The following is a 72,089-nucleotide window of genomic DNA, read 5'->3' on the forward strand; positions in this document are numbered from 1 at the left end:
ATTGAGATGCCGGAAGAGGGGGAAAACATCCTTTCCTTCCAAAACTACAAAAAACAGATGAAGATGCACTACGCTATTTACTCGGACTTTGAGGCTCTTGTCAGAAAGATTCTGGGCTGTGAGCGTGGGTGAATGCAAACAAGCTACACGGAGAAGACCAAAAGGCACGAGGCATGCGGTTACTCTTACATTGTCGTGAGAAGCGAAGGTAAAGTGGTAGGTTCAAATGTGTACAGGGGCGAAAATGCGGTGGGGAAGTTTTTAAGTGACATTCTGCGGGAAGAGGAGAAAATAAGAGAGAGTTTGGCCACCCTGGAACCGATTGTCGTGACGTGGAAGGACTGGCAAAATTTCAAAAAAACAACAGATTGCTACATTTGCAACAAAGCTCTGATAAAAGACGAATTTGTGGATTCTTTGCCTGTCTGTAACGTTGAAGAAGCGCATGAAGGTAAAAAATGGAGTTATTGGGGACAAGGCCACAAAAAATGTTTTTACATGGCACAGAAAGAGCAGAAATGGGGTGTTCAAAGGCTTAACAGGCTGGAAGACGAAAAAGACCAGTTGGAAGCAAAATCGCAGGAAAACTGTAAGTACTGTGGAAACCCTTTACTTCAGAAAAACTTCAGAGACACGGTAAAGGACCATTGCCACATAACAGGCAGGTACCGTGGAGCCGCGCACGCCGAATGCAATAAGAAATTGCGAATAAACCCCAAGACGGACCAAATACCAGTTGTATTCCACAACCTGAGGGGCTACGATGCGCACCATTTAATACAAGCGATGTCGCAGCTGCAGAAAGAGGTGAAATGTGTCGCCAACAACATGGAGAAATACATCACATTTTCGGTCGGAGGTCTGCGTTTCATCGACAGCTTGAACTTTTTGCAAGGAAGCCTTGATTCACTTGTAAGTGCAACAGCAAAGGATTAAATTTGGAAATACAGTTAACAATAAAGATTAGCGAAAAAACTGAGCAACGACGTTTCGGTGTCATCCTGGCACCATTTTCAAGTTAAAAAATATTTGTGCGAAAAGTAAACTAATTTATACCAATGGTAGAGGTGCGAAATTGAATAAATTAAGATTAAGATAGCTGTTCAATGTTCATGTTCATTCCAATGAGGTGTCAAACACTGGTAATGAGTTGAGTGTCTGTTCAAAGCCTAAACAAATACTTTTGCGCGAATGGAGTCTGACTGTGTGTTAAGGCTCGGTTTCTTCTTGCGAATCCACAACATTTCGTGGATCAAGCAATCGAACTTTCCCTGACATTTCTTTAGGATCTTAAAGTTGTTAGTCAGGTCACCAACTGTATCAACTCGGTGTTCATTTTGAAGGTGTTTTCCGATGGCGGTAAATCGGTGTTCCTCAATGCGCTTGTAAAGATGACGGCTTTGAACAGACACTGAACTCATTACCAGTGTTTGACACCTCATTGGAATGAACATGAACATTGAACAGCTATCTTAATCTTAATTTATTCAATTTCGCACCTCTACCATTGGTATAAATTAGTTTACTTTTCGCACAAATATTTTTTAACTTGAAAATGGTGCCAGGATGACACCGAAACGTCGTTGCTCAGTTTTTTCGCTAATCTTTATTGTTAACAGCAAAGGAGTCATTGAAAATAACATCAACAATTTCAAAAGGCAGCAACCTGCTTTACAAAAAAGGGATCTACCCTTAACGAGTACATGGACTCATGGAAAAGATTTAGCGAGACAAGGCTTCCGGACAAAGAGAAGTTTTACAGCAAGCTGAACGACGAGCACATAACTAACGAAGAGTACGTGCATGCGCAGGCTGTCTGGGAGGCTTTTGGATGCAAAACGCTGGGCGATTATCACGATCTTTACGTGAAAATGGACATCGCGCTGCTGGCGGATGTTTTTGAGAACTTCCGAAACCTGTGCCTCAAGCAGTATGGGTTAGATCCAGCACATTATTACACATCGCCAGGCCTTTCCTGGGACGCGCTCCTGAAAAGGACGGGGGTCGAGCTTGAGCTCTTCACAGACTATCAAATGCATCTCTTCATGGAATGGGATATGCGGGGCGGAATCTCCATGGTAAGCAACAGGTACGCAAAAGCGAACAACCCGCAAGTACTAGGCTACAACCCTGGCAAGCCAAAAAAATACCTCATGTATCTTGACGAAAACAACCTTTACGGATGGGCAATGTGCAACGCCCTTCCGATAAGAGGTTTTAAGTGGAAAAACGTCATGCCCACAGAGGAGGAGATTCTTAGTATGAAAGAAAACACGAAGAAGGGGTGCATTCTCAAGGTCGATCTTGCATACTCGCCAGAACTTCACGAGGAGCACAACAGCTATCCCCTGGTGCCGGAGAAAAACACCGTAAAAAAGGAGTGGATGTCGGACTACCAAAAGGGGTTGATGAAAGACCTGGATCTGAAACCCCCCAACAGCAAGAAGCTGCTGCTAACGCTTCATGACAAAAAGAACTACATCGTGCATTACAGAAACTTGCAATTTTATCTGAAGCAGGGCATGAAACTGAAGCACTTGCACAGGGTGTTGGAGTTCGAACAAGAATGCTGGATGGAGCCGTACATCCGGATGAACACAGAGTTCAGGAAGAAAGCGAAGAGCGACTTCGAAAAGAACTTTTACAAGCTCATGAACAACTTCGTTTTCGGCAAAACCATGGAAACCTGCGTAACCGCGTTGACATCAAAATAGTGCGCAGCAACGAGACGGACAAAATAAGGAAATTGATCGCCAGCCCTTTGTACTCAAGGCATGTTTTATTTTCAAACGACATGGCAGGAATCGACATGTGAAAAAGCAAGCTGCTTCTCAACAAGCCGGTCTACACGGGGATGACGATCCTTGACAACAGCAAGATCCTGATGTACGACTTCTTTTACGAGCTAAAAAAACAAAACGGCTCAAAGTGCAAGCTGCTATACACAGACACCGACAGCCTTCTTGTCGTGATCGAAACAGAAGACGTCTACGAAGACATGAAAAACAACATTGACCTTTACGACACGAGCGACTACCCGAAGGAGCATCCACTCCACTCAAACACCAACAAAAAGGTCTTCGGCAAGATGAAAGACGAATGTGCAGAAACCCCCATTGCACAGTATGTTGGTCTGAGACTGAAAATGTACTCTATCTTGAAGTCGGACGAAAAAAATATCAAAAAAGCAAAGGGCGTAAAAAAGAGCGTTGTCAAGAAACAAATAACGAATGAACAGTACAAGGAAACGCTTTTCGGTGCGAAGCAGCAATGGCATGGAATGAACATTCTTCGAAGTGAGGGGCATGAGATCTATGGCATGCATCTTAACAAAATTTCGCTTTCACCGTTCGATTCAAAGCGATTAATAGGTGATGATGGTATCCATACAAAAGCTTAGGGGTACACCAGCATGGATATATTGCCTACATTAACAGATGATGAACTTAGAGATTTGGAAGCTGAAGTTTCAAAGTTGCTCTGGGGGTAATTGTGTGTTTGGAGGGACAACCAGCAGCTCTTCACGCACGAAGCCGCGCTTGGGACTGTCACGCAGATAGTAGAGAACGGGTTGATCCGGTTTGGTGAAAGACCTTTCAATGTTGTAAACCTTCAAAGACCAGATAGGGTCTGTGGCTCTTTTCACGCCCCCTTCAAGCTCACCAGGCTGGTAGAGATAATGAACTTGGACAAGAGAGGGGAGTATTTTTTTGTTTTTCCCAACAGGCCTCGTGTAAGGTATCAATGGCCTTGCATAAACAGATTTTTCTTTGATGGCGACGGCAGATTTCTTGCCGATAAGGCTTGTGACCTCATTGTTCAAAGCTGAAACAACTTCAGGAAGTCTTTTCGCCCAGGCAGTGGACCGCTTGCCCTCAGGGAGTAGCATTTCCACGGCGTACTGGTGGCCGAACAACCGCTCAGCCAGGGTGCGGTTGAAACGTTCAACAATGGCCTGGTTGTGGTGAATGTCAATGTGCCTGCGCCGGATATACATTTTGTGCTTGTCCATCTCTTGTGTGACAGCGCCCATGAATTCGCACCCGGGGTCAACCTGCAGCATTTCGGGCCATTCAAGAGGCGAGCGCTTGTAAATCTTCTGAAAGGCCTGGGCAACCTCATCAGAATTTTTCGAAGTCAGGGGTTCGGCCTCTTTGTAGTGGCTGGCCACGTCGACAATGGTCAGAACGTATTTGTAAACTTTACGGCCGTGAGGGAGCTTGTCGTGTGGCAGAAAAAGAAGGTCCGCCTGATGGACCTTGTTGGGTGTGGGAACATCGAATTTCGGCCGAGGAATTCGCTTCGGCATGGGGAGGAATATCTGCCAGAGCGCTTGCCTAATCAGCCACTTTTTTCCGGTTTCTTCAGGTACCTTGGTACCTTGGCGGCCTCGGCTAAGTTTTTGATCGCGGCGATTCCTTTCCACTAGCGCCCGGGGCCATAGTATATCTTTGCAAGTTTGGCGTCTATATAAGTAAGGAGTAAAAAAGTTTAAAGGAACCGGAAGGCCGCATACCCCAGAGCGAGCACCCCGACGCCCACGAGCATGCGTTCACCCTTTTTCTGCTGCTCGCTTGGTTGGTAGAAATCTGAGAATTCGGGCTCTTTGAGGGGTACCACCTGTTTGTCAGGATACGCCTGGTTGTAGAGTTTGAAGGCATAGTCGGTGTTGGTGAAGTTCTGCTTGGCCTGCTCCCTTGTTTGCGCGTTGGTCGCGATCCAATCAAGAAGTTGTGTTCGGTCTCGCGTGTATTTGGCGTAAGCAGCTTGATAATCTTCGAGAGCTTTGTGGCACTTTTTTTCTTCAAGTGCAGCTTTGTCGCCCCCGCCAAGCGCCCTCGCCAGATAATTGCCTCCGATAAAAGCTGTGGCGTTCAACACAGCCCCACCAACCATAATCGCGATGCTCGCCATAGTTATATATTATCGGAAGCTTTTTTCAAATCATAACTCTAAGTTATTCCTGTTTTCCTTGAATAGTACCAAGTTCTTCGCAATCCAGTCGAGAAGGTCTTTGGGCTCATTTTATTTGTCTTTGGCGTTTTGATACACCTCGGCGGCTCGCACTTGACAATCTTTCAAAAACTCCGCATTTTCCTTTCTATTCACGTTTGCCTCGATCCAGGCGTGGTTGAGAAGTGAATGCTTGAAAAGCTCAAGAAACTCCTTGAGTGCTTCGTCGTAGCTCTTTTCATCTTCTCTCGCAGATCTCAAAAACGTCCACGCTTGCAATACTTGCCATTGTGCAATATAAGAGACTTTTTGTTCAAAACAAATTTCAAATGCTGGTGGGAAGGATTTTTTGGTCCTCAAGGTACTGTTTGAGCAAAATGCTGGCGCTATGACGGCAGTGAACTTCACATAATTCATCGGGCTGTTGCTGGGATCGGAAGTGTAATTCTCTTTCACAACCTTTTTTGCAGCCCAGCCGATGCCCACAGCTAATCCCATGAGAGTTGCGGCCTCAATGACGGCCCTGACAAGCTTGTTGTCAGACATGGCGCGTTTGACATAAGTAAAGAACGAAAGTTTAAAACAAATTTAATCTGTCTTTCCCGCGGCTTCTTCTTCTTCTCTTCTTAGTATTTTTGATAGTCTTCTTACCTCTACTTCTATTTTTCTTTGTCTTTTTCTTTCTTCTTCGCCCTTATCAGCAAACATTTTGTTGGTAAGTTGCGCCACCTTTTTGATAGCTTTTGCGGTAAATTTGAGCCATAATACCGAAATTCCGCCAATTGTGGCTGTAGAGATGAGAAGATGCGCAATGGATGGGTTCAACATCGTGATATACTTTTGGGTGTACAAAAGTTCAAATCATTTTTTAAAATCCTTTTCAATGTGTCGCGCGAGCAGGTTCTGGCTCAACATGCGTGGGCTCAGGCGCGGGCTCCGGCATTTTAATTTTGTCAAACACGGGCTTGGCCATTGCCTTGAGCTCTTCCCGTTTGTAATAACTCCCAATCAGTGAAATGACTATGCTGCCAACAGCAAGCCATTGGGTGGTGCTGAGGGCACTATTTTTTTCACCGCTGCGCTTTGGGCTTTTGCCTTCTTCTGTAGTCGGGGCTGGTTCAGGAGCAGCTGTGGCGGCTTTCGCCTTATTTTCCGCGTGATAAACCTCCGCCGCTTTTTTTTGTTGCTCCCGGGCCAGCCGCGTTCTTTCAGCAACCATTTTTCCAGCAGCCACACGCTTTGGATTTTTTACGCGCTGTGTAGTTGGAGTCGGAGTTGTCGCTTGCTGTGTGATATCGCCGGCGGGTGCTGTCTCGGTCTCGACCTGAGGTGCGCTCTCAGATTGTTCAGTAGACATTCTGAGACGAACCGTATTCTAAGCAAATGAAAAAAGTTTAATTGTTTAAACTTGTCAGCAAGCCCTCAGCAGTTGTTGATGAATGCTGCCCAGTTATTTTGCAGTTGCTGAGCCGGGTACTTCATCAATGCCCTCAAGCGGATATCTGTATTCATCACGAGAAGGATGGCTCTGCTCCGGCAACTGTGGACTAAAATCAATATGTTTTGTGGTGATCAGTGCCGCGTTGGCCGCGGCAAGAAACTGGCCGCACTTAAAAGCAAGGTTGCCAGCCAGATTGGAGAGCTCTTTGTTCAAGATGTAGTCATTTCTGAGTTCTTTTTGGTAAGTGTCGATGTCTTTGATTTTAACTGCCATTCCGACCACTTTGTTTGCAAGAAAAATGAAGCTGTCGATCAGGCTTTCTGTTGTCTTTGAGCCCACGTACGTCTTGTAGCGTTTGGTGAATTTCTCAACCTCTTTGTCGCTCAGGCGCTTCACCTGCTCGTGGGTTAGCTGCACTCTGATGGCCTCTTTGGCTTTGCCTGTGGACACCAGCATGGCCAGCTGCTCACGAAGAGCAGGAATGTCAGGTCTGGGGGCGGTTGGAACAAGGCCACCTGTGGGTCCACTTGACGGCTCGGGCTCGGTTTCAAGAAGGTTCATAACTTCTGCTAACGTGGCCTCTTCACCAGCCATTGTGCAAGGCTATATACAACTTTAATTTTTTTACTCAGATAACTTTACCCCGTAGGGGTAGCGAAGCGAGAACACAAGATAAGAGAACTTTTGCTCTTTCAGCTTTGAAACCAGACCTTTGTACTCATCCGGGGAGAGCTCGCCGGCGTAATCATCAAAGATGGCTTTTGTTATCTTGGCCGAGGGGGTGTAAAAGAGGACGATCACCGCTACATTCTCCCGGAAGGAAGCTGTTATGCCGGTCATCTTCTGGGTCAACGCCCAAACACTGATGCCCATATGGCGGGCAGAAAAGGCGAGATTCACCAGCTCGCCAGTGTGCCCTTTCATGTCTTTGGAGGCTGCGCAGTCATCGAGGATTATGAGCATGTTGGTGCCCAGGAAAAGCCATCTCACGAACTTCAACCACTTTTCCACGTCGTGCTGCTCGCGGACTATCGCATCCATTCTTGGATCGTTTTCGTTAAGCCGGTGGTAGGTCTTGTTGTGCATGAACGTCGGGCAGATGAGCATGATGTAGTTGAACTTGAAGCGGAAAGGGCCGTAGAGCTGGTCAACCAAACCTCGATTTACCTGAATTTGTTGGCCCCACAATGAGAGCGGTGAAGGGTGTCTTGCTGGGGTCCATGTTCATATTCAATTCTGTACAGATTCCAGCTGTCTGTCCATAAGGTTGAACTGGAAGTCGGCAATGATGAATACGTGTCATTTCACATTGCCCGAGCCTTTGGCTTTCCGCTCAATTTCCAGCTGGACACCGTCCATACTGTTTACAATCTGCATGCCGCTGCCGTGCATTTCTTCGTCAGCCATGGAGCGCTATTAATCACAAGCCCGAACTTATCACCGGTGTAAAACTTTCACATATCCATGTGCTCCATTTTATTTCTTTCTTTCACAAACAAGTTGCAGGCCTCTTCCCACATGTCCTTGCCTTCGATGCCGTTGTTGTAAAGCATGTTTGGCGTGCCGTTGACCGTGACGCTGACTTTCGTCAGATCCGGGAAGATGAATTTTTCTGAATCTCTGTCGCCAGCAGTATACGGCTCAACAAACAGGAGGAGGAGGGCTTTTAGCGACCTTCTTTAGGCGTCGACTTTTATGTTGATCACTTGTCAGTGTCTCTTTTGAAGGCCACCTTTGTCATGCATCACATGGTCGTAAAGGAACTGACGCTAATGGCAATATTTATTGCTGCCGGGACCACAATCGGCGCTGTCATTGGGGTCCTCACCAGAGGTTTGAACGCCACCGGTAAGGCTTTGGGAAATGGGCTAAAAGAGCTCGGCAAAAAACTTGTTTCCATACTGCCCAGGCTGATTGGCTCGATTGTGAGCTTTCTTTTCAAAGCCGCCGGCCAAGTCGTCAGGTTTCTGGCCAAGCACACCTGGCTGCTTATTCTCGCCGTGGTGGCCTTTTTGTTAGAACAATTTCTTAAGCAGCGTTAACTTTACCCCCAAGCCATGAACAGCAAAGCCGATAATCCTACTACAGCGACAATGACAGCTGTTTTGTTTATTTTGTGTTGCGATGTTTTCTCTGGAGTCTCGGGCTCTATTTTTTGCACCTGTGCTTGTTGAGTTTCGGACGAAGCTGGTTTCCTTGATTCGGCTGTTGTGGCTTTGTGTATCGGGTTGGACGGATGGCTGTTGGGAGGGTTAATCTTTGATGGGCCGCCTGCCATGAGTTTGAGCCCAGCTTTTTTTGTGTCTGGATTTACCTCGTTGTTCACTCCCAGTTTCATCCCGGAGACCGCCTGTTTCAGCTTGTTGTAACCGATCGTGCTTGCAGTATTGATTATCATTTGTGCAGGCATAAGCCAGGCCATGGGTGCAACAGCGAGATTGAGCCTAACCTTCGCTTGATCCACCACAAGCTGGTACCTTTGCACACTCGTGGCCAGGTCTGGCTGTGATCGTGCTTTCCATCAGCACCAGGAACTTGCTTTGGGCTTCTCTCCCTCAACCACCCGAACCGAGAATGCTACTGCGGATGTTGACTTGTGTGCCCAGGATGCAGTAATCGAAAGCCTCAATGACTGGTTGATTCTGAACAAGCCCACCTGTGTCAAACCTGATGCTGTGTTTGACGCGAACCAGTCCGATTGGGTATCAGAAGCGGCCCCTGGGTTGATGTAATAAATCAGGTTTCCTTGAACAGCTTTGCCGCCTTCATCACTGAATTTGTTCCATCCCGGGTAAAGGTAGTCAGTTTTCGACGTGCCGCTCACATAGATGTAAACGCTTCCCAGACCGTGGTTTGGCCCGTGCGTGAAGCGAAAATCGCTAGAGGTGTCAATGTCGAACTCGCTGCATAGCCTTTTGTACGAAGCAACATCATGATTGTTCATTTGGCTGAATGGCGGATCGCCGGGCAAAGCGCTCACGCCCTGAATACCTCCTAGCTGGTACAAAATGCGCCTGACCGTGAAATAGACGCGGAATTTGTAGAAAGCTCTTATCTGCAGGGGGAGATTCATCCCGCTGTCAAAGATTTCACAAGAAACTCCGCAACCTTGTATCATGTAGAAAACCGCGAAGTTAAGCTGTTGCGGCCAATATTTCATGTTAGGCCCTCCTAACCAGTGTTTTGATTCGGCTGCAGAAGTGTGCCTGAGTTTGGTTTCTTGAAATATTTCTCGGAATTTTGTTGTGAAATATTGGTCAGGCGTGACGTGGATTTGGATTGCGTCGTTGAATATTTTTTCAAGCTTGGCGCTTTGCCATCAAAAGGTACCGCAGGGATGGGCAGGGAAATTTTTTAACCAAGCAGCGACAATTGATAAGGAAAACCACCGCTGTCTCCCAAACCTAGCGCTTCTTTCATTTCGGCGCTCCAATATAGTCTTTGCTTTCTTCGAAAAACACCTCCGCGGTCACGTTATTTTTCTCGTTGACGCTTCCTTGTGAAACGAACCAACTTTTGTCCGCTTTGGGGAGGTGGTTTAAAAAGTTTGTCCACGCCTTTTTCTTTGCCGTCTCCGCTTTTTTTAAAGCAGGACCATTCCACAAATTAGCCATCTTATTTGAACACTATTTTATTAGTTGAATATAAAATGGTTGTTCTCACTATTGTCAAGCAACAGAACAGAGGGACAATATCTTTTGAAGAGCCGATACCGAAAGTACATTTCATGAAACTCATTTCTTGCAGTTCGTACAACAGCTGGGACACTTTGAAAAAAGAAGGTTCAGGCTCCTTGGGAGATAAAAACAAAGATAGAGCTTTGTCAGTTAGTGAAATAACCCCGGGGAATTATAATTTAGAAAGCATGGCAAAACAAATAGACGGTCTGTTCGACAAATATCACTATAAACAGTTGGAAACAGAAATAAATCAGCCTGTTGGCCAGCTTGTGATCAGAAATTTTGGGGCAAAACCGATTGAACTTGATCACGATTTAGCCAATTTGCTTGGTATTGGGCGAAAGTTGGATCTTATAACATTCGTAAAACGGCTTACGTATCCAACGACATATTTTATTCATTATAATTTGATCGACACAGAACGGAATCTGTTCAATGGCAAAAGGTCAGATGTATTAGCCTTGTTTGATGTGAAAGGGAAGCCTTATGAAAAGGTAAGCTACCAGGGTTCTCCGCAACAGGTTTTGCGAGACTGCTCTACAGACGAGTTCATAAATAGTATTACTATTAGTGGCAAAGATGAAAATGGCAAACTCTTTGATTTCAAGGGCTTCCCTCTTTTTGAATTAGAGTTAAATTAAATTTCTATAGATACGCAATGTCTTCGGCAAATCTGTTGCCACCAAGCGCGCTGCCTGCCGAGAATGAAAGAAGACTCTATGCAAGCCTTCTCGAAACGACAAATGGCGAGAATTTCTGACTAACTGAGATAAGTAGAATTGAAAAAGAAATATCTGCTGAGGTCGAGCATTACAGGCTCATGTTGAAAAAATACAAAAAAACCCAGAAAGCGCTTCACTATTCCCTGGTTGGCCTTGGCACCTTCACGGCAGTTCTGTCTTCCAGGGCTGTTGCAACATCACTCACAGGTGTTGGAATTGTTGTCGGTGCCCCTGTCGCCGGGATAGCGGCTTTATCTGGCGCAGTTTCCACTGGCTTGTCCATTGTCAACAAGAAGCTTGAACGCAAAGTTAATAAGCACTCGAGAATCCATTCTCTGGCTATTGCATAACATGACTCGATAAACCTCGCCGTCTCACAGGCTCTTACTGATAATCGCGTTTCTGACACGGAGTTTCAACTTATCACACGTGAAATGCAGAAATATCGCCAGCTTAAAGAAGCTTTACGATTGAACTTCATGCAAATACAGACAAGTCCAATCCAGCCAGATGTCGAAGAAATAAGAAACCAGGTTTGGGCACAGGTTCGGGAAGAATATAGAAAAAAACTTGCGGATTAAACCGCAGATTTGAACTAAATTTTGAGCGAAAAAACACGAAACTATCTCTTAGTCTTGTTAAAAACCGATGATTGCGTTACACCACATTACCTTCATGCGTGACAGGTCACACAAAAGGGCAAAAACCCTGTCGGGGGGTGCTCGTTGGCTGTTCTTTTGCCTAGCCCCGGGCTAGGACTTTTTCGCACCGCTGACAAGGCAGCTGTCCTGTTTTACCTCTGGACGAGGTTTGAGGTCCCGAGGGTCCTCTGAGCACCCCCCAGTCTCCACTGGGCCTGGGCGGGTTCACCCGGGGTTGTCACTGTGGACGGTCTCGCCCCATACCCCTGACAAGCGCCTGTACGTGCTGTATTAGGAATCAGAGGTGGCCACCCTCACATGCAAAAGCACCATCATTTGCTCGCTGATAAATTGTATAATACTCAAGCTATATACATTGATCCAGTCGCCTCTCCTATCACTTGTGGTGTTGCTTCTCTGTCCTTTGCCTAAATTTCGCAGGTTTTCACACATACGCATGTGCTTTTGGGAGGCGAGATGATGTCATGCTTGAGCTATATTTAGAGGTTGGCTGAATAAATTATATCACAACAGCACTTCTGAAGGCCAAAATGATTGTGCTGTTCCACGCTATTTGCTTTATTTTCAGGAACTTTCTACACCCGTTTGGCAGAAAGAGGTCAGACAGGTAACATATCAAGTCGTTGAGGCCATGTGAGAAGCAGAGGAAACCGATTGAGTCCCTTGTTCAAGCATATTTCATGTTACGAGCGATCGAATCTTGCTATTTTCTCGTTTCCTCCTGCTCGCTTCACTTCGGCAGCTTCTGTGCTGAAAAAAATAACTTTAAGCACGTTGCCTGAGCGTATTTTTTGGTAAATTCTGTTCTGGTTCGTTATTTTCGGCCCAAACAAAAAAATCTTGAGTTGTCCTCCATGTTTTTCAGTACCGCTCGTCCAAGGGGCCTGGGGAATATTTGGTTCCAGTCTTTCTGAGAAAAATGTCACGCAACTCGCAGATTTCAAAACAAAACTTTGCTTCGAACGAAGGTTATATCTTCACCGCTGAGTAAAATTTTGGCGCTCGACTGGTTAAAAAATTTTTTCTCCCCCTTTTTTCGTTTTTTTTTGTGACGCTGTCGCGAGCTTGATGATGTTTTCTTATGCCTCATGAAATTTAATAAAGGCTCGGTTGTACTCATGGACGTCATAAATTGGGTATCCCAGATAGTGGTAAATGTTTTTATTGTAGCAATCGTAGCAAAGGTTGTTCTTTTTCCCCGTACATAGTACCTACCGCAAAGAACAACTTAATTACCATTTTTGCTCATGGATGTTATGTAACATCCATGAGCTTAGGAGGCAGTCCGATGGCACTCACTCACTCACTCCATTCTAACTAATTTATTCATTAAACCTGGATTAAACAATTTTCCCCTACCTCCCCTGCTAAATATTGTTTTTGTCCAAGCTGGTAGATGTATTTATGACTGTGGTCATGTATCGTTCACAACAGCACTATCGGTGAGGTCAAAGAATTGATACAAGACACCTGGGAAGACAGAGCCAGAAAGTGAGATCCTGATTAGCTTTTTTTTTCTTGGCAAGAGAATTTGATGGTTTCCACTTGCCTTCTCTCATGGTGTAGTCTAAGGTAAGCTTAGGTTCTTGTTAGGTTTTGGTTTCATTGTTTCTTTACTGTTTTATTTTGTACGCACACCGCCAGTAGGCTGGTTGTCCAGCAGCACTCCGCTGTAGTCGGTCGTTCAGTGGCGTTCATTGTTGTATAAAAGCCCGCGCGATCAGTCTTCATTCGTCCGCCATCTTGGTTGTATCTAGATCTCATTACGGGGAGATTTCGCTTGCATTAAAGATAAAGCTTACAGTTTGTCGGGGCCTAGTGTGTGTCCATTTAGACTACTGGCGTGGTGGCAGCGATAAAGATTCGAATTGTCATGTTCCCGTCAGATCCAACGCACTTTATCGACAGATTCGTCGGGATTCCCAAGCAGCCAAGAGTCGGTTGTCGATATCATCTTGTTCCGTAAGCTGCGATGTCTTCTAACAGAGCCCCCAAGCAGTGGTGCCTCTCAAAGAACGAAACTTTAACCTCCTTTGAGAGTTGGAAACAAAATCTTCTCTACACCTTGTCTCTGGACGCCAATTTCGCGCCATTTTTGGGCGAAGGGTTGTCGTGGCTGAAAAAGACTAGGGCGAGCCCGTTACGCGGTTACACTGATGATGGGCAGTCGGTTCCAGCTGCTTGAAGGCATACTGCTACCCAAAAGGTAAACATGCTCGAACTCATGCTAGGCCAGATTGCAAATTATTGCCCAATTATCTCTCGTAATACGATTGTCAAGAATTCTACTTGTATTGGGGACATATGGCAGACAATTAGACTTTATTTCGGATTCCAGACTACTGGGGGTCACTTTTTAGACCTGGATGACATTCATTTGAACCTCGATGAGCACCCGGAAGATCTTTTCCAGCGTCTTATGGCTTTTGTGGAGGACAGTTTAATTAAACCTCACACCCTGCTCCACCACGGTTCTGTTCTTGAGGAGGAAGAGGAATTGTCACCGACGTTAGAGAATTTTGTTATTTTAATGTGGCTGAGATTGATTAACCCTGCTTTACCTAAACTTGTTAAACAACGATATTGAACTGAACTTCGGTCTCGTACTTTGGCGTCCTTAAAGCCTGAGATCTCCCAGGCACTGGACTCACTCCTTGATGAAATCTGTTCTGCTGAAGACACAAAAGTCATGCGTACAGGAGCCTCATTTGCCACTCAGAAGTCCTCTTTTCGGAGGGGTACACCGACCTACAGTAAGTCGTCTGCGAGGTTCCCGAGACGCTCCTCTCAAAAGGTGAAAGAATTCCCCCTCTGTAAACAAGCTGGCCGCACTTCTCACAGCCACTTTTTAAGCGAATGTGGGTTCCTTCCTGAACAGGACCGTTTGTACCTTCTGAAAGCTCAGATTGTTTCAATCCTGGATGACGACAGCGTTGACTTAGACCTTTTGTCAAGTAATCTTGACCTGCCGAGTCATCAGAATCTGGTCGAGCAGAGTGATCCATTTACGTCTGATGCATCCAGGAGGGTCCTCTTTCGTCAGTCTCCGTACATTGACACGTTTTTCGGCCATCATCAGGCTAGAGTCATCATTGACAGCGGTGCCACAGGTAACATGATCAGGCTCTCTGCTGTACAGAGGCTCGGTGCAGGGATTTGGCACAGTTCACAGTCAGCTCATCAAGCGGATGGCTCCTCTCCTTTGAAAGTCCTGGGGGAAACTCGCCTGAGCCTCACCCATGGGAGTCATTCGTTTCAATTTGAAGGTCTTGTTGTGGAGAATCTGGACGTAGATGTCTTGGCTGGTACTCCCTTCATGGAAGCGAATGACATAACCATTCGTCCTGCCAAATGCCAGGTCATCCTTGGGGATGGTACCATCTTCACCTACGGATCTGTCAACCATCCTCCGACTCACAATGCTGTCCGCCGTGCACAAGTACTGCGTGCACCCTCTCAACCACTGTCTGGCCTGGCAACTTTATAGAAATAGTTCTCCCAGAAGATTCCTTACCTGATGCTGAGTATGCTCTAGAGCCTTGATTTGACACCACTAACACCCGTTTGGCCAAAGTCGTCGACATGTGGCCACCTCCCTGTCTCATCACAAGCGTCGCTGGTAGAGTGCATATTCCTAACCTCTCAGATAGGCCTTATGTCCTGAAATGAAATGAACACTTTTGCCAGGTCAACCCTGTCTTCTGTCCGTCTACTCAAGATCAGTCTTCCAACCCAGTTGACAACCTTCCGTACCACAAGTTGTGTTCAGTTCCAGTTTCAGAGTCAAAGTACTCCCAGGGCGTGGCACTAGACCCCGACAACCTCCTCCCTCCAGACATCACAACCAAGTTCCGTAACCTTTTGGTCCAGTACGACTCCGTGTTTGATCCAGCAATTACCGGCTACAATGGCGCCTTTGGTCCCCTTCAGGCAAAAGTAAATATGGGCCTGGTAGAGCCTCCTCAGCGTAAAGGTCGCAATAAACTTGTCGAGCTCCAGCACAAGTTCGATGAATTGGAAAATCTTGGCGTGTTCCGTCGCCCCGAAGACATTGATGTTTCTGTCGAGTATCTTAACCCGTCGTTCCTGGTCAAAAAGTCATCGGGTGGCTTTCGTCTCGTCACTGACTTCGCAGACGTATCATGTTGATTAATTCACCTTCACAACAATGATTTACTATTGTGCAAAAATTACAATACGTGAGTTTGAAATTTATTTTAGACAATCAACTGGAGAATGCCAGGACTGCCAAGAGTATTTTGCCCAATTTCACTTAAGTGAGACATGGACATTGACAAAATCTTGTTTACTTTAAGTTAAGTCAAACATAAACAATTTGATTGTAGCTTGCAGGTAAACAGGAAATCTATAGAAAAAATAAGTATTTCCTTCAATATTTTAAGAATGATTTCAGACAGTTTTGTTTCAATCATGAACCTGAAGGGAAGGGAACGGAATGTTTTTATTGACAGTTTATAAGGTGTTTTTTTTTCTATAGAACTATGTCCATGGAGAGGAGGTGCTCTATCCACTGAGCTCTCCAGGAGTTCTCGTAGCTCAGTGGATAGAGCGTCCGTCCGGTGTTCGGGAGGTCATGGGTTCGATTCCTGTCGGGGACTCAGAATTTTTCTTTGTCCCACGCTCGTGTCATGTTGATTAATTCACCTTCACATTTCATTACCGAGCTTAAAATTCCCCATCTTTATTAACTTATCACTACTCACGATGAATTTGATAGCGTTGATCCTAGCAGTATGCAGGACACCTATCATATATGAACTCAGTTAACTGACCTTGCTCTCCATGAGTTCTGGTAGCTCAGTGGATAGAGCGCCCGCCTGGTGTTCGGGAGGTCATGGGTTCGATTCCTGTCGGGGACTCAGAATTTTTCTTTGTCCCACGCTCGTGTCATGTTGATTAATTCACCTTCACATTTCATTACCGAGCTTAAAATTCCCCATCTTTATTAACTTATCAGTAATCATTGTTATACAGCTGTTTCATAATGTTAACTGAACAAGGACCATAACCAATTTACCTTGACCCAAAATGCACTTCTGACTCATATACGTAATTATATTGTCAATTTTGGACTGACTGATAAATATGGTGAACTCTCATTTAGTGATTTTATTTTGAAACAGACTGTTGTTATTCTTTGACACTACATCATGTACAAGTTAATATGATAACAATGGTCCAATTCCAATGAAAATTAATTATTATTCATTTTAGAATTTATAAGCTGTCTGTGTAAACAATGTGTTATTTGATTTTTGTATTTCTTTTCTATTTCGAGCAGTCTGGCCTCGCACCCTGGCTGGGAACATTTTATTGTGTTCTTGAGCAAGACAATTAACTCTCACTGTGCCTCATTCCACTCTGGTGTATAAATAAGTACTGGCAAATTTAATATTGCGGGGTAACCCTGCAATTGACTAGCATCCCATCTAGGGGTGGTAGAAATACTCCTAGTCGCTTCATGCTACAGAAACCGGGATAAGTGCCAACCTGATGGGACACTTGGTTCATATGCAGACTTTACTTTCACTTCGGAGTTGCTGTTTGCCTCTTTTTTAGAACGAATGCTCATGCAAAACATTTCATATGAAAATGAGTTGATTTTCAAGAGAACAAACCTGCAGGTGACATGCATTTTCATACGAATAGTTTTGCACAAAGACTCGTTTTGCCATAGAGGCAGAAGTCAACTATTCATCCATGAGCTGGCTCAGGGAACCTTTGATTTTGGACAAGCAGCACCACAGGGGAGCGAACACTGCATCAGCAATAACTGAACTATTGAGTTTAATACCAGCCCACTGCGTGTCGGTTTGTTAGCGTACGTTGCAGGCATAAAACAGGGAAAGTCCCCCTCCTTCCATTTGCGCTTTGCCTTTACCTGTTTAACGCCTGCTATGCAGGCTACAGTTTGTCAGAGCGAATTGAGTCTCTTGATCAATGGGATTACCACTTTCTTGTCTATTAGCACTCTCTATTGGTGAAAGGTTTTGTTTTAATTACAAGAGCCACTACACTTTTTCTGGTCTTTATCTAGCTTGGCTGCAGAGAGCAAAGAACATCTGCACAGGAAGCGTGTGTTCAGAGTACCACAAAAATTACAAACATAACATACAATCCCAGCTACCTTGACAAAAGTCTTTGCTTTTTGTGACGTTCTTGTGTTCAAGTCACAGTACATTCCCGGAACTTTGGCCAATAATGTAATGTTATAATGTAAACTTTAAATAATACTATAGACTGCAGCTCAATGGTGACTAAACTTCACGTAAAAAAAATCATGAAGTTTAATATTGACGACAGCATTGTGATTTAGTATTCCCAGAAGTACAGGTCTTTACAATCCGTTTTTAGGGTTTCTTAAGTATTCTTGGAATTTAGTAATTTTGTGTTCCAGGTTCAATTAATCCAGCGTTTAGGATTTTTCATGCATTCAGGATTTTAGTAATTTTGTGTCCGGGGTTTGTATCCTATATTTTTTAGGTTTTTTTCGTAGTATTCCAGTGTTTAATTTTTTTATCAAAGTGAAATTACTTGATCTCGCAAAATTCATCATGTCCATCATATACCCAATTTGCAGTATTGCACAAGCGTAAGTAGCATACTAGTTGTAGTATGTCCCACAAATATGAGAGTTTGTCTTGATTTAAGACATGCTGTTGCAGTGGTGGGCAGAACAAGAAAAAGAAAGAAATCCAAACAATCGTAGGGATTTTATGGTGTATAATTTAGATCACAGAAGAGATGTTTATGTAAAGTAGATGAACCGATTTTTCCCTTTCTGGTCTGCCCCAGTACATGTGGGAAGAAAATTTAAGGACTGAAGCTGGTGTCCACTTAATAATAGACGGTGTCCGCTTAATAGGGGGTCCACTTCAAAGGAGCTCAGTCATCACTGTGCTGGTGTAGAGGATTCACAGAAAAAATTGTTCGGTGTGCTTGATAGCTTAGCTCAGTCACGAGCACACCTTGTTGCGCATGAATCACGCGTCCCAAAAAGGATAAAGTTTGATTCCTGGACGGGCATCATTTTGTTTTCATTAAATTTCGGCTAATCTTTTACTTTTATAATATTTGCGTTGAATGAAACGATGAAATTTCACCATTGAAAGTATGGTAGAGACCCGTTTTCATTTCGTTCATACCGATCTCTTGCCATGATCGCAAAAGCTTAATATCTTTCTGAACAGAGGAATGTCGTTTAAGATGTGCTACATATTATTTTCAAAAACCAACCAAGACAAGGTCAAGTTTTTAATAAGATACCTTAACAAAGCATCATCTCATGAATGGTACTTTGTTTAGCATCTGGTTCCAACTTCCTCTGCTTACTTTGAATAGGTTAAAACGAAAAGAAATTGCTTTCCATTAAAATTATGTACTGTAAATGTGAGTTAACTTGAAAGTTGCACAAGTTAGGAGAAAGCTTGCGCAGGACATAATACTATTTATTAATGCTATTTTTATGACGTGTGCAGAAATTACAAAGTTTACATAAGAATGCTGAAGTAGGCGCTGTAAGTGATCTACAGTAGAATAAAGTTCTCCCACTTTATAAAAACAGTTCTCTGTTGCTTCTTTCTGAAAAGAGAGCAATTTGCATTTTGAGAACCAGTGCCAGTGCTGGCTCCCTTCGATCAATAAATATAACTACCAATTCATTAAGTTTAAATTTGTTGGCTATTAAATCCACAAGCAAATATTTCAAACTATCTTATGTTGATTTTTTTGAGGGAGGGGTGGATGTGCACAGGCCTATTTTCAAATGCTAGCCTCCTGCGCAGACCGTCTTTGGGCTCGTCACGCAATCTTCATCCCCAGGAACATGTGCTAAAACCAAGGGCACATTCCTTTCCCTTTGTTTGCGCATGTCCTGATCATGGCTTCGGACTTTTAATGCAGCAAAGTTTTGCAAGAGACTTTTAACGAGTTTCGTGCACAAATTTTCCAGTCAATGGATTTTTTAAATTTTTACTGCAGTCAGATTATGAGCTACTTGTATCAGAAATGCACAAAAATTGGGGGTCACGGACTTTGTTTCAGAGATAAAGCGTGCAGAAAAGTACCATGATTTTGAAAAATTGTCTCATGTAATTCAGCATGGTCTACAGGGGTTTATAGTTAAAAATATCGGTGAGTCAACAAAGGTAAACAATCTTACTCACATTTTGTAGAAGTGGGTCTGTTGCGTAAACTAATATTCTAAATGTTGCCAACTTTTTCACAATACTTAAACCCCCAAGAAGCATTTGAAACTGCCGCACAGATAAATGATAAGCAAAAAAGAGCGGAATTCGATGGTGCATTTTCCAAAAAAATCAGACTTCTAATTGATAGATTTTCATTTTTTTGCTAGACATAGAAACTCGGTAGAGAAAATGATTCATCAAATGAAAAATAGGTCACTGAATGTCCAAGATTGTTAAATCCAGGAAAAGTTATAGCAATGGCCATCTGCCCTATCATTGTTCATTGTATCACTTAGCGTGCACGCTCGATGCATGACGTGGCGTGTGAATTTGCATGCGCAGTAAGGATGCGTCTTAAAATGGTTTTTGCTCACCTGCATTATCCCAAAACCCTCGTAGAGAACACCATCAGACATTTTATTGAAATGAAAGTTACTGAGAATGTGTGTTCTAAACAACAAGTAACCGATGAACAAGATGTTCCCATCAGAATTGTCTTACTGTTCAAAGACCAGAAATCAGCGAATGTGGTAAGACACCAAATCAGTGATCTGTCAAACGATTGATGCCGTTGTCCAGCCTGTTTACACAAGTCAGAAGATCAAAGGACAATTCAAACCAAAGGAACATAAACCTCCAATTGTGAATCAACAAAACGTTGTTTATTATTACAAGTGTGGTCTGTGCGATGCAGACTGTGTCAGCTTCACGAGTCGACACCTACATCAACGTGTGGAGGAACATAAGCAATCAACAATCGGCAGCCACATGAAGGATGAGCACGGAAAGGATCCAGAGACCATTGGAAGCAATTTCAGGACTTTGAAAGAATGTCAGAGTAAACTTGACTGTTTGATTTTTGAAATGCTTTTTATTCGTAAACTTCAACCAAAATTGAACAGAGTGACTTGATCCGCGCGAAGCTATTTACTTAATTGTTTTAATTATTTTATTTTTAAATCGTTTTTATCACCTTAACATTTTTATTACTCATGCTGCAATTTTCTTGTATTGTTTCTATGTAAATATTTTAGAGTTTTAGTCAGTGTCTCGTTAGCATTCTTATACTCAATTGTATATATTTGGGCGCCTGCAAAACTTTTACTTTTCAACTTGAAAATGACCGTCAAGCGGTCGAAACATCGTTGCTTTTTAACATTAACTTTTTTAGTGAAATCCGTTTCTAAAAATTTGTTGATTCAAATTTTAAAAAAATCAAGAATTGAGAAATCAAAAGTTCGATTTAGTTTGATTGTCCAATTATTTTTGTGAGTTCGATTAGGTTTGATTGCCAAACTAAATCGAACTCAATCAATGAATTGAGTTTGATTGAGTTCGATTGGATTTGATTGACTATGCCAGGTAATTTTGCCACAGAGGGATGAGAAAACGAGGTAGATTTACATTGATTTTTTTAGCTTAAACATACACTTAACATGCAATTTTGATGACAGTAAGACTCTTTTGCAATATTCCCATACTTTTCAAACATACCGTAAATCCTCAAATTAGCGTCCCCCCACGAATAAATGCCCCCTTTGAATAAGCGCCCCGCTACTGAGAGAAATCTTTAAGGAGCCCCCCATCATCTCGTATTGCAAGGGAAAATCCCTAAAAGACATCCTAGTTAAAGCTAAGCTACGAAGGCTTTATAACTTATTGATCTGGGAACGGCAGGAGTCGTGCAGGCTTGTCAACACTTTTATCACTCAGTTTGACTATTAATGGACATGCCCCATCCTGCTTCGCATGAGATTACTATGCTTTCCACGTTCACTAAAGGCTTTAAGATCTTTTTAGAGCAGAAGACCTACATTTTCAAAGAACATATATGGCTCTCAGAGAAAATACCCTAGTCTGAACATTAGCAATCATATCTGGGAAGCTAAACGCTAGCCTTCTTCCAGAACCAAAACACACAGACCTTAACTGACATCTGGATCGAAAATCTCTTCATGCCAATGGCTGAGCTCCTAGAGAACTCATTGGTTCATTTCAGGAACCAATAGAAAAACTGGCGGCATTTTTCGATCTGAATAATGGTCAGTGGGGATATATAAACTCAAAACAGCATAATCTACTCTGACTGCTCACAGAACCATCAGTGGCAACTGACGAGATTCTTTTAGAATCGAAACTGCAGTCTCGCCTCAGCAATACTCTTGTGAAATGGCAGCGACCAAACTTACTGCTGATGGTCTTTTATCGACCAAAGAGACAGATCCTGCCACGGAGGATACCAGAATGGACACCGATGTCTTACGAAGATGTCGGTTCTAGTAATGACAGTGTCCCAAATGCTCAAAGACAAGAGTGTAAGAAGGAGACAACGAACGAGCCAAAGAAGCCCGAGCACAAAACCAAAGACCCTGTACGCTCTGACATGACGAGCAACGACAGAGGCAGAAAGCGCCAAAGAGAAATACCACCAAAGTCCGCTAAAACTACTGGCAGCTCCGATAGAAAGAGATCATTACACGAAGAAGAGCTAAACTCCATCCAGGACAAGATTGACAGCTCCAATTACTCTATCAGTCTGCTGAATACTCACCTGGAGAAGGGCTCATGCCCCAAGACTTTGAGATACAATGCACGGGCGAACATCGCGCCTGACAAGGACTTTGAGAAAGACATTAACTCCATTAGAAAGAAAGCCGAACAGGCTCTTGTAGGGACCCTAGTGAAATTTCACCGCTGGCATGTAGAAAGGCTTAAGAATAAGTACAGCAAGCTCGAACAAGCTAAGTCTTGCAGAAGTTTCCATGAAACCAACCAGTCTTCCCGCAAAATGACGGCTAGAAATAGAAATGTGAACGAAGATAAGAAAGACAACAAGCTAGCCGAAGTGTTGAAAGCCAAGATCAGAGAGGTCGATATATTGCTGGAACAAATGAGATCACAAGCAACGAATAAAAAAAGTGAATTTTATCCTGTTGTCTTATCTGACCCTTTAGAAATAAGGGAGGAAGGGAAAAGAAACAACACAGATAACAAAGCAGTTAAAAGCCGGAAAAGATTAGAGCGGAGAAAAATCAGAGTAAAAACACTTTCAAAACAACATTGAGTCACGCAAACAATATATCAAAAACCTGTCAAATACACGGCTGACAAATGAGCAAATTACCCTGCTATCCAGAGCTTTGAAATTCATTCCTGCTCCCCTGACAAGAGAAAACATTATCAGGCACCAGCTACTCAATGATTTCAGTCATTTTGCCAGAATGCACCTTAAGTACATATTTCACGGTTACAATAAAAAACCTCATCCTTTCCACGTCAAGTCAGACGGGGACCCCCTTTCTAGAAGAAGTCAAATTTGACGTTGCTAATATCAAACTGAACAGGCCGAAAGACAACCTGTCACACGAAGAGCAAAATGCTCTCAAAGAACTATCACATGACAAGAACATTGTACTGAAGAAAGCCGATAAGGGTACCACAACCGTCATAATGAACAGAACAAATAAACTTAACAAGGGTCTAGTCCAACTTGATGATATACATAACTACTGACCCCTAGACAAACCTATGGTTGACACCACAGCCAAAAAAGGTCATCAATTGATTTGATCACTACTACAAGGCCACATAGACGAAATGACGGCTAAATGGCTCTCCCTTACGCCCAACCCTCCGTGAATACCAGTGTTTTACACACTTACAAAGATTCACAAACCAACACCTGTTGGTAGACCAATTATATCAGGGTGTGACGGCCCTACAGAAAGGATCTCGTTTCATCTGCGAACGGCAGGAGTCGTGCAGGCTAGTCAACACTTTTATCACTTAGATTATTTTCTACAAACTGAAGGCTAAGAGAGAAGAAACAACAGATAAGAAAAATGCAAGCCATGAAGAAAAATTAAAAAAAGGAAATAAAAGAAAAAAGAAGACAAAAAAAGAAAGAAGAAAAAAGAACAAGGAAAGAAGAATGTCTTAGTGTATAGCTTATTTTTTACCAGCAATATTTATTTTCACAGTGTTGTTAGTTATTTTGCTTTATTGTAAATACAGATGTATACGGGAAAGTGGCAGAGAGGCGGGACCCCTGGATCAGGCTGTAGTCCCGCAATTATTTATTGGTCTTTTTTATGTTTATGTGAAACAACTTGTGATTCTTTGTCAATACCATTATATAAGAAGAAATATTTTTTTATTTTCAAAGTTTTCTGTCACTGTTAAAAATACTGTAATATATGTCACAATTTGTCTTCATTTTTCATTATTTTAGTGATTTTATTAATATTTGTAAATAGTTAAATTTCTTGCATGCTCCTCCTTTACTTGGTTGTGCTGTGAAATAAAAACAAAAATTATCGCATTCCTTTATGACTCAGCAATCAACAGCCTTAAACAAAACCACTTCTTCAACGTTCAACATCTCTTGCAACAACGTTTTCAAGAACAGATTGCTCAATAGCGAGAAACTCGCCACTGGACAAAACGCCTTTTGCATTTTTGTCCACAGAATACCAGCAGTCACTGGCAAGATGATCATTTGAAAAGAAATCTGCGTGCTCCAAGACGGAAAACACATTTGATGTGTCTAAATTTAAATTTGGAAAGCTGCTACATCTCTTGGTGAGGCTAGGAACCATGTACTTCTCAACCAGATACAAAACTTGTGCATCACGTTTATGCCACTCAAGTAAACTTTCTCGGTGTACAGGAAATGCGAAAACTCAAGCATACCTTCATATTCGCAGTCAGGGAGATTGATATGTTCTTGTTCAGCCAGTTCACCACCAAACATCACATTGAAAACTAGACTTTTTCCCGCCAACAACAACTTATGGGCTGGAACAATTTTGCCTTCAACACAAAACTTTACATCACTTAGGCAAGTACTGTTAAAAAACGCATTGAACATCGTAAAAGCTGTGATGGTGGGGGGCAAAGGAAAGTCTGTGGAGGAGAAAGAAAGAACGAGGACTGCAAACACTCTTGGAATAGCAATAACTGATAAAATGAACCTTTTAGAAATGCAGTAGGAGTGTTAAAAAGGTTTTCATTGATAGATTTTGATTTGTTTATCTCATTGCCACCTTTGAACAGCGTTCTGCTTTGAGGCCCAGGTTCGCGCAATAAATATGATGAGCGCTTGGCCAGGCGCTTGGCTCCTACAAATGTGCTACAGCTGTTATTTTCATTTATTTTCACTTGCGTTGTTAGCTGATTTTGCAAATTACAGAAGTTCTCCTATCAAAAATAATTGTCCTACGAGACACACAATTGACGAGTCATTGTGAAATAGTTTGTCAGAGACTGCCCAGATGTATTTGCAGCTAGCTTGTTTCTTGATTAATGGGATTATAACTTTTTTGAGAATTAGCACTCCCTTTTAGTGAAATGTTTTACCTTGATTAATACAAGAGCTGCCATGCTGTTTCTGGTCTTCACCTAGCTAACCTGCAGAGAAATAATACATTAACTGAACATCTACGTAGGAGATCTGCATAGGAGAGTCCTTTTTTTCAGGACTGGTACTGTACCACAGTTTCATATTCTTTCACCAAGCGGAGGCATTAGAAACTCTTACATCACATGAAACTTGGGTGCAAAATTGTCATGTTTCCTGAGTGAAAGAGAAAAGCATGTCAGTATTAAAGGCCCGGGAAGGGGGAGGGGACTCCCGCGTGAAAAGGTCAGGGATGTTCGTTGTCTTGATTAGGAGTGTCAATTACGGATTCGACATTTGCTTTGAGTATCGATAACTTCTATTGTGCGCTCGCATAATTTGTAATGTTCCCAGGCCTCCGAATAATTGGCTGCTTCTCATCGCTTCCCGCCCAACATGGTCTCACACGTTTCACTCGTAGCGGCGGGTAGCGATGTGCCTACTCTTGTTATCAAAAGAAAATATCGGCTTTCACGAACAAAGAGTGCTTGTTGTTAAGTAATATTTATAAAATAAAGAGGAACCACCAAAGTAGATCAAACAGTCCAAACATGTAGAGTATGTGCACGAATGCACTGCTCTAATCTTTGATTGCTACTAGTAATATAAATAACAATACTGAGGCTGTGCAGGTGGATGTGTCGAAAATGAAGACCCAAAAATGAAGACCGAAGATCTAAGACCTTGTGGTCTAAAACGAAGACCCACCGCTCTAAAACAAAGTCCCACCAGTCTAAAACGAAGACCCACTGGTCTAAAACGAAACCCACTGGTCTAAAACCTTTTTTTCTTCAGGGAAAGACTATACACTACGCTAAATTGGGCTATTTCTGTAACACATAACATAAAATATCATTTGAGCACGCGACAAACTTGACAGTTACTTTATCTCAGTCGGTACTGCGTAACGCAATTAAATTCCAACAGTATAGAAATATACATTTTAGTGACGATTTTAGTATATTGTCGTCAACATCATTCTATTTTTCAAATGCGTATGAGAAAATGACGATGAAGTGACTTCATTACTTTGCTATACCGTCCTTATCATATAAAGGCGCAAAGGTCAACTGTGTATAACTCACAAATTTATTCACCGCGTGCTACAAGAATTTAATTTTCTTGGGAAAATTACATTGTCACTCTCACATGCATCCCCGCATTAAAAATATGATGTGAGCAGTCTGTTATTGTTTCTCTGATCTTCCTTCTGACAGGAAAAAAGTTGATATTTATGCAAATGATGGACTGAAACATGGATGCTCACGCTTCTCGTGGCCACTCGGCATAGATTTCTATTTGATTATTCGACTTATTCTCTCATGGGACTACACGTGTTGTTTCCTTCTGTAAGAAAACTACTCTAACAATTGAAACAATGGAAACAGCCAGTGTTTACTAGCATAGCTACTTCCAAGCGAGTGAGATTTATTAGCGTGTTTATTACACTATAGTTTGCAAGAGGTAAATTTCCCTTGATTTCATTTGCAAGACAATTTGGAACAGAAGTCTATTGTATTAATCAGTCAATCTGTTATTTCACACACTACTACTTCAACGGTCACTCACGATGTATGATTTGCAGTTTCACTTTACGGTTGCCGTGTTTTTTGTTTTATGTTGCCCCTCTGATGGGGCAACACGCCAAAATATTTTGATGAAAGTTTGTGGCATTGCCCATTTCATAATCCAACTAATGAAGACCAGGCACAACAGATCAACCGGAAGTTATTTTACATTTCCTCCCATTGTTTACATCCAGATGTTCATTACTTTCAAGAATTTTACTTTGTTCAACCTTGTTCCCATTTTGTTCCTCACATTTTGTTTTACATTCATGTAAAGAAGTTTGCTTTGCTGTTTACGCCACCTGCCACCATGTTTTTACTGCACATTATCAACAATGGCCCACCTACCTGAACTGCTCATAATTTCCCTCATCACCAAGTTTATGTTAACTTCCTTCGTCCTATATTCATCATTTGCCTCCGTTGAACACTTCGTGAAACACTTCAACACAGTTGTCTACATTTTCTGCCCTCAACCCATATCTGGACTTAACCTCAAGCCACTATACACCAGCACATTGTGGATACCCAACACACCTCCTTCATCTCCTTCATTTAACACAAATTTAATTTTGGTTATTTTGGCTCTAGTTCGTCTGATAATTTTGTTTTTTAGATTCCTCATTCTTCACCACGTATTTTGTTTTCATTGTGCACCACCAGTGGACCGCAGGAACGCTATTACATACAGATTGCCATCCCTTCCTTCGCCAGCGCCACCATCTTCACCAGAATTTACGCCTCCTCTACCACCATGATCACTGCCAGAATCTTCTCCTCTGCTACCACTACAATCTCTGCCAGAATGTTCACCTTGTCTGCCAGCTGGACTTTTGCTACAGTCTTCAACACCAGACATTCCTCCACCATCCCCACCTCCACCAGCACTACCTCCTAAAAGGAAAAATCTTCACGAAACAGCTTATCAGAACACTGGAAACACCACATCATATTCAATAACTGAACTACCCTGATATTTATTTATTATTTTAGTTTGTTGATGTTCATGTTAGACTTAAAGGCCCTTTTACATGGGCAATTTTAGGTGTGATTTCAAATCGCATGTGTGCAATTTCAGCATGATATCGCCAGAGATTTCAATCTTACAATGAAAAAACAAATCGTAGCAAAAATTGTCTGTGTAAACGGGCCTTTAGAATATATTAAAAATGTTCATTTCATCATAACCGTGACATGCTGCCCATACTATGGATTATTGCTGACGCTAGTAGGTAGCTATATGCGAACTTTGTGACAAAATATTAGTTGTTTTGAGTGTAAAGCCCTTGCTGTAGAAATATTGCCAATTGTGATGCAAATAGTGCTGATTTTCAATATGAGTAACTCAGAGATTTGTTCAAAAGCTTAATTTTGCTCATTCGTTTAACACTTTTCACCGTACCTTTTAGCTTTCTTAGCAGTAATTAGACAGTAACAAATGCAGGTTCTTTTTAAAGCAGGAACATTGGTTTGCTTGAAGTTTTGAATAATCACCCCTGAAAATTTGAGCGCTTTGAAAATTTAAACTGCCTAAAGATCAGCCATTCTTTGACTTAACTTCTTTTGCATAAGTAGTTCAACAGTTCAGTGCTTTCTTTCCAAGGCTCAAAAGCAAACAATCATAGCCGTACTAGTTTGAACTTAGATTATTTCCTACAGACTGAAGGCTAAGAGAGAAGAAACAACAGATAAGAAAAAAACAAGTCGTGAAGAAAGATTAAAAAAGAAAATAAAAGAAAGAAAAGAAGAAAAAAAAGAAGAAAGAAAAAAGAACAAGGAAAGAAGAATGTCTTTGTATATAGCTTTTTATTTTTTACCAGCCATATTTATTTTCACAGTATCGTTAGTTATTTTGCTTTATTGTAAATACAGATGTATACAGGAAAGTGGCAGAGAGGCGGGACCCCTGGATCAGGCTGTAGTCCCGGCATTTGTGGTCCTGGTGGGGGTACCCGAATGGGTAACCACGCCAAGGCTACTGTGCATGCACTACTATTTCAGTAGCAGGTTTACTCTGGTTCAAGAAACCGCACAATGCTACTTTCCCAGCCCTCAGCTAGCACGCTCGACTGAAACAGTTGAGTTTGGCGTTGTCTAGCTGAGGTTTTATTTTATGTATTTTACTTAATTTGGGGACTCCCGGGGATGTTCCTCGTCTTGATTAGGAGTGTCAATTACGGATTTGACATTTGCTTCGAGTATTGATAACTTCTATTGCATGCTCGCATAATTTGTAATGTTACCAGGCCTCCTGGCCACTTCTCATCGCTTCCCGCCTAACATGGTCTTGCACATGTTTCGTGCAATGCAGCTACTGTTGTTATCAAAAGGAAATATTGGCTTTTATGAACAAAGAGTGCTTGTTGTTAAGAAATAATCTTTATAAAATAAAGAGGAACCACCAAAGTAGACCAAACAGTCCAAACATGCAAAGTACTGTACAAACGCACTGCTCTAATCTTTGATTACTACTAGTAATGTAAATAACAATACTGAGGCCGTGCAGGCGGATGTGTTGAAAACGAAGACCCAAAAATGAAGACCGAAGATCAAAGACCCTGTGGTCTAAAACGAAGACCCACTGGTCTAAAACGAAGACCCACCGCTCTAAAACGAAGTCCCACCGCTCTAAAACGAAGACCCACCGCTCTAAAACCTTTTTTCTTCAGGGAAAGACTATACACTGTGCTAAATTGCTCTCATTACTGTAAAGCATAACATAAAATATCATCTGAGCATGTGACAAACTTGACAGTTACTTTATCTCAGTTGGTACTGCGTAACGCAATTAAATTCCAACAGTATAGAAATACACATTTTAGTGACGATTTTAGTATATTTTGTCGTCAACAATATTCTATTTTTCAAATGCGTATGAGAAAATGAGGAAGTGACTTCATTACTTTGCTATACTGTCCTTATCATATAAAGGTGCAAAGGTCAACTGTGTGCGACTCGCAAATTTATTCACCGAGCGTAGACTGGAGCCTATCCTCCCCGATAGTAAACCACGTGACAAGCACTCTGTTCACCGTGACAAATCCAGGAATAAATATCTTAGACCATTACATTGGATGGTTTACACTTCTTGTAAGCCACACAACCAGAAAAAGCGTAGCAGCTCTTGTAACCTAAACGAAACCTTTCAGCAATAGGGAGTGCTAATTGTCTAGAAAGCGAGGATCCCATTGATCAAAAAATGAAGTTGTTTTAGGTATCTGGACAATCTCTCACAAACTGGGCTCGTTACAAGCTCAATAGTTGCGGCTGGAAATAGCATGAAAACCACATGCTCTATGGAGCTAACGAAGCTCGAACAACCTTGGACTCTCGTAAGAGCCCTTTAATAGATCCTAACACTTTGATGACTTAAAAAGTCCTTGTTTATGGTTTTGAAGTAAAAACTTTCAAAAATGCGATCTCAAATGTTTACGAAACGGAAGCCCTTCCTTGGTACCAGAGATTATTAATCAGATACCCCTACTAACTTAATCAATCTTGAGTCAGGGCTGAAATAGGGTACAGAAAATCACATATTTTGGTCTGAAATTGGTTATGGAAAATCGCATATGTTGGTCCAGCTGAAACAAGACAAGGGTTCCCAGAAGCTGGCCGCAAACTCACACCAAAAGTTTCAAGAGCATCCCCAGGGTCTCATCGCCCCATCAGTGAGGCACTCAAGAGTTGATTACAAATAAGAGATGATTGATATCCCTGCTACCTGGCCCTCTTTGAGACATACAAACCAGACGCAAATCAGACCCGAAGCTTATAAACATGTAGCCTCTGAGCAGCCGCAGGACTCCCACAATGCAAGGTAAATGTAATAAATGTGGTCATTGATTTAGATTTTTATAACTAATCTGTGCTGATTGTATTGTCAAGCATCACGTGTGAAGTTGGACATCGCCCTGGCCAAACAGGGTCACAGGTTAGCATAGCACAGCCAGCAAACAAGCATTTGTAATATGCACCACCTCCCGATCATCAGTTGTTTACACAACGTATTCGGGGTTTTTCTGATTCGAAGTTTCTCTGTTCCCATCTCGATCAAAATGAGGCTGCAATCACTCCACGTAAAATAACTGTTTAAATATAAGTCTTGAACCATACAGCGGATCAGAGTGACATGTGAACTGTCAAATGAGAGCACTTGGAAAAAAGGCTTTACCGTATTAGTTACCTTAACATTAGCCTCCAGCGCAGATGCTTATTGGGCTCATCATGGCGTGATAAAGAGATTGCTGTTGTGCGTTAGAATATTACTGTAGGTACAAAGTTAAGAAAAATGTCACTTTGTAGTTGTTGATATTGCAATTATTTGGCTGCTTCGGTAAGTTTTCAAGACTAGTGTTATATTACATTGTGAGTCCACAAACCAGGCCACATGGGCCAAATAGCTATTTTTAACTTTGTTCACTTGGGCAGAGTTAATTATGCAATCAACACGTTAATTGAGAACAAAGGCTGGAGATATCTTTTTTTTGTAAATGACCCACTGACCTTGAAGAATATAACAGGGTTTGTACATGTCATGGAAAACCTGGAATATCATGGAGTTTAAGAGTTTCGTTTTCCAGGCCTTTAAAGTCATGGAATTTAATTGTAGGTCCTTGAAAGTCATGGAAAATTAAAGTTTTGTTTGATTGATTTGTTACTGCAGATGACAAGGCAAGGACAATGTAAGATAGCAAACGGCACGCATTTTGGTGGACGCCAGACTTTGCGTCTGTTGAACTGTTTAAGGTCAAAAAAATACTCCAAAACAAGGAAAGTTTTTAAATTTTTGAAACTGACAGCTAAACCTAAGGTCTTGGAAAACTTGAAAAAGTCATGGAAAGAGTCATGGAAAGTCATGGAATTTGAAGAGCTCAAACGAGTACGAACCCTGTTAATAAACTAGAAGTTGTTGACCTCTCAGGAAACTATTTCATGTTTTTATTAATTAGTTTTGATCTTATTTTTTACAACAGGTTTAGACTTTGTCAGCCAATAAAATTGTACAGGTAAAAGTTTCACATGCAAAATTCCCAGGGAAAAAAAACACCCAAGTGAGATAGAATCCAAAGGGTGGGGACCGATGAACAATCAACACAATTTGTATGTATAAAAATTATCTCATTGTCGTGAAACCATCAGTCATATAATCAACAACAAGTTTATTGATTGGATTATAACTCAATCTGAGACATACACATATATTTTACCATTATCATTTAGGATCAAAATTAATGAATCATCAAATGACCAAGTTTTCCAAGAGCTACGCAACTTCTTGCAACTCTATCAGGTTTCAAACTTTGTTGTCGAACTGTATTGTTTGCATTCTTTGATTTCAGTGGTTGGTTTACACAAAAAGACACCATCCTTTACTCTTGCTGATGTTGCAAGTGCCCTGGTTGTTTTTCACTGGTATTGAATTATACTGCATTGAATACTTTGTGTTAACCAGGACTTAATAACTTTTGGTTAATTAGCGAAGTTGTGTTTCAGCTGCCAGACACAAACGGCTGTATCATGTTTGATTCACATGTCTTCGTAATAATTAAACGACTAGAGAAGGCCGGTTAACTTCTGGCTACTGGCTTGTTTTGTTTTCTTCTTTCCTTGGATGAAACTTCCGACTGACTTCCCGTGGTCACACTGCATCTCTTAGGGATGGTTTGTAACATTCAAATCCTCCAAGCGAGAGCAAAGCACCCTAACTCGTTTTCAGGACGTTATTGTAGAAAGGACTTAGCTAGTTGTTAAGTGTAAAATTATTTCCTTAGGAAAAAGCATCTTATCGCTTAACCGTAGATAAAAGTTTTTGTTGAAATTTACTCAGCTCTTTTTGTGAGCGCAACGGGCCACACTTGAAGGGTTTAAGGGCGGCAACTGTTGAAATAATTCTATTTTTTGTCACAGTGGGATTTAGAATATGGTTACCACCCAAATCAAATTGACATTTTCAATGGCTAACAATCACCCTGCTCCAGCGTGATTGATTGATTGGACCACGAACAAAGTCATTTTCTTTACTTTCAAATTCTTGCTGTCATTTGTTGAAAATTCTCGGCTGGCTCTGGCTGAAGTCATTAAACAGAAAAACAACATTGTTTATCAGGCGTTAATTCAAGGGCTGGCGTTTAAAAACAATATGAAGCCCCAGACACAGGGTGTAACATTTCGAGCATTGTTTTGCGCAAATTTCTTTTTTTTTGCTCAATCCCTGGAATTGTTACCCACAATATTGCAGAAGTAGAATTAGATTCTACTACTGCAGGTGTAGTTGCAAGTCTTGTTTTCCCCTTCAATATTGCACGCAGCAATTTCAGTATGGACACAAGATGTAATTGGGCAGAATGTTGCACTGTATGTCTGGGCCTTCATTATATAATCGTGATGTTTCTGAATGCCATCTGTCATGTGATATTGGGAAAACAAGTGCAAAAACGACACTGAGTGACTTATCCCCAGGAAATGCGAGAAACTATTAGCACGTGAAAAAGGCAGCCTGCATGGCTCGACAGTTTAAGCAATTTCATTGACAAAATATAAAATCAGAAAAATTAACCGTACCCACAATCACGACCCTCTTACTAGACTGAAAAATAATGTAAGCATTTAAACAATTGTAAACATATTCTTAAAAATGATATTGCGAAAAAGGATTTTGCCTTCTCATATATGACTATTTCATATATTCACATTCATGAAGTTAACTGTGTTATTGGATAACAAGGATCTCCAAATTATTTACTTTTAGCCGTACATTTCTCCTTGTGCATCCCAGGAGGGATGCTGACACCTCTATTAGATTGGTATACTAGGTAACACTAATCAAAGTTTATTTCCTCTTTCAGATCGCCGGTGAGCTACTCGGACAGATGAGAAGGGCAAAACAAGAATAACGCCATCATTAGCTTCTACGCAAAGCTGACCAACAGTGGTATGTACCATCGAATCAACCACAAATTTTTAGAGAGAGGGCACACTTACTTGGAAAATGATAGAGACTTCGCCCAAATTGAAAAAAGAAAAAAAACAGCAGAAGTTTTTGTTCCAGACGACTGGGTTCATATAATTGAAAAAACAAACTCAAGGAAACCCTTTGTGGCAACAAAGATGCGACAGGAGGACTTCCATGATTGGAAGCCCTGTACGGAGGAACATTATAAACCAGTATTAAGGGACAATGACAGGGAGAGGGTCTTGCTGAGACATTCACTGGATGAATTTTGGGTGGGGTGAGGAAAAAGGAGAGAATGAAAAAATGGCAATGAAGCACCACCCTGGAGAAGTCTGGGTGCGGTTTGGATTCCAAAAGGATGAACCTTGGAGAAAGATAAAAATAACCAGGCCCGGTGCTCACCAGACAGCAGCACCACCCAGACTTTACACGGAGCACATTTCACTCAAGTCAGACAAAGTCAAGGACCTTAAAAAACTCGCCAAATTTGTTCCTGAGCCCCAGCGGCAATTTTATGTCAACATTTTGAGTAACCCCACCATCGAAGACTCAATCGACAACGAGGATTATGACTAGGCAATTGGCAACCAACCAATTCCTTGGTACATTTTGTCATATCATTAATAAGTTTGATACAAAACGTTAAAGTAGGAGGTTATCTATCTACATCTACATCTACATTTATTAAGTTGATAAAATCTTGGAAGACATCACATCAACTGTACATAAGAACTAAAATAGAATATATATATGTACATATGCAAAAGTCAGATAAAAGTAAATGTGTCAAAATAACACTATAAATAAATAGTAATTTGGCGTCGTTCCCTTTGAAATAAATTGGTTATCGTCAGCAAAACCGCTTAAACTGCTTAAAACCATTTTATAACTCTGTACATAAAAAGCCGTAGTTTAATTTTTGTCACAGGAAGGTTATTCAAAGAAAAACAACCTGTGCCGTATAGTTTACAAAAACAATCGGCCTTAGTATCCGTGTGCAAAAGGGAAGCTTGTGACATGAAGAGAAGGAAAAACCAAGTCAACAGAAAGAAAAGCGAATCACGCTTATTAGATTCAATCCTTCCACTATTCTAGACTATTGCCAATTACATGTCACTGTCCGAGTTTTCATTGTTCTCTGTAGTGTAAAGCTCACTGCTTTTTTCAAGTTGTAGATTTCACTTTTTGAAAACGCTGCCCACTTTAAATGCTCAAACTTCACTTTTAAAGACCTTGGAGTTTATTAACGCATGATGGAATTTTAAATCGGTCTATAAATCTTCGGAACTTTATTAATCGAAGGTGGATTTTGATGTGAACTTAAACGGTTTATTTTAGTAGCATCGATAGTAAGGGCTATTTTAATGTTTTGGTTTCGAAAAGAAGAGGAGAAATAAACAGGAAAAAAAGGGCTGACGTTGTGTCAAACCGGTCTCACAACAAAATGTCAATTTTTGCAATGCGCGGCACATTATTCATTTGTGCCAAGAAGACAACATGACCTAATAGCATTAAGTTTATAAATACAATACTTGTATCAGCTCAAACAACTAGTGGTCGCTGATTTTATTTCATTGAATTAACTTTTTGAGAACGCCAGATGCTAAAATGCTCACTCTTCACTTTAAAAGACCTTAAAAAGTTTATCGAAAAACAATGCATTCTCTATTCTACATTATGTCCTAAAAGTTACCTTGCACTACCTTAACATCGCTTTAAGATTCATTCTGTGGCTTTATTACACTACCACCTCGCAGCCTGGCGTCTCTGTGGGGCTGCTCGTTGGCAATGAATACCATAATTTTTTCCTTGTTTTGTAAAATCCGCCTACAGATATCAAATCAAACAGTATATATCATCTGGTTATTTATAGGAAAATTGTATGATTATCGCAATCAATTACTGATCCATGTTTGGCCGTGTTTACCCAAGCGATCTTTGTTGATCTTTTAAGAATTATCTTTTAACATTTTGGTTATGTGGGAGGCAAAGGTCTCCTGAAAGGCTGGACGAAGTCAGCCTGCAGCAGGTCCCTAGGGTTTAAAGCTTCCAGAGGTTTAGTTCCCCAGAGGGCGTTCTGCCACTTTGAATGTGGAAGAGGAGTAGGAGGAGGAGTGATTCTTTCCTTTGGCTCTTACATATTGTGATTTCACTGAGCTTGAGAACAGTGTGAAGTACATTTACGATGTAGTCGCCATTGCATATGGGAGCATATTTCATGTACACATTCACATTGGCGAATCAAGTGACTTGGGGCCTCTTTATATGAGCCTGGTAACCGGGCTGGCTCGCTTACCGAGAGCAATTTTGTGATCTGTTCGTACGGGAAATTTCAGCCCCTTTGACCAGGGAGAAATTTAAGAAACAAAACATCGACAACTGGCAAGTGTGAAACGTTTGCTGTCTCTCTTCCACTGTGACCATCAAAAATAGCGAAGAAACTCTTGTTCCAGACTATGGTCTACATCCATTTATATCTTCTAAGAGGTTCCACAATAAACGTTAAGTGAAATGAAGTGAGGTGGTTAATCTTCCCGTGGTATCACATCGAATGAAATCAAACTATATTTTCATCGTACTTAATCGAACGATTAAATTCGATTTTGTTCAGTCATTGAGCAAAACTAACTTTAAAAAACTACCTTTATTTTATCTATTTTAACCCATTGACGCCTGTGCCGCCTGTAACCGCCCGTGTGAAAAACTCCATTTCCCTGTGCCGCCCGTAACTGCCCGAAAAAAAGTACATGGTGACAATTACCTTTCCTACTCTCCCTAAAGACTTTTTGGTTCTCCTATTGTTCTATTGTTCTTGAGGACAAATAAACCAATCAGAATGGGCTGTCTGAACATATTTTTAGAGGACTTTAGGGGTCCTAGAAAGACAGTTTTTCTTCTTAAAATCGCGCGCTCGAAAAGTGCAGGTAATCATGGTGCGTTGCGGGCCAAATCTAAAAACTTCCAAGGTTTTGTTTTCATTCCTGACACGGATAAATTACTGATTTGGGCTTTAAAATAGAAAGGAAAAATACAAATCAATGTTTAGGTGGCCTCAGAATGGAGGATCAAGGAGTACAGAGTCCTCAAAATTTTCTGGTGAAGAAGTTTTTCTTCCTAAAACCGCCGTGAAAACATGAAGATCGGAGCGCTTTCGAGTAAGTTTTGATGACAGATTGCAGATTGAAAGCAACTTTTCGGACTTGAGAAACAAAAATGGTAATGTACATTATTACTTTGAAGTTGAATTCAACTTTTGAAACGATTCGTAAAGCCACGGGCGTTAAAATGACTGCAAAAGCGGTCGGCCAAAACTCAAGCTTTCGCGTTAGCGTGAAGAATAATTTGAACATGCGGTGCATGCAGCGAAGCATGTCTGCAAAATTTTGAACAATTTTTTGCTTTTAAATAGGTTTCTTCGCCTCAGCTTGAATGAAAATTTATTGTTATTGAACTTCCTTTCATATTTCTTTCATTTAGTTCCCTGTATTTGGGAATTTTAGGTTTTAAAAGCGAACAGTAATTTGCACGCTGGATTTCTGCATATTTAATTTATGGCGACCTCCAGGCACTTTGTTTATTTGGTTTATTCACTTCGTTGACATATTTTTTGGAGTGTTATTCAGCTACTACAGAACCGCTGAGAAGAGCTAAATGGCCACTAATTAACACAGTTGAAATTCGACTGATCTCAAAATAATCCGCTTGTTTTTGTCGTCTTTTTGATTTACGACTTTCATCTTTCTTTCGCAGCGTCGTAATATTTTCATCGCACGGCGAAGAAATTACTCGATTTCTTGTTTTCAGATTGAGTTTACATGAGTTCTTTGCTTTTATTTTTCGTTGTTTTCTCAAATGTTAGCCGTTATAGTGCAAGAATGAAATTCTGTCGAATTTGGTTTCATTTTTTGTCCTCCAAAGTCAATAATTAACTCATTTTCGCAAAGTCAATTTTCTCAGCTTCTGTGGGACATTTTGTCGCGCCGAAAAAGAAATAATGTAAATTCTTGTTCACTTATCAGTTTTACACATCAGGTTGAATTCTTTTTGTCAATATTTTTTAATATTTTGACTCTTTAATTATTCAACTTTAAATAAACGATGTCTTGAAACCTGATCTTGTGTCTGCGGTTACTACGCATATGGTTTATTTTTGTGCTTTTGCTCGCTCAGAAATATTTCAAAAAAACGTCAGGGGGAATTAGGGTGGGTCGCGGGCAATTTCATTCAGGCGTCAATGGGTTAACAATGTGAAAAATTATGACAGGGTACTACAAATCCCAAAGGAAAGCAAAACTTTAAAAAAATTGTTCGCTGTGTTTTATGCAACCTACAATAGTATTAGTTGGTAATTTGCGTGTGAAAAGCCTCTGCTACCGGCAGTGGCTTACTTGCAAAATGATACTCTGCTAAAATGTGGTGCAATACAACAACAACAACAACAACTTTATTGACTGGCATATTTACAAATTTACAGAAATGTGACCTTCCATAGGAAAACACGTCTTATCGAACATTTCAATTTGGGCCAAACGGTGTTTCAAACGCCCTCAAACGGCATTTGCAAAGGGTTTGCAAAGCGTTTGCAAAGGGTTTGGAAAAAGTTTGAAACGCTTTTAAAAGGGTTTGTAAAGCGTTTGAAAGGGTTTGGAAGGAGTTTGTAAAGCGTTTTAAAGGAGTTTGTAAAGCGTTTGAAAGGAGTTTGTAAACCTTTTGAAAGGAGTTTGTAAAGCGTTTGAAAAGAGTTTGCAAAGGGTTTGCAAAGCGTGTGCATGGGCTTTGCGAAGGGTTTGCAAAGAGTTTGAAATCGTTTGCCTAAGGGTTTTTATGCTAATAAAAGCCATCTTAGTTATAATTTTCATAAAACCTCAGTACGTTAAACCCTTCGGAGCGTTTTTATTCGGCTTTGGTGGCTTTGACAATCGTTCATTTGCTTCTAATAGTGATCCCGTACGAAACTTCTGAGCGAGACACGGTCGAGATTCTGGCCCTAAAAATGTCTCGCTAATGAGCGAGACAGAACCTGACGATAGTCAGGCTGACAGGAGCGATAAAAATTGAACAACAAGGTCATTCATACATGCAACAATTCGTATGTTAATCAAACTTTCGGTGTGTTGATCTACTTAATTGTGACAATCATCTAGCTAAAGTTACAAGCTCACCTCAATGATCAAGCCTTAACTACTTCCATTTCTTGTGGTAGTAAGATTACACTAGCTGCATATTAACACGAAATCCCTTCATTTTAAAATTATCTCTTCAAGAACATCGAAACCCTTTCGGCACAAACACACCGCCGTTACACATTCCATTCCAAATCACAGACACGGAAGAAGATTTTCTTCCTCCAGCAAAGAATGAGTTGATGTTTTCCCGACACAAACACAGCACGAAAAGAAGACACGATGAGATTTTCCCGCTTTCAAAGAATCGGTCGAGTTCTCCAACAGGCGCAGAACTTGATATGTTTATTCAGCGTGGACCAATCAATTGAACTCTCGTATTATCCCAAATGACTTCAAGGTCAGATTTCAAGTTGCGTTGTCACGAAGTGGCCAAACAGTTTTTACCCTTTTACTCTTCTTCACGTGTATCAACACCCAAATCAGTTTAGAATAGTGGAAACTACCTAGACGAAAATGCCAAGGAGTTCTCTGGGGTACATTACGGGAAATTTGAAGCATATTGTACGGTACGTAGGAGCAGACGCAGACTTGTGGTGCGGCATGACATACCTTGGAGTTTTTCGTTGCACGCAATGTAAACACTGCAAGGCCTCTAGCGAAATCTGAACACTGAACAAAAATGCAACCTGGGCGAGAATAACCGTGTTGAAATGAATCTTTTGATGCAAAAGAGCGATCCTGTTATATTTTAGTTTTCGCATTTAGCGCATACTTTTATGGTATGAGGTGTCACGCCGATCGGCAAGATTATGGCCGATAACCAGACCTGACAAAAGTGATGTCCGAATTTTACGTACTTGTAAAATGAATTTAGCCAGAATTACAATGATAACGCACCCTGAAAAATGTTTCGGTAGTGCGCCGTAAGCGAATAAATTCGGTTTGTACTCTATCGTGCTAGTTAACGCCATATGATCGGCGATAAACACGCCAGACAAATGTCTCGACCAGTAGTACCAGAGAGACAAAATCCTCTTGTCTCGCTTTCTCGCTCAGTTTTTGCCACAAAAATAGCATTATGGTCCGAATCGGGCCATAATCTCGCTCAGTCAGGCCACAAATTTTGGTACGGGGACAACATGTTTGATCATAAAATAAAGCTGTCATTCTAAATAGCGTCTTTTGTTCTCTTTCACGAAAAAATAAACGCTAATGAAGCAACACGCGCGGCACATGAAACAGCAGTCAAAGCATTTTCAAAAAAATTCCACTAACATGAAACTAGTTTGACTTCTGTTGCCAACTTTCCTTTTTCCTTTAAAAAAAGAAGAGAAAGAAAACATGCGCGTGCGACTTGAAAAAAATACAAAGTGGAAAGATCACTCCATGTATGTCTTGTGTTTGCAAGTTGAATGACTCCCGCCTTGTTTTCTTTGACGAAAAAAAAACGCTAATGAAGTAACACGCGCGGCACATGAAACAGCAGGAAATCCGTAACCAAAAAACATGCCGTTAATATAAAACTAGCAACATAAGACATTTTCTTAAGAGGTTGACTTGTTCCTTCTTTTTTCCTTAAATAACACACACACGCACGCGCGCGCCTTAAAAATAGTGGTGAAAGGATTACTTGTGTTTAGAAGTTGAATCACTCCCGCCTTGTTTTCTTTCACACATTCTTTGTTTTCTTTTATGAAACACCCTAATGAAGTAACACGCATGGCACACGAATCACAAATTGTATATTAAACAATGGCCTTGTTTTCAATAGCTACGGGTGTTGTTTACGCAATCTTCTATCAAACTCTATTTGAGTGAATAACATACTTGTGAAGTAGCTTTGTTGTATGTTATAAAAATTCAATTTTTTTTTGGCTTCTATTATACTGGAAAGTAATTTAAAAGCAATCACACAACTTTTGAATGAAAACAATAACTGTTTGTCCGCAATGCTAAACGTTTAAGTGGGCTATCACTATAAATTAGACCAGTAACCTGCATGTGCACAGTTAGAATACACTTGTACTCAAAACACGAATATTCGCGATCATCAACATGGGAAAAAACGACCAGATTCTGATACAGTGGGTGACAAAAGATAAGTGGAATGGAGTTAAGCAAAATGCCAAAAGAAAGGATATTAAGCCCGAAGAAGGAGCGTTGCGTTCTGGACAAGAAGTAAAGCTGAAGTGGAGCAGCCGCTGGTACAATGTTATTGTTTGCGAAGATTGGAGTCCCAAGAAGAGAAAAGGTATTTTTTTTATTGACACTAAGTTAATTTCTCTTCCTCAAGGTGAATTCCACTTACGGCAAAATCCGTTTTTGGTTTTCGTGTTTTTCTTAAAATCCAAATCTGAATTTCCCAATCGAAAACACCGTGAATCGATCTTGATGTTAATTCAAAAATTTGTCTCACAGAAAGTTTTGTATTTGAATTTCAGTTCGATAATCAAATTTAATCGATCGATAACTGCACGTAGATCATGGTTGGGTAGGATAACTCAGTAATTTCTTTCTTTTTTTTTTCACAGCTAACTCTGATGTTGTTGTCAACAAAGCACGTGCCTGCAAGCAATGCGTCGCAGACTACTGGTGAAAGTGAACGGTACCAGCAGTTTCTAGACGAGCAAAACACGCGAGTGAATGGCTGGGGAGAGGAAAGGAGAAAGAGACTTGCCACTGAACAAACCACTGCACCTAACGTCCGACCGCTCCAAACAGCAGTATCACCTTCCGCTTCGCCGATTACCAACCCTGCACCACCTGCACCAAAAGAGGTACCGATTGCAGTCGTCCCTCCATCCCCGTTGAAGCCCGAAAGAGAACTTAACAGTGCACTACATGCAGCCAAAAAACTAAAAGAAGAACTTGAGCAGGAGAGAGCCACCTTGAGAGAGGGATTTAAGCGGAAAGATGCGGAGTTAAAACGCCGAGAGGAGCAGATCCAAGCAAACGTCAGCGATGATGTGCGGAAGGTAAGCGTCTACAATTATTAGATACCGTTCTCAGACAAGTTTATGTTTCTCTTTCACGCTGTGTAGCGTAAAAACAGGAAAGACGAGTCAATTCTCTAAAGAAAAATATCTTTGTAGATATGACTTTTCCTTGTTTCGATGATAATCTTCACCTGTGAATTCGTTTATAAGTTCGCTTTGAATGTATACAAGCAGTGGCGTTAAAACGTGATACCATTTAAAATTTACGTACAATTTTAAAACAAACAACAGTTGGTTCTTTGAGAATATGCAGTTCTTATTAGCTTAACTACGCTAGCAACGCTTATAGTTCTCAGAAACGAAAACCCTCTGGCATAAATGCGAAATGATTTGAGTTGCAAAAAATATCGATTCTCTTGTTAGGTACTGGTTAGCATGCAGGACAGTTTGCTGACATTGACAGCCCAAGTAAACGCGCAATTCCAGTCCCTGACATCGAGTGTCGATGAAATCCAAAAGAGATTAACTTCCATGGAGGAAAGCATGGCACTTAGTTCCATGGTAAGTAAATTTAAAAAGTTCTATTAAATTATACTGTGGGTTGGGCTGTATTGCATAACGGAGAGTACTTTTTTCCTTTTTGAATGTGATTGAGCGAGTTGAAGTAGGTCGAAGTAACGAAAATACCCCTGCATACAGAGTTTTTGCTTATCCTGCAAGCTGAATTATTGATATTTTGATATAGTTGACTGCTTGGTTTTCAGTAAAAGTGCATTTTCTCTTTATTTTAGTTGTCTTTGACTGAAAGTGCTGAGAGTCTTCGCTCAGAGCTTCCGCCAGAACAATCTGTGTATTCTCCAACACTGGAACGTTCGTTGCAGACTTCCACACCTCAGCCGCAGCGACCAAATGTCGAGGAAAGAACGACTGAAGTCATGACACCGGACTTGCTGTTAAGTTACGGCATGCCACATCACTTGATTGGCGAGACGATTGAGGCCATCCAGCAATGCAATAAACGACACCTTCTGGCGCTCAAGTTGGTACAGCATCTGTTCTCAAAAGAAGAGTTGTCTTCATCTAACTGTGGAGGGAACCATGGAGAGGGTCAGCTTGACGGAAGACGCTTGGATCTCATAAAGCGTGAGTTTCATTTTTAATTACTTAAGGTCAGGGTTAACATAGACAAAAGCAGTCCCTTTTTCTCATTGCCCGTCAAGCATGTGTTGATCGTGAATGTACGATTTTTTCTCCATTTTTCTGAAGCATTTATTTAAGAATTTGATAAAGAGGTAACAAAATGAAAGGCAAGGTCACGTTTGTCGTATAACGTCAAGCTTAATCTCTCCTAATAATGAGAACGCGTGCTGTCTAAAAGAATTTACACAGCACGTGTACTTATTAATTTTAATTTCCTTCGAGTGTCACGCATCTCAAGGACGTTTTTCTTACATATATTAACATCATAAAGCAATCGGTCAAATTAGTCCGGATTTTAATCTGTCTTCATTTCTTCTAGGGTTGGTATTCTTTGTGTATCCTGTTGAGGTCAGCGAAGTATCAAAGACATGGAGTGACATTAAAAACAAAATTAACAACAAATGTCGGTACCTCAAAAAACAAACTGTTACTCTCAGCTCGGCAGATTCCATGGTTGAAAATGTAACCGTTTCTCAATAAAAACTCGTTCGTTAATCCATTGTCATATCAGCTCATAAGCAGATTCCATGGTTGAAAATGTAACTGTTTTTTTAATAAAGACTCATTATTCGTTAATTCATTGTCTGGTTGATTTCTGTCTACACATCACCGCAAGCACAAGAATCAGTGGAACCCGTTAAACATACAGTCACATAGTCAAAACATTTTGATCCTTATTCTCGTACTCGATTTTTTTCGTGTTTTCACGCGTGAATTCTTGTGCTTGCGCTTCATTTTACATGAAGAGTGTTATTCCACCTTGCCGAATACTCGCTGCAGACCCGTGAGGAAACAGGAGGTCTTATGAAACCCCTTGTTATTGGTTACTTTCGATCCTAAATTTAATTACTTTCGATTCTCATTAGTTGAAGTGGCTATAAATTGGCAAGAAAAAGTGAAAACATACTTTTTCTCCTGGACCTCTCTCCGCGGCAGATTTAAATCAGGTTAGAAGAATTTTGTGCTTGTTTTTATTTCATTGTATAACGGCTTTTTTAGAAGCCATGGACTCAGTGGGTTTAGACACCTGTACATTAGCAAATCAGGAGTCTATTCAAGCTGATCTGAATGCGGTAGTTGACGAGTACTTCCATTGGACAAGTTCAGCTGAAGTACAAGGTCAAGTTGACTACGATGCCGATTCTTATTCGTCAGATTCTGATAGCACTTGCTCAGAGCATGACACTTCTTCTGTAGGCCAAGATGATTGCTCACCGGGAGACAATTGCCTTGATCTCAGAGACAGTGACAGCGATGAGCTACAGACAATCAGAAACTTTCTGAGTAATGGATGCGGTTGTCAGTTTGGGCCGAAGATGCAACATTGCAGTTCAGAGTTCTCTTTCAGCGATGTTCTCGAAAGCCGTGCAAACTGTTTACAGTTGAGTAAGAAAAAATTAGATTTAATTGTTCTTTCTCATTTACATTGCCACTTGTGTAGGGACGAAGTTAAAGGTAGAAAGCGAAAGCGGACTGCTTGTAACTTTTATTTCATGGGCCGCCAAATCTGTAAAAAAACGTACTTATTTTTGCATGCAGTTGGTAGGGAGCGCTATTCAAATCTGTGTGAACATTATAGGGCCTTTGGTCTTACTTTACGTGTTCACGGAAACAAAGGTAGGCTGCCTAAAAAGACCTGCTCTTTTGAGGCTACTAAACAAGTTTCGACGTTCATCAGCAACTATGCTGAAGAACATGCGCTTGTTTTGCCCGGCCGTGTTCCTGGCTTCAAGCGTACTGATGTGCGACTTTTGCCTTCTCACATGTCAAAAGCTTGTTTGGCGTGTTTATTCAACTGCAATGGAGGCACAAAGTCAAACACCTACTGGGTACTCAAAGTTCGTGGAACTTTGGAATCAGCTAACTCCACATGTAGTTATCATGCGGCCAATGAGTGATTTATGTTTTACTTGTCAACATAATAACACTCAAATTGTCCGATCAGCAAATCTTCCTGAGCACGTGAAATCAGCAGTCGTACGCGCTCAGGAAGAACATTTGTTTAGGTCAAGTAGTGAGCGAAGCTTCTACAGAACTACTGTAAAAGCCGTAGAGCCTACCGCACACCAGGTTCTGACTGCAAACAAAGGGATCGTTCCAAAGAACAACCCTCCTTGTTCTTTGAAGGGCAAGATGCATTATTCGTACGATTATGCACAACAAGTCCACTATCCAAGTAATCCCTTGCAGCCGGGACCCATTTATTTCAAAACACCACGGAAATGTGCTATTTTTGGTGTCTGCTGCGAAGCGATTCCTCGTCAAGTAAATTTCTTAGTTGACGAGTCAGTTCTCACAGGTAAGGGAGCCAACAGTACTATCAGCTTGGTTCATTACTATTTTGGGAAATTCGGGCTTGGCGAAACAGACGCCTACATTCACGCAGACAACTGTTCTGGTCAAAATAAAAACAATTATTTTCTTTGGTACTATGCCTGGAGAATAATTGTTGGTTTGCACTGGAACATTCTGTATTCATTTCTGGTTGCTGGTCACACCAAGTTCTCTCCAGACTGGTGTTTTGGCTTGGCTAAGCAGGCGGTCCGAAAAACTTTTATTTCGGACCTATTTGAGTTGGCCCGTACGATTGACAACTCGACTGTCACAGGCGTGAATGTCACACAACTCTGTGGACTTCATGACGGTTCAGTTATAGTTCCTACTTACGACTGGGTAAGTTTTCTTGATCCCTACTTCAAGAAATTGGCAGGAGTAAAGGGCTATCATCATTTTCGCTTCAGTAAAGACGCGCCAGGGCAGGTTTACTGTAAGCGTTATGCTGACTCTGAAGAAGTAGAGTTTGACTTACTAAAAGATCAAGCAAAACTTCCACCTTATACGCTTCCTCCTGTCATAAAACCATTAGGCCTGGATTTAGAAAGGAAGAATTATCTGTATAAGGAAATTAGACAATTTTGTAAACCAGATTCTGCGAATCTAGTCGCACCAAAACCTTGATGCGTCTTAGTGAAAGAATTGGAGCTATTAATTGCAACTCTACATGAATGGCAACATGTAGTGTCAATCATACATTTCAGGTTGTTCGAATCAATGAACATCGAAACTGAACGTGCGGGATAGTTTACAATAGATAAGCTTAGTAAACATTCCGGGTAGATACTGCAGCCATACTTTTGACAATTTCGGCAAGGCACAAGCTTATTTCTGAATTTGTAAACATATTTATGTAGTACATTTTAAAAATAACACCCGGTTGTTTGATGTAGCGAATTCGTGACAAGGTTCATTCGCGAAATCTGTCAAGCGTAGACAATCATGACCGTCGAGCTATTATGCAAATTTCGGCTTGTCGATTGTTTGTGTTCGCCGCGCAATGTTTGGATCGAAATTTCGACAAAATAATGCTCAAATAATATTTAAGATGTAAAATTTAAAATTCATCTTTTACCTTTCTCTTTGTGTCTGCGAGAAAACTACGGTGAACATTTGCTTGTATGACCGGCGAGAAGTTTTCATTCACGTCAAATCAGCTGATAATCGTAAACACAGGTGACCAAAACACAAACTGACATCGCGCGCTCGTGCATTCTAAATACATTTCTGCACTTTCCCATCATACTGAATAACTATATATAAATCTTTTTATCTTGCTACTTATGTCAAAAGAACAGTTAATTACTGACCGTAAGGTATTGAAAACTAATCATTGCTAAGCGTGTTTTATTCCTTGCGGACTAGTTCCGCCGGTGCTCAAGAGAAGCATTTGCCAAGGGTTTGCGAAGCGTTTGCAAAGGGTTTGCGAAAAGTTAGCAAAGGGTTTGTGAAGCGTTTGAAAAGGGTTTGAGAAGCATTTGCAAAGGGTTTGAGAAGCGTTTGACACGCTTTGCAAACCGTTTGACAGGCGTTTGCAAAGGGTTTGAAAAGCGTTTGAAATGCTTTCCAAGCGTTTGTAAGGAGTTTGCGAAGGGTTTGCAAAGCGTTTGAAAAGAGTTTGCAAAGCGTTTGAAACGCTGTCAAACCCCGTTTGTGAGGCGTTTCAAACGCCCTAAAAACGCTGTTTTCAATAAGACGTGTTTTCCTATGGAAGGTCACAAATATCTACACATTAAGTTAAAAGAGCTTGACAATAGCAACAGTGCGAACCCGCAGATAGCCTGGGCTAATCTAGGAGGGCCACATCTATATTTATATTAGACCGTTAATACATAGATAAGATTGTTATGCAACTACTTATAGAAGGATTTACAAAACCATTTAATACAAGTACATTTACATGTTTTGATTGACACTAGGAGCTACGATCTACTAGAGATAAATTAAACTATGGGTTGAAATTAATCAGGAACTAAATTCAAGAACTCAAGTCAGTGTGTCAACTTCAACATAGTCATCCCTATCTGAACGAGTCTCAAATAAAAATCTATGAATTTTTTTCTTAAAGATTGGTTTAGATAAATCTCTCCAGTCTGGAGAAATTTGATTCCATAATATCGCTCCAGTTCTTGAAAAAGAGCGTTTGAAAATTTCCGACTTAACTTCTTTCTGAAGATAATTCCCTTTTGCGGCATGCCTTGTGTTGTACCCATGAATTTTATTTGACCTAGTGAAAAGAGTTCTGATAGGTGAAGGGGCTAATTTTTTCCAAATATCATGCATGAGATTCACAATCGCATCAAAATAGATCATATTTACAGGTAAAATCTTTGATTGAATGAAAAGAGAAATAGCATGAGCATCACTGGGCACAAAACAAATCAGTTGAAGAGCTCGTTTTTGGAGAACAAGTAGTTTGCCAAAGTACAATTTGGCTGCACAACCCCATACACAAATCCCATAGGATAAATATGGCAGAATAAGAGAGCGATAAATCATTAAAAGAGTTTCAGTTATTATAAAAATGTAGTTGTCAATGTAATTATCTTTCAATTCAAATTATGACACGATGAACACTCATAACTATTCAATTCTAATGAAGTAACTAAGAACTTCAAAGCAGTAGCCAGCCAAGGCAACATCAGAAAAAAGACTTTCATATATGTTACTGTTATGTTTACGATTATTATTCAAGCTATAGCCTCTTACAGGAACCTGTCAAAATTGCTAAAATTTATGTGAAATTACACAGCTAAATATTTTCTCCAAGACACACAAATGGACACAAAAATAAAGATAATAAATAACCCAAATTTAAATTTTTCAGAGGCAAGTGCCTCGGTTTGCCTCATACTGGCTACGGCCCTGAACATTTTTAGCAGAATTCACTGATACTGGTTAATACTGTACACTTTAGGTCTCCACCTCAACAAAGAAAGTGTTTCTTAAGGGGAAATTCCTTGGATAACCTCAAACACCGATCATACACAACAGTTAGATCACACTAAACAAACAATCCCACCAAGAGCAAAATGCCAAATATGTTTTCACTTGCTGTGGCCACCATATTGAATATGTGAACAGCAGTAGCATTATTTTTCATTCAACAACAATTACACCAGTGGCTCCTCTTTCACCCTAATTTTCACCTTAACATGTAAAAAAGAACTTACTCTAAGTGATTCGTGTCTGTGTACGTGACATAAATGTAAATATGGGGCTCAAAACTTTGCCGTAAATGACCCATGAAAACCTACCTCTTCGCGTTGAAAACACTGGTTCAAAAGCACAAATGTCACTTCAGAGCCTAATCACGTGATTTCTTCATGTTTGCTGTCAGAGGGTTTTGCTGAAAAACCTGGTGCTAAATGTCTCTAATTTTACAAATACAATACTTGTATTGGCTCGAACAACTAGCATCGCTGATATTTGCATTTTGAAAACGCTTCACGCTCAAATGTTCAAACTTCACTTTAAAAAGAGACCTTGAGAAGTTTATCGACGAGGGCATCGATAAATGGGTGAATCTTTTGATACACATTGAAAGTTATTAATCAAAGGTGTATTTTGATGCAAACTCAAATGGGTTATTTTAGCACTAGCAGCCTCGACAGTACAGGCTATTTAAATGTTTTGGTTTCAAAAAGAAGAGGAGAAATCAACAAAAAAAACAAAAAAGAGGGGGCGGCATTGTCTCGAACTCGACCCACCATAATTGTACCAGCTCTCAGTCTGCATAGCACTTTAATCGCCTGTACTAACACAACAACATATATAAAAGCGACTTTTTTGTGACTGGAATACTTGTATCGGCACGAACAATGAGTGGCTAATGTGATGCTTTGTTGATTTCATTGTCCAGCAAAACAAAAGCTTTCTTTTGTTTTGCATTCAACAGAAAGATGCCACTAGGAAAAGTGCCTTTTTTGCATACGTTATTTCTCAAAAACAAAGAGCAACCCAGCGAAAAATAAATTACAAGGCAATGTTTTTAAGCTGAAATGAAGTCCACATGCAAAAATTCAGCTAATTTGGAGCAAAAAAAGCAACCAAATTTGTCACTCCTCGCCTTTTATGACTAGCTTCTTCAAATGAAGTTTATAGATTGTACCTGTGTACCTTGACGTTATTCAGAGGTGGAGTTATTTTGTGAATGTGTTCACTAAAGTACTTAAAGTACTTGTACAGGTGTAAAGAACAATGCAATAAGGTCTACCCATCTACCATGTAATTGGCATGCAATCATGCAGGTGTCCAATTACATGTATCCAAATTACAACCTTTTGTAATTGGATACTTAAGCCATTCACAGATCAATAATTATTATGCATGCTTTAATGGTTGAATGTCAGATGGCATCCATTTTGAAAGCAGAATATATTTTCCTTGTGCAGGAACAATTGCATTAATATTCATGCATTATCAAGTCCAACTGGGTCTTTCCCAGGTTCCACATGGTTCATTGATCAACAGAACAGAAATTTGAGCAGTATCAATTTCTGTTTTGTTGCTCCAATTTCTGTTGCATGGTGTTCATGATGTTTTAAATTCCATTCTGCTTGTGTAATTTCAAATCTCTCATCATAAATTCTATTCTGTTTGTTCAATTTTCAGCAAAGAATTTATAAACTACATGCAGGTTCCATATAACAGAATTTGAAACAGGATTTTGGTGGCGATGACCGCTCATAAGGATCAACATGATTCTCCAATTGTTAATGTCTTAAATGAGAAAACTTCAAGATGGATTTCTGAGGTATTGTACGTTATGAATGTTGCTACTATTCAATAACTGCTTGGCAAGAATAATTGCTACAGTTTGCTTTTTTGATATTGTTCTGAATTATTCAGGGATCTCTCAACAAAGCTATGAATAACAACAATGGTAATCAGCATATACTCAAAATAAGGAAGATCACACCAATGAAAGTGGCACAATATCCAAAATGTTGTTGCAATAATTTTTCGTGTTGAAAAGGCAAGTCTGGGTTTATTCTTGACTGCTCAAAAAATGACTGTTGACTTGTTTGTCAGAGTGGTCAATATTGCTGCAAAAGTAACGATCCTGTTGTGCTCAGAAAGAAGGTACTGGCAAAAGGGCTGGCCTTTGCAAAGTCCAAGATTGCTCTTTGATGTTAAAAGCTACTACAAAAGACAACTGCAAATTTTGTGGACACCAATGACCAACATTCTGAAAACAGTAAAGAGGATTCTGACTTGAGTGAGGTGGAGTGGGATGACAGTAGGGTGGATAAGCCTGATAGCATATTAGCAGAGCCCTCGTTGAAAGTTAAGGCGGGGTTTCACCTGAATTTTGTGAAAAAATGAATTTTTGTTTTTTCTCAAAATTGCAACTTTGACTATTTAACATTGGGAAAGGACTTTTTCGTTTTTCTTACCATTTTGCGGTAAATTAACAGTCGATTTAAAAGAGGTGAAAATCTGGGGATGTGTTACCATGGCCACGATAATAGCATTTTTTGTTTTTCTTGGCTGTTTATGGCCTTTTCTGACTGATTTCTCGAGGAAACAGAATGAGGTACTTGGTGACACATACATGACGGAACATACTGCGAATTGCACCCTGGAATATATTTAATATTGAAACCGAAGGTTGAGATCACTTTTTGAAATACGTGTGTTCAAGAGTAGTGAAAATATTGTTGTAAATGGCTGGGAAAAGGCAAAGAAGCCTCTACAGACCAAAAAGGGAAGGAAAAGGATTTGGTGGGTGTAAAAAAGGGAAAAATTTGGGGGAAAAAAAAGCATCAGAAGAAGTAGAAATCGATCGAGCAAAACCGAGGACCTCTCACGAGGGAGCTGACGCTTCAGACTCTGAGGACTCTGATCAAGCACTCAGTTCATTGATGAAGAAGATGAAGCTGTTCCATTCAACAGAAGAATCACTGAATAGCTCGGATGAAGAATCAACTGGGCAATGCGAAGCAACTGGCTACAGACTAATTGATTTGCAAAGTCTATCTTCAGTGCTCTCTGCAGCAGACAAATGCGAAGAAGGTGAAAAAATTACCTTGACAGATTTTACCAAACCATTTGATTGTTCTTCTGGGCTGAAAAACAAACCGATTTCAGTGTATAATTTAACTTTGTGATTTTGTCGCTTTGATTTTGTTGTTTGTGCTTAAATATTTTGGCACTTGTATTTCTGTATTTATTGAACTAGGAATTTTGTTTTCAAATGACATGCAACAGATGCCACACTAGACATTTCAAATAAACAGTGTCTTATACTGTATGTCTTTTTGTTTCTTCAAGAAACTGAAAGTGGTCAGGCAAGGTTAAAGTCTGACCTTCTCCTCATTTGCAGTGCTTGTGACGAAAGCACTTCACTCCAGACATCTGCCAACATCACAAAAAGGGGAAAGTCCATCGATGTAAACAAAAGAGCTGTTTTCCACTCTCTGGAATCGGGGACTGGTTATGAAGGGCTTGGATCCTTCTGTGGAATCATGAACATGCCTTGTATGTCGACAAGTGCCTACTACAAACAGGTAGACCGCATCCTAGGCATTGCACAAGATTACACAATGGAAGAGCTCAAAAGTGCAGGTCAGAGGCTACGAAACATCATCCTTGATGAAAATTCGGAGCTTGACATTAATGAGACTTTGGATGCAGCTGTTAGCTTTGATGGCACCTCAGCCAAGCAAGGCTTTACCTCTAACAATCTCAGTAGACAGTGGTGAGGTTTTGGACTACGCTGTCTTGTCAAAAGCTTGCCAAAAGTGTGCTCGCAAAGAGTCACAGTTTGAAGGGGAAGACGAGAGCTTTCAGGAGTGGAGGAGAGAACATGTGGCCTCTGGTGAGTGCGATATTAATTTTAATGGTAGCTCACCAGCCATGGAAGCTGAAGGAGCTTCTATCCTTTGGAGAAGATCCACTGAAATGCATAACATGAGATACAAGTGGATGGTCTCAGACGGGGACAGCAAAGCATTCAACACTGTCAAGAATGGTGATTAAGTTGGATTGTGTTGGCCATGTCCAAAAGAGGATGGGCAAACACCTTTTAAACTTGAAAGCATGGACAAAAGGCAAACTGGAGGATGGCAAACCCATACAGGGGCATGGCAGGCTCACTGAAACCAAAATTAAGAAGCTACAAAAATATTATGGCCTCACAATACATCAAAATACTCTAAAAAAAGTCCAATCCAACTGACAGAGAAGTTGATGTTGCCATCTATACCATGAAGAAGAATATCATAGCAACTCTTAACCACAGTGTTAAGGGACAGGATCCTGCTAAACAGCACCACTTCTGTCCTGTTGGAGAAACTTCATGGTGTAAGTGGCAACAGGATCAGGCAACAGGGACAAGCACCTACAGAGATGATGAGTGTTTGCCTGAGGCATTTCTTGAACTTGTAAGGCCATCATTCATGACACTGAGTGATACAAAACTTCTCAAGAGATGCATTCGTGGGACCACTCAAAATGTAAATGAATGTATCAACTCTATGGTTTGGGTGCGTTGCTCCAAGCATAAGCATCATGGTGCTAAGGTCATTCAATACTCTGCTGCCTCAGCTGTTTGCCACTTCCACAAGGGAGCAGAATGTACAAAGGACATCATGGATAAACTTTCAATTTCTGGTGGGACACACACCAGCCATGCCTTCAGGCTAAAGGATAACTAGCGTTTGCAGAAAGCAGACAACCAAGCTACGGCCAAGGAAAAGAAGCGCCGCCAGGCAGTCCACCTTGTTCGCACACGACGAGAAGAAGTCCTTCAGGACCTTGAAGGAATTACTTATGAGGCTGGGGGATTCTGATTGGTTACCTGTTGCCTCTAGAAACTAAATCTGACTAGTTTTCCAACCATTGTTTTTGTTCAAGATTCATCATAATATATAATCTGTTATAAACTTTACGTCTGTTTTCTCAAAACGACAGATTTTCACCTTTGAGAAAAGATATCTAAAGAAGGATTTAAGCTATTGACCTGAAATTTTCAGGACAGTTGGTGCTCATTTAATAAATTGATATAAATGAAGGAATTTTCCAAAGGCTTGCTGGGGAAAAAATGACCAATTAATATTCACCTAGTTTTTCAGCATGTAACTTGAGATGGTTCCTTTGATGTGTGATGTTATAATTTTGTAAAATCCTTCATTCATATCAACAATTAGTTCTTATTCTTTGAAATGACATAAAAAGTTTATTTTCTATCAAATTTATAAAGAGAAATCCATGGGTTTTGCACTGCAGGTGGTACTTTTGACAGCCTGGTGTCAAGTTACTTTTGCTGTTACGCAAAAACAGCCATTTTTAGAATCTTTGGTTTGTAAGCTTTCCAGTGATATATAGTTTGCCATGGTTTGGATTAAAACTGTTAGAGCTACTGAAGATACAAAAAGTGTGCTTTTTTCAGGTGAAACCCTTCCTTATACCAGTTCTCTCTTTTGATGGTGATATGACTACTTGGATATTCCTGGCAGAATTCAAGTCAAGCAACAATGGCTGTAGTGGTAGCAGTGCTTGCAGTGATATTTCCCTGGCTGTGGCTCACACGTTTTTAACTTTAGCCATTCATTTTCTGCTTGGGAGCCACCTGTCCCTCTGTTGGACCAAGCTTTTGTGTTTTGCCACAGCACTATTTGAATGCCATAGAAGGTGCTGAATTGTTCTGCAGTTATGACCCTGTCAGAGTTGGACAGCCATACCCTGTAAGAATGTAAGACCAGCATCCCTTTTCCACCATCGAGCAGCAACTTCATGTCAGAAGAACAAAAAAAAACAGTGCGGCACTATTTATTCATGATGAAAAGGCTGTTGCTTTTCAGTTTGTCCAAGATAGCACTATCTAAGCTAGCATATGGTACAGCTATTACAGTTGCTAATAGCTTAACTTGTCTGTGTCATGCAGTTTTAGCAAATTTACTCTTGTAGAAAGTTAGCAATTCAATTTAGGTTGTTTGAGTTGTCTAGCAGGCTTTCTAACTCCACTGGATAAGATGTTGGTCTATCGCTAACATCTGTGTCCTCCCCTTCCACACTATGCCAAGTTGCCCTGCAAAATTTTTTGTGGTAAAACGGTAAATTACTGTTAATTTTGAAACAACATAGGTTAAGTTAACTTAAATTAATCTTATGCTATAGAATACAATTAAAAAATAAAAACAAGTGACCACATCTTTTTGTTTTGCTTGTTTTTACTATGTACCATGCATTGAGCATAGTTCCATGGCTGTATCCTTTGCCATCAAGCCAAAGTGCCAAGGCAAGTGTTAAGTCAAGATTTTAATCCTATAAGGCCTAAGAATGTGAATTTACACTCCATTGTAAAAGCTCTGAAATCGGAAAAGTGCAAATCAGCACTCTTTCAGATACCATCTTTTATTGTTGCTCAATGGTTACCAAGCACTATCACCCAATCAGATGAAGTGTCAGATTGAGTCTTGCCAGGCTAATGGAATGGGTTTTATACAAAATATGTGAGAAATCTGACTTTGTTCACATCAGTTACTATTTTTTACTACTTTTATTTACTCTATTACTATTTCAATCTGCGAAATGGCAGCTGTAGATACTCTGATGAATCGGACTTTCAAGACGAAGAAGGAGACAATAGTGGCAGTAAAAGCGACAGTTTCATTTCAAATGTAAATACTGATGATCTTTCTCGGAAGATGAAGGCAATGAAGACAGGTGGAGTCGCGATCCAGCACCAGTAAACACAACTCCTTTCGTATCAAGAACGGGAGCTGTTAGTAGTATTCCAGTAGACAGCACTGCAAAAGGCTTTTTCAACCCTTTTGTCTCTGATGAAGTGTCTGAGGCCTTTGTGGAAGAAACCAATGGATACACGAGGCTATGCATTGCGCATAAACCAAATCAAAGATTGCAAGAAACTAACATGGAACAAATTAAGCTCACTTCGGGCCCAACATTCTGTTTCGTATCAAGAAGCTTCCTGATATTGACTTGTATTGGTCAAAGGATGCAGCTGTTGGTGTTCCTTCTGTGCAAGAAGTAATGCATAGAGTAATTCATATCAATGACAATGAAAAGGCTGCTCAACACAGACACCTTGACCATGACTAGCTATTCAAAACTGGTCCTTTGTTTGAGGCTATCAACAAAAAGTTCTTGAAGAATATCAACCATTACAAAACCTCGATGAAGCAACGGTCGTATAAATACACGCCAACTCATGTCTATCTCTCACTTTAAAGGGGAACTAGCAACGAAACAATATCTCCCCATCAATCCCGAGAAAAGGGGAATTAAAGTGTGGTTGTGTGGTGACGTGTCAAATGTTTTTTATTTTATAAGTACCGAGATTTATCCAGAGATGACAGTGATGAAAAATTGTTCTGTCTTTAGTCGCAGCCAATCAGCGACGCGATTTCACTAATGAAAAATCATTGTTCGCAGCATCTGATTGGACGAATGATGTTTTTCACTAGTGAAAAGTGATCATACGGCAAGCCACGTCATCCTTGGCACAAAAGCTGGCAAGCCACCTTTTTATTTTCAAGATGTCGTAAAGGTTTGTGGACGTCAGTTCAGTTGACAATTTTATTACAGAACAAGAAAACAAAGCCACATTACAAAAAACACAATGAGTTGCAAAACTTTTGCAAACCTTTTTAGGAACCAGGAACGAACTTAGAAAAGTTGAAGAAATTCCAGCATTGGAGTTAAACGAATACATCTGCAAGTGTATCATTTCGATCAGAACCAAAGATGGGAAAGACTATGAGCCTTCTTCACTCCGAAGTCTATTGGCAAGTTTTGAACGACATCTAAAAAAGAACAGCTACTCTGCAAGTATCATGAATGACCTCGTATTTGAGAAAACAAGAAAAGTCCCCCTGTCCAAACAGAAAGAGTTAAAGAAAAAAGGAAAAGGAAACAGGCCAAACGCTTCGATAGCTTTAACCAGTGATGAATTGAATACGCTCTATGAAAAAGGCCTCCTCGGTACACGAAATCCTGAAGCGTTGTTAAACACTCTGGTTAAACAGCACTATGCATTTTGGGCTCAGAGGCTGCAAAGAACATAGAGGCATGTGCTGGGGCAATGTAAAGTTGAAGGAAACAGCTGACGGGAAGGAATATTTGGAATGTAATGAAAGACAAACCAAAACAAGAACCGGTTCAGACTGCCGCGATATCAGGGTAATCCTGCCTAAAATGTTTGCCACTGATGGATCAGAAAAAGATCCTATAGTGGTCTACAAGCTCTACGCCGGGAAGAGACCTGAGAAAATGAATGAAGACGATTCTCCCTTTTATTTAGCTGTCAACAACAACTTAAAGGCAGAGTCCCTTCAGACGAAAGAGTGGTTCATGGTTGGTCCTGTTGGCATAAACAAACTTAACGATCTCATGAAAGCTATGGCTCAAAAAGCAGGAATAAACAACGAACGTCTCTGAAATCACTGTGGTAGAAAAACTATGATACAAACACTCAGCGAAAATGATATTCCACCAACTCATATCGCTCAGTTGTCAGGACATAAAAATCTAAAAAGTATCGAATACTACAGCAAGGTCTCGACAAAACAGCAGATGAAAATGTCTCAAGTTCTTAGCAGTGTTGTAACTGGTACTGCAACCAAGACATCCTCGTATGAAAAAGCCAATCCAGCGATTTTTCCATCTACTTCTGAATCACAGCAATCTATGGCTTTGTTCAGTGGGGCTGTCATTCAAGGGAGCAATTATTCAATCAACATAAACACAGTTAATCAGTCACCAAAGCTCACACTACAGGAATCTAACCCACCAGAAGCGTTGCCATGATGGAAGAGACTGAGGCCTTTAGAGGACCGTGACGACGAGTAAAAACATTGCTATGATATGAATATGTTTTTATATATCTCTAGCTTTAGAATTTCCTCTTTTCCCTTAGCTGAAATTTTGAAAAGAAAATGTTGAAGTTTTTACACTTTCCAGTGAATAAAACTCATTTCATTGTCTAGAAATTTTGAAAAGATGTTGAATTTTTGAAGAGCGTACAAGTAAATAAAACTCATTTCATTGTCTTATCGCTGTTAATTGTCATTACTATTTGAGAGAAATCTCAGTACTTATACAATAAACAAATAACTTCATGGTTGGTTCGCTTGTATGATTTTTATTCACTTGTTGTGAAGAATCGCAATCTCACTCGCTCGAAGAATCGTTCGTTCGTTTGCAATTCTTCACAACTCGTGAATAAAAATCATACGCACTCATTGACCATGAAGTAATCTATATGGTTGTAATATTCAAGTCTACACCAGCAAGCACATAACCAAATCATGTTAGAGAGAACACTATAAATAGAAAGCAAAAGGATGAAACAACTGTTCAAACTCCTTCAGTGCCCATTGTTGTTGATTACAACAAGAACACAGATGGCATGGATCTGAGTGATAAACAACAGCAATACCATGCTCTGGACAGAAAGTCTCGCAAGTGGTGGCATTACCGTCTTTGGTTCTTTATTGATGTGAGCAAAGTTAAAGCTCAAATTTTAGGGTGTCAGGGCAAACAATCATTGCTCAAGAACTCAATTGAAATTTACGTTTGAATTGTCAAAGATGCTTGTCAGCGGTTTTTTGAGTCAATCACTGACAATTTCAGAAAGAATAAAATGGGGACACTGGCCTGTGCCTGCAATGTGAGGAAGATTCAAATGCTGTTTGAAGCAAAAGAGCATCAAGTTCTGCCAAATTTCAAGTATGGCTCGTAATTATGAGGGGTGATTACTGCCAAAATTAAGTTTGGGATTTTGCTATGCTGTTTGCCAATGCAGTTTTAACGTTTTCACTGGTGTTTTTGATGTTCACCAAATCATAGCTATTGTTTTTGTTGCCCTTGTAGTTGACTATGCATTGTGAATTATGTTTTCTGCATTAGCAATTCCCCTCTGGATTTACAGTGTCATTCCCTATTGTGTTATGTGAACTGCGATTCTATTCATGTTTCAAATTATGTTCTTCCTACTCCAGGTCTTCAGAGAGCTCGACTGCTATGGTCTGGCGCAAGTGATAAATATGCATATTTTTCTCACAGAAAGAAAATTTATGCCACTTGTTGCTGTGCAAAGCTGCAATATAGCAGAAAGCAGCAGTTCTTCTCGCATGTCTCGTGAGAGGGCAGTCAGCCTACTTTACACTGTGCAAAATTTACTTGAGCAATCCAACAAAGGTTTGGATACAGGTGCTTCAAATGAGCCAAATCAAGGATCTTTAATACAGCAAGGAGTGCAAACTGCTAGCAATAGTGGTTCTACTCAGCAAACTAATGACTCTGCTTGACAGAACAATGACAATACAGTACAGCCCAAAAATAATGCACGCGCAAGAAGTTCTTGCACCACAAGAACACGCAAGCTGCCGCAAGTAAAAGAGCCGTGTTTTTGCGGTTTACCTGCAAGAACTTTCGAAATGCAAGAAGTTGAAAGTCTAACTGCAAGACGACGCAAGAACTTATGAATCTTACCGCAAGCCGCAAGAAGGCGCAAGAAGTTGCTGCAGGTCAAACTGTCAAGATCTGTTTGTAATGCCGTGTTGGTGGTCGAAATGCTCAGCGCTTGCTCGCAATTTATTGCACATACTCGCTTATTTTGCGTACTCGTGTACGAACCTGGCCCAGGTTGTTCGAAGGCTGGATAACGCTATTCACCAGACTAATTGCTATCCAGTGGATAAATTTTAACAAAACAAACTGCGCTATGCACTAGATAGTGATTTATTCAGTTGATAGTGCTATCCACTTTTCAAACAACCTGGGCCTGAGCGGCATGTAACCACGAGCGTGTTCATGTCACTTATGAAAAAAAGCCCTTCGATTACGTTAACTTCATAATAGAGGCACATGCTAATGCATATTATAACACCCTCCCTTTTATGGATAAGGAAAAAACTAGCTTATAAATACACAATACGAACAAGCATGAATTGATAAAGAAAGTAACTGAGCTCTGTGATAATGCGGTAAAGGTTTTAGTGTTTTAAGTGTTCTTAGTGTTCATGGCTTCATGTTAAGACAAAGTCATTTAAGTGTTTTGGTGGACGTCGCTGACGCACTGATCGTCTAAGCACCAGCTTGGGTGGTGACATCACTGCAACTGAAGGAACTTCCGAGTCACTCGGAGACGAACCTCCTTGACTCGACACGGGTAGACTAACTTCTTCTCATTAGGTATCTCGTCTATCAGTGGCGGTGATGGCTCATTTGTCAAACGTAGGTGAACATGGTTGCGACGTACAACATTGTAAGGCGTCTCGACCTCATACGCTCTCTCGTCCAGTTGCTTTCATACAATTCCTTTCTGCCATTTGTGCTTGCCCAACTGGAACAGTTTCAGTCTCACAGTATCTCCTCTCTTTAACAGATCCAGATCTATAAAGCATCGGAAAGGAGTGTTTGGAATAGCTGCCTTGTCAGATATCAGCAATTAAATTCGTAGGGTAATTCCGCAGCAATCAACTTTTGTGCCAGAAGAAGCTAGAGCAGGGCATCGACGAAACATTCGCTTGCGACTTGCGTTTAAATGTGTGAATGCAAAGCACCTAGCCTTTCACAACAAGAGACGAAAACAATCAACAAAAGCGAAGATTTCTATGCGAGAAATTGCAAGACGTAAACAAAAGAAGCGAAATACAACTCCGTGGATGAGATCAGTTGCTGCGAAAATTGTTACCGCTCAACTCAAAGTTTGATGCATTTTAATTGGCTTATCACAGTTTGCGGTTCATTTTCTTGTTTTAAGAATTTAGGTTTTTGAGGATAACTTGTTCGCCTGTAAGTTTTTGAAGTAATTTTTTTTGGAAAATTCAGATAAAGTAAAAGTCTTGAATTTGGTGTAAAAAATAGTTTTGAACAAAATAGGCCCTTGAAGGTCTACAGTAACCTTAAGAGTCTATTCAGAAAGAAATATCATGGTTATTTTGTTATTCATTTGCATTTTCTAGTGTCCAAAGAATTTGCAAATAACATTTTCTTTCTGAGAACCCTTTTCTGATGAAATTTTATGGAATTGACGTATAATATTCCTTTCACTAGTTTCATTTGTATGTGGACGTGAATAGTGGAAAAATCTTGGGCTTGATCAAGTTATTTATTGTAATTCTGTTTTTTACTTCACTGTTAGTAGTGTACAAACAATACTATATGTATTTTATCGAGCCCTGAAGAGTAAACATAATAAGGTTTTGAAAGAAGCTTTTTGTTTGATTTATTTATCATCAGTAATGATCTCTCCAGTTTGTGACCTTTGATCAAAGGACATTGTAAGATCTAAAGAGCAAATTTTAGCTCTCCTGATTTGTTTTTTTGGTGCAAAATTTGCTTATTAGCTGCTGAACCTTTCATTTTATGTTAGTGTTACAGTTTTGTCCCTTCCAAATTCTCAAAAACTCATTTCACGTATGTTTTTTTTCCAGTGAGCACGAGTCAGATATCGAAGCTATGATTTCTGATAGTGACTCTAGTGAGCAGTCGGAAGATGAGGTAAGTGACTCTGATGCGTCTGCAGAGGAACAAGAAAGACCACTAGAAAGAGGTAGGAGACTACCCCAGCAGAGGCCAGCAAGGCGTAGGGGAAGGGGTAGGGGAAGGGGTAATCCTCCCCCTGCACCTCCAGCTCCACCTGCACCTGCAAGTAGAAGTTACGAGGATCCTGATACACCAAATCAGATTCCCCCTTTTACCCCAAGGAGACCACCTGGATTGCATCTGAATATGCCAGTGCTAAGAGGTGCAATGACAAGGGCTGTAGATTTTTTCAGACTTTTCTTTACAGCAGAGCTTCTAAGAACTATCTGTACCCATACAAATAGCTATGGATGGGGGGCCATTGGCGACAAACCCTACTATGGTGACAAGGAAGGTGCCTGGGTTGAAACTTCTCCTGAGGAAATAGAAAAATTGATTGCCCTCATTTTATACTGTGGCCTGGTACATGTTAGCTCATTTCACCGATACTGGAGCACAAAAACTTTATACCATGGGTTGTGGGCACGGAGAATTATGTCCTGAGACCGATTCAAGGCACTTATGGCAATGCTTCATGTTGTCGATCCAGATGAAGAAGATGAGGAAGACAAATTGAGAAAGGTGAGTAGCTTTTTGGATTTTTTCAAGCAAAAATGCAAGGATCTCTACCAACCTTTTCAATGTGTGGCTGTTGATGAGAGAATGGTGAAATCAAAACATCGGTCTGGAATTCAGCAGTATATAAAAAACAAACCAACAAAGTGGGGTATAAAGTTATGGGTTTTGGCAGATAGTTTGAATGGATACCCCTGTGACTTTGATGTGTACATAGGGAGAAATGCACAGCAGGAGGTAAGTCCTAATGGGTTAGGGTATGATGTAGTAATGAAACTTGTTGCCCCTCTGAGGAACCAGGGATATCATTTGTAGTTTGATAGTTTTTATACTTCTGTGAAGCTTGTGAAAGATTTGTTTCAAGTTTTGATTCCAGCCACAGGTACAGCTGCTGAGAACAGGAGGGGATTCCCTGAGACAATGAAAAAGGGATAACAATGGGCACAACAGAAAGCTCGGGGAAGCATGAGGTGGGAAAGAGATGGAGTATGCCTTGCTCAGCAATGGAAGGACAACCGACCAGTCACTATCCTTACTTCCATTGACAGTGCCAATGATTTTGTAATGGTTGCTAGAAAAGAGAAAGTGGGCAATGTGTGGAGAAATATCAGTGTAAAAGAGCCTAAAGCAATCAAACATTATAATAACTATATGAATGCAGTTGACCGTTCAGATCAAATTCTTGCAAAGAACTGTGCTCTTCGAAAGTGTATGAGATGGTGGAAAACATTGTTTTTTCACATGATTGACATAGCTATTGTCAACAGTTACATTCTATTTCAACTTCATCGTGCAGAGCACCCTGACAATGAAGCACTCAAGCGTCCTCAAAAGTTTGCAATTGCAGAGTATCGAGAGGAACTTGTGAGGGATCTAGCGAGCTTGGATAAATATGGAACACCTCCAGTGTTCAAGCCCCCAACAAAGGAACCTGGGGAGTTTGTTACTGTGCATATACCAAAGTTTACTGACACTAAGAGGAACTGTAAAGTTTGTTATAAAGCAACACAGAAGGAAATGAAAGTTCGGTCTTGCTGCAGTGCACCACAATGTAATAATGTTTATCTACATTGCACTCAGGATAAAAACTGCTTTGAGATTTGGCACAGCAAGGACTATCACCGCGATTAATTGTAAAGACACTTGTAGTTGATTTAATTTGTTCTTTGTTAGGTAAGGCCCCTTGAAACCCCAAAGGTAGCATCATAGCACTGGTTGGGGGTACACGGTCCCCGTTTTCAACCCGGTGGTTTTTAGGGGTTTACGTGTCCAGCTGTGGTGCATGTAGAGTCTTTACTTTTAAAAACTAATACCTATTTTATACAAGTAGAATATTTGAAATGAGTGGCATTTAACTTAAATTGTGCTCATGTAGCCAATGGGTACTTGTATCACCCATGCACCCATGTGGGTGTAGTGAAGGCAAAACAGGGTTTTTGAGGGCACCCGAAAGAGGCATGACTGTGAATTTTCATTGAATTTCAATCAAATTTTCAGGAAATATAGAGTATTTAATGGAAACAACTTTTCTTTGTTCAGTTTTCAATGCTACATAAAGAGCAGATGTTACTAACAATTTTCTCCTAAAAATGTGTATTGCGTGACATTTTATTTAGCATAAATTGGCCTAAATTAATTAATTAAAAGAGATTCAAAGAAACTGACAACATAGTCTTGATGTCCATTTATTTAGCTTTAAAATGACATATAGCATAACAGAATTGGTTGAATACAACATGAGCTGGTCATTTTTTACCAAAACATGTGAAAATGGCCATTTTTAGGGGGTGTCACCAAAGGGTTAAAGTTGGAGTAAATGACTGGAGAAATGGACTAGTCTCAATAGGTTCTGATGGAGCTTCAGTGTACACAGGTTTGCGCAATGGTGTTGTTGAATGAAACGAAGCAGTTTGTTGCTCTTTCCTTGCTGATGGGGATTGTAGTGAAACCAGAAATTTCTGATTATTGGAGCACAAATCCTCTCCTCAAGGGGTCAATCTTCAATAGTGTGATGTCCAGAAACAGGTTTCATAGCATTATCCAATTTCCTCACTTTGCTGAGAACAGCCAGTTTGATCCAAATGAACCTGATTGTGACCGCTTAATACAAGGTCAGACCTGTTGTTGACTACCTGGTCAATAAATTCAAAACTGTGTATATTCCTGAGGATCACATTTCCATTGATGAGGAACTCCTTTTATGGAAGGGAAATCTGTCATTCAAACAGTACATTCCAATGAAAAGGGCACAACTTGGAATAAAGATGTTTAGTCTGTGTGAGAACTCGGGGTATCTATGGAACTCTTTTGTTTACCTTGGCAAAGAACCCAACAGAAACGATGATGACCCTCAGCTAGTCTGAAGGCTTGGGAAAAATGGAGCCATCATTCCCAGGCTGATGGAAACCCTGCTAAACAAAAGCTACATGCTGTATGTGGACAAGTGGTACACCAGCCAGGAATTGTTTACTTATCTGCATGAGAATGCCACAGCTGCATGTGGCAATGCCTGAAAGAACCATGAAATGGACAAAGTAGCATTTCACTTCATTGAGGAAGCAGTTCTGTATTCCTTCCTTTTGAAAAATAAATTTGACATCAAAAAGGCACTTCTTGAAATTAAAGATGGAGAGAATTTCATCACTTCTTGCTGCAGCTGATACAGATCTTGCTGCTCCTGTTGCAACTGATCATTTGTCAGGACGCCAATTCCCTGAACTTATACCTCCAACGCCCATGAAACAGAATCCCCAGAAGAGGTGTGTGGTTTGCATGCGAAACAAGGAGAAAGGAGAGCAGATATCAATGTGGGGACTTCCCTGAGAACAGGACTCTGTGCTGCACCATGTTTTCGACTGTTCCACAGACAAGCTGACCTCAGCAGCCCCTAAACTTTGTTTTCCTCATTATGAATAAGAATCTAATGACATAGACTGTTTACAATAGCTTTAGGAAGAAAATTCATTGCCTCATTATAAATTTAAGATGGCCGCCAGCATAACTGACTGAAAGAGAAGAGCCATAACATTCACAACTTTTTCTCTATTGAATATTCTAGAGTTAGCGAATGATATTATGGTACGCAGAATACTTGTGTTTTATGCAGTGTTTGAAAAAAAGTTTACTGGCACAAATCAAGGTTTTATCATAAATTCTAAGATGCTGCCATACCAGTCGTGACTGCCTCACTAGATCATTAAAAAATTCAACGGTATTGACTTTTCTAGTGACAATGGAGTTTCAGTGCTTAAATTATGAAAAATAAATTTCTATGAAAAATTCAATATGGCCACCGGTTGCTGGGGTTACACTTGGGTTGGCATTCAAAGGGTTAAATATGTGAGCTTGGAGAAAATCACTTTTTAGAGCCTAAATTTTGCCTTATATATCAAATATAACTGTTTTTTGGCACCAATTGTCCCTTAAGAAAATCCAAAATGAAGTCGCACAACCGTCGCACTTACAATATCAAAAGCCGTTGAAACGGAGTTTAGAATAATTCGGATTAAAATACCTTCTTCGCTTTTTGATTTAGGAAGGTTGACATCTTTACCTTCCATGCCAGTTTTGCTGGGAAAAATTCAGGCCTTTCAGAAATAGCAATCATACATTTGAGTTAATTTCCACAAAGTGTAGTCATTGGAATCCACCGTAGTGACACTTTTTCTTCAAACTCAAAAAGAATTCAACCGATTTTCGATGGCACACACTTCTTCAATCCCTCGAACACCATGCTTTTACTTCTACGCATACATAACCTACATGATGAGATTCCGTTTGTTAAAAGTTCCAGAAGCAACCAGGTTGCCATAGACACGAATGATGTTTGCATATTTAGTCCAGTATTTGCCAGCGGAAAAACTCGTGCATAGAGCACATGTGTGAACTAAGTTTCCATCACAAAACAGCCATGTAATAATACCAATTAAGCATAGGGAATATGCCCCTCCTACAACCAAAATGTAAAGGAGCATCTGCCAGAGATAGACTGGGATGAAGTTATTTTTCATCTTAGACCACTGTTCCACACTAGATGCTCACCACTCACATGGATATTTATTTGCTCCATTTTGTTTCCATCATGATTGCCTTCTGAAGTTGTCCTTCCCTGCTGTGATGTTTGCTTTTCCATTCACAACATCACGAAAGGACTGAATATCTGGACTGCAATAAGCTACCTGCACATCCAGGTTTATGTTTATGTTTATGTTTAGAAACAAGAGGAAATATGCCATTCAATATTCATATCAAAATATTGCTACTCTTGAACAAAGGAAAGCTCTTACTGCATACTGGTACAAAAAGTCTGAAGAAATGAAGTCCAAACCACATGACTTTTTCGATACATTTCGACCTTTCCTGACCAACAAAACAAAAGATGCTAATCCAATATTCCTTAAAAGCAAACACAAGGATGGCATTATTGAAAATCAAAAGCAAGTTGCTGAGACTCTCGACAACTATTTTCCTACTATTGCATCTGATATCGGTGGTAACCATGTGGTCAGTTTAACTGAAAATGACTTTAACAACCACAGTAATGTTCAAATGATCGAAACCAACTATAGTAATCTTCATTTCAATGCAAACATATAAATAAAAGACATACAAGATTAGTTTGAAAACCTCAACCCTAGAAAATCTTGTGGTGACACTGGACTAATGCCAAAATTAATGAAGAAAGTTGCAGAGGGCATTGCAGCATTAGTGACAAATCTTTACAACAGATGTATTGAAACTAGTAACTAGCCAGCTATATGGAAAAGCGGAGAACTCACTCCTATTTTCAAGAAAGAGGACAAGCATAATGTGGAAAATTATCAACCTATCATGACGCTTTCAATTATTGACAAGGTTTTTGAATCACTGCTTAGCAAACAAATAACCCATTATTTTGACCCTACCCTATCTCCAAGATTAACAGCATACAGAAAGAATCACAGTTGTGAAACCACGCTAGTAAGACTTACAGAGGACTGGAAACACTCTATCGACAGAAAAGAATTAGTGACCATTCTATCTACAGACATGAGTAACGCTTTTGACTCTCTACATCACAACTTAGTCATCAAGGAGCTCAAACCATATGGGTTTACTAGTCAATCCTTGGATCTAATTTAATTGTTTCCGAATGACAGATACAGTCATGTAAAACTTGGCACTATTAGAAGTGAATGGTCTAACATGTCACAAGGTTGTCCTCTGGGATCTTCATTTGGTTTATTATTATGGAACTTATTCCAGAATGACATGACCTTGTTGGTTAAAGACACAAACCTTTTCATGTATGCTGATGACCATCAGCTATATGTAACAGGGTCAGACTACAACATCACATCTTCCAGGTTACAATATCAAGTAAAGTTAACCATGTCAGGGTACAGGGATAACTTTCTACTTGCCAACACAGAGAAGTTTCAATGTCTTACTATTAATCTAAGAAACATTGACCCAGATAAACAGACTGAAGCCCTGCAGATTGAAGATAAGATCATTAGCAACACTTTCCAAATCACCTTACTTGGAGTTGAAATTGATGACAAGCTTAATTTTACCAGCCATATCAGTAACATTTGCATAAAAGCAAGTCAAAAAGTAATAACAATAATAATAATAATAATAATAATTAGTGAGGGAATCCAACTCGCCAAAGGCGGTTTTCAGTGGAGCCCTCCTAAATAAAAATCACCTAAAAATGACATAAATAAGAGTTACCTAATAAATTACTACAAGCTAAAATAAATAAGAGTAAAAAGAGTTCGTATTGGTTAAAAAGTTAAAATTCTAAAGATTCTAAAGTTGGTGTCTTATTGAGACTGCGCAATTTAATACCATGCAAAGCAAAATTGATAATCTACAAATCATCCATCCTACCTCACTTAACATATTGCCATCTGGTATGGCATAACTGCAGATCTTCTGACAGTGGAAAAATAAAGCGGATTCAAGAATGTGCACTTAGAGCAGTATTTAACTCCCATTCAGAATAATATGGAAACCTTCTGGTTCATGCAGAGTTACCTTCACTACTAAATCGAAGACTACAAGATATCGCTATATTAATGTACAAAGTAAAATATGGCCTTGCACCAAGTATTGTTGACAAACTGTTTAAGCAGAAAAGTGCTATTTATTCATTAAGAAACAGTGATTTTGATTTTCCTACTTTTAACAGTATTAGCTATGGTAACAGTATTAGCCATACTTCATATATGGTCTAAACTAGATAATAAATTGAAAGGCTCCTCGAATACTGAATCTTTTAAAAAGAACATTAGGAAAAAAGACCTAACGTCACTCTTAAAACAACAATAGCTGCTGTGACCTTTGCAATTCTTAGAGACTACCTCTTATATACCCATTGTTTTATTGTACAATTTATACATGCTACATATTTTAATTGTAAATACATTTTTATTATTATTCCTTATTTGTAAATATTTTTTGTTGTGAAAACTAAATACATTGACACATTAATAAAGCTTTTACTTACTTACACAAGATCAGGTTTCAAGACATCATTTATTTAAAGTTGAATAAATAAAGGACCAAAACATTTTTAAAATATTAACAAAAAGACCTCGATCTGATGTGTATCCCCCGCAGTAAATGAACACAATACTACCAGTATCAACATAGCATTCTACCGACTTGCGAACCAAATACAGTGGATACAGTTCAGGGCGACACACACCCAGAACCTCCAACACACCGACTTCCTTACCTATCCACAATCCAAGCACATCTACAAACCGGATTCCACAGGCGAGCTAGAATTCAAGCTCCAAAACATCCATCAAGAACTCCACTCCACACTCAGAAAGCTAGACCCCCAAAAGAAATGGTCCAACATCAGCCACACAGACAGGAAAACAGTTAAAGAACTCAAGGAAAACGACCTTGTCTGCCTTCCCAGCCACAAAGGCACCCAATTCTGCATCATCCAAAAGAGCAAATACACACAAGTGGCACTAGACCACCTTAATGATCCCAGCACCTACCAGAAGGTACCCCGCATGTCAGCCAAAACCATACAGAACAAAGTCAACTCAGTGTGGAAAAGCATCTGCCTACAATACAAGTTCCCTCAATTTATCCTAAAGAGTTTTATCTCCACAAACACTGACTTATGCAAGTTCTACCACCGAATCAAAATGCACAAGACTGGCCCAAATATCAAAATAAGTCCAATCGTATCAAACATCAATGGACCCACACAGTGCATCTCATGGTTACTTTCCAGAACCCTTGGGCCCACGCTCAGGAACATCCCAGCACATCTCAAAAACAGCCTCAAACTCATTAGACGCATACAGGACGGAGACCTCAACAAGAACAAGACACAACCATACTCCCACAGCCTGGATGCTGTATCCTTCTACACATCCATATCTATCCAAGAAGCTATCAGCAACACTATCAACAGAATCCAGTACACAACACACCACCTCTCCAGACAAGACATCACTGACCTACTTGATGTGACACTCCAAAACATGTACTTCGCCTTTGAGGACTGCATATTTTGCCAAACCAAAGGCCTCCCTATGGGTTGCAGCACATCAGACATCTTAGCCATACTGGTCGTGGATAAACTGGAAAGTATTGTGCTCTCCTCACACCTCGTCATCAGCCCATACAAGAGCTATGTAGATATCTACTTCCAAACAACCAATGAAGAAGACAGACAAATTCCACCACACCGTGAACAACCTACACCCTAGGCTGAAATTTCAGATCAAGAAACCCACCCCCTCACCAAAAGGTCTCTCCCTATCCCTCATTGACTTCAAAGATATACTCTCAGAGAGCAGCAAAAGCTCTCTTGAGTTCTACAAAAAACCAGCAAAGAAACCACTATTCTTGCACCATCAGACAGCCCTACCTGGAAACTCAAAGATTAATTTCATCTGTAATGAATGAAGACGTATACAGCAGAGAGGCTCTACCCAAACAACATCCTGTAAACACAACCGCGCATTTGACAATATCCTTCGCCTCAACGAATATCCCAAAAACATCATAGAGAAAACTAAACGCCATCACCAAAGTGACCTCGAACTGCAAAATGCAGAATGGTTGTACTTAAAAATCCCATTCATTTCAGACCGACTACATTGCAAAATCACCAGAATCTTCCACAAAGAAGGCCTCCCAGTACGCGTCGCTCAAATCCTACATGCTGAGACAAGCTCTCTCACCACACCCAAAACATATGCACAAGAACAAACTGCCTTATTGCAATCTCCAACCTGTGCCTATGAAGAAATACGATGTACCAAGTCACCTGCAGGAGATGTAACAAGTTCTACATCAGAAGCACCACACAATCTGTACATGATCACATTAAAGAACACCTAAACAACTCGTCCGTACAAAAACACATTGCAACATGTCAAGAGGCAACTAACAACCAAAAAAAAGCCAAGGTGTTGATGTCAAAATAATTACAAAAAAAACAATCCTGTCAACTTGCAATTATTCGAGGCATTCTACATCCAAAAGTACACATCCGAACTTAATTCCCATGAAGAATGCATCAAACTCAGAGACCTTCTTTTTTGAACTATTTTGAATTGCTTTATCACTTGTACTCATTAACGATTGTCCATTTTATTGTATATTTCCGAAAGAATGTATCGAACTCAGAGAACTTTTCTCCTATTTTATTTCATTTTACCTTGAACTGCTTTATTTTAAACAGCTTTATCAATTATACTCATTAGCTATTGTCCATATTATTGTATAATGCCATCACCATATTTGCACTCATTGTCCTTAATATATTCTATCATTTGCATCACCTACACCACTTTTATATCACACTACGGAATATTTTCTTTCATTCCCTGATGCTGCTGTAGAACGGCAAAAGCTTGAAATTAAAATACAGTACAGTAGCCCAAGACCTCAATTGAATCAAGGAATTTATCCATTCCCAAATGCTACTGAAGGACAACTTCAAACATTTATAATACAAATGATTGTTATTAAAAAAAAAGAACTCCTTTTTGGAATACCAAGAATGTATCCACAAATCGTATGCATCCTGCCTGGCATAGGTAGACTGGGCACAAAATGGATGATGCAATAGAGGAGTTGAGCATCACTGGGAATGAAAATGTTATTCACCATTTTGACTGCATTCTTTGACGTTCATTGCCAGGTGTGCCTTTGATTATCTTCGATCAACAACATGAGCCTTTTACATTTTAAGTTATGCCAAGGAGTCAAGAAGGAACAGACCAAGAACAGCCAACATCATGAGAAAAATACATTTACAGAAAAGGAAGATGACTGGATGTGACTGTTTTACCAAAATCATATTCAATATTCTGAGATATCTTATTTTCTTTAAAGAAGAAAGTAACACGGGTCTCATCCACTCGTGGGCCAAAAATTGTGGAAAAAGCATGACCCTGTACTTCCTTAGCAAGTTACAGGGTCTTGCTGCGAGGCAACACCCATTGCTACTGTCAAGGGGTAAGCAGAGTACATTTGACACTTCTGCATATGTATCATGATCATCTTATAAACAAATTCTGATTAAAGTCTGTGCAATCCATGGTTCCGTTTTGGAAATTTATCTAATTATTAATTTAACAAGCCTTTAAGTTAACAGCTGTTGCATCAGCTACATATACACAAACCTGGAAGAGAAAATAAATAAAACAAATGAAGATCAGCTAGTAATCTGCTGTTAAATTTGATATTAAGTTTTTAAAGATAATATTTGACACTACATGTATATTAAATCCCTAGGCTCATGTCTACCCAAAAGTCTTCTTTTTATGTTGGGCTTATGTGTTTCAGCTCGCATTTGCAGGGAAAACCTTTTTTCACTTGCTAGTTTTAGTATTTATCATCACTCCCTTACCGTTTTGGTCTCACTCCCATAATAATTATTATCAGATTTTCATGATGTTACTCCTGTTACCCTGGTGGAATTGAATGTGTTGTAGTGTTAACCATACCCATAAATGTTTCATGAAGGCAATCAATAACTAATGAGTACTTGATGAAAAGCAGTTATATTAATCAATGACAGTAATTGTCATTGATTAACATAACTGCTTTATTATGATGATCAATTACTTATCAATTGAAAATCACAGGAAAGTCATTCATTGATTACTCATCAATTACCAAGGAATATTAGTCAATTAACTTACATTGATTATTATTGATTAACATTGATTTTCATGAATAAATTTTTATCAATTAATTCTGCCAAGTGTGACTCATGACTGAAAGTGACACAGAACTTTTATTTTTTCAGGAAAAAGATTCTTGAAATTCTGTCGGAACCGACACTTATCATGATGATGGATGACCCATCAAGGTCCAATAACCTGGGGCAGTTCCTTAACCAAATCCAAGGGGACTCGTCCAAAGTTTCGCATCTTCTGGGATGTATGCGCCCAAAGGTAGCATCGTAAACACATCCAATGACCCAGAAGATACAAGGTTAGTTGCTTTGGAATATTTGCTTTTAAACAGTTGAGGAATAAGTAGTAGTAAAGAATTGATTGGGTAAAACAGTCTTTAATGTTCTTCATTACAGAATTGAAGGATGAGTGCAGCCATTCACTTTTGTTCATGATGACAACTTTGAATTAGATGAAAGGCAAGAGAAACAACTAATGGTACTTGCTGAAGACAACAAGGTAACTATCAAGTCAAGCACATTGAAAATTCTGGCAAAAAGATGGGAAGTGTGGAACATCATTCAGTTCCCACAAGTTTGAAACGTACAAAAACTTTCCTTGAAGATGAAAATTTGAAGGATATTGAAACAAATGAAGATGAAAATTGCTTCTATTTTAAATGTAG

General features: G+C 40.1%; 3 protein-coding genes and 5 pseudogenes across 3 annotated transcripts; 7 read left to right on the plus strand and 1 right to left on the minus strand.

Moving 5' to 3' along the window:
* Window positions 1–5,585: 5,585 nt before the first annotated feature.
* LOC149099309 (uncharacterized) lies at window positions 5,586–6,316 on the minus strand. Its single transcript, XM_089278428.1, has one exon. It carries the CDS (start codon window positions 6,308–6,310, stop codon window positions 5,834–5,836), a length of 477 nt encoding a protein of 158 aa, XP_089134554.1. The 5' UTR covers window positions 6,311–6,316; the 3' UTR covers window positions 5,586–5,833.
* Window positions 6,317–12,514: 6,198 nt separating this feature from the next.
* On the plus strand, window positions 12,515–15,607 carry LOC149099310 (uncharacterized; annotated as a pseudogene).
* Window positions 15,608–20,015: 4,408 nt separating this feature from the next.
* Window positions 20,016–20,872, plus strand: LOC149099311 (uncharacterized; annotated as a pseudogene).
* Window positions 20,873–21,688: 816 nt separating this feature from the next.
* LOC149099312 (uncharacterized) lies at window positions 21,689–22,894 on the plus strand (annotated as a pseudogene).
* An 18,164-nt stretch (window positions 22,895–41,058) lies between these two features.
* LOC149099313 (uncharacterized) lies at window positions 41,059–43,531 on the plus strand. Its single transcript, XM_089277301.1, has 4 exons — window positions 41,059–41,687; window positions 42,072–42,209; window positions 42,440–42,791; window positions 43,168–43,531. The coding sequence occupies exons 1-4, from the start codon at window positions 41,253–41,255 to the stop codon at window positions 43,326–43,328; spliced, it is 1,086 nt and encodes a 361-aa protein (XP_089133427.1). The 5' UTR covers window positions 41,059–41,252; the 3' UTR covers window positions 43,329–43,531.
* Window positions 43,532–44,714: 1,183 nt separating this feature from the next.
* Window positions 44,715–45,873, plus strand: LOC149099314 (uncharacterized). The gene has a single exon (XM_089277300.1). It carries the CDS (start codon window positions 44,730–44,732, stop codon window positions 45,804–45,806), a length of 1,077 nt encoding a protein of 358 aa, XP_089133426.1. The 5' UTR covers window positions 44,715–44,729; the 3' UTR covers window positions 45,807–45,873.
* Window positions 45,874–50,851: 4,978 nt separating this feature from the next.
* Window positions 50,852–52,978, plus strand: LOC149099315 (uncharacterized; annotated as a pseudogene).
* Window positions 52,979–55,687: 2,709 nt separating this feature from the next.
* LOC149099316 (uncharacterized protein KIAA1958-like) lies at window positions 55,688–56,999 on the plus strand (annotated as a pseudogene).
* The last annotated feature ends 15,090 nt before the right edge of the window (window positions 57,000–72,089 follow it).

This window comes from Orbicella faveolata, unplaced genomic scaffold, assembly GCF_042242905.1.
Source record: "Orbicella faveolata isolate gen_17 unplaced genomic scaffold, um_ofav_v1 contig_46, whole genome shotgun sequence".
In the NCBI taxonomy this organism is placed as follows: Eukaryota; Metazoa; Cnidaria; class Anthozoa; order Scleractinia; family Merulinidae; genus Orbicella; species Orbicella faveolata.

What these genes read in the sequence shown, in the direction of transcription:
- LOC149099314 (XM_089277300.1), top strand. Translation starts at nt 44,730, where the DNA reads ATGCGGCCAATGAGTGATTTATGTTTTACTTGTCAACATAATAACACT.
- LOC149099313 (XM_089277301.1), top strand. Translation starts at nt 41,253, where the DNA reads ATGTTGTTGTCAACAAAGCACGTGCCTGCAAGCAATGCGTCGCAGACT. An exon ending in TCAGCGATGATGTGCGGAAG is followed by an intron (nt 41,688 to 42,071) that starts GTAAGCGTCTAC and finishes TTCTCTTGTTAG; the next exon opens with GTACTGGTTAGCATGCAGGA. An exon ending in ACGCTTGGATCTCATAAAGC is followed by an intron (nt 42,792 to 43,167) that starts GTGAGTTTCATT and finishes CATTTCTTCTAG; the next exon opens with GGTTGGTATTCTTTGTGTAT.
- LOC149099309 (XM_089278428.1), bottom strand. Translation starts at nt 6,310, where the DNA reads ATGTCTACTGAACAATCTGAGAGCGCACCTCAGGTCGAGACCGAGACA.